Raw genomic sequence first — 72,089 nt, forward strand, 5'->3', positions numbered from 1 at the left:
ATGAACTAAATGTATGGAAGCAGGTAGTGCAATTCTTCTGCTTGCTATCCTAACGACATTGAATATTACCGGGGAAATATAATACACAATCATGAAACTAATACATTTCGAAAGACATAACATATAATTATAACATGGTTAGTCTGAATCTAGCAATCTTAATGCCTAAGGCAAGGTATTATATGTAGCACTAGAAGGTGCAGATTGCGGGGGTGTAATAAACTGATCAAAACCGGGAAACCTGGTACAAGGACTAATACGGATTACTGTAAAACACGTTCAACAACATCCTAACCTTATAAATACATAAACCAAACTATTATTTTTCGATCACTTCATGTAATCTAATGGCATTGTAATTTTACTGAAGGGAAAATACAATCTAAAAGTTCTACGCACGACATTTACTTGTACCTAATGCTGGTTTATATATGAAATGAATCACGCCATAAGGCCATTTATAATAATTATAGCCAAGAGATTGCTTTGAGTCGTTTATATATCTCTGTTTTAATCATGGCGGAAATAAAAATGATAAAATGCAAATCGATTATTTTGTTTTAATTTACTTAACCAACTCATCGGAATACGAAAACCGTATAGAAGTTTACAATCATATAAATTGGTTAGCTAAAATTATGCCTTTTTAAACATCACAATACGACGTAGAATTATTTTAAAAAACGATTGTCGTATTGGTGACTGTCTCTTCAACGATTTTTGCTTGTTGCACTAGTCGTCGATATTTAATGGGAACGAACTTGTTCTTCCTGTACAACAACCTAATCTACTTACCTTGTATGACATCGTTTTATTCCGTCTCTCCCTTTAACGGGTTGCTTAATTGTACTAACAAGTATTCCAGTGAATCATGGACAATAACGCCGGAAACACTTTCGGTGGGTTGTACAGCAATACAAGACGTTTAAAGATTACCATGCTGTTCACGTACACTTGGCCAATTAATGAACACGTAAGCGTTATTGCATGTGCTGTCAAATTCTGTCAAGGCCCTGGAGTATATATACCCGTAATGTCTCATGGGTCGACGCATTGTCAATAACACTTTACAACGTTTTCAAATGTATCGCGTTATCTAATACGCAACAGCAAAGTGTATGAGGACATAAGCCTCTCTTAAAATATAACAACAAAAGACTATCTTGGACTAAGTGTATATATGGTAGTCCCACGACACAAAACTATGTTAATAAATGAGCCAACGAGTCATCGTACCGCGTCTCGTAAAAACAGTTTATATTCAGGGCACTGTGTTGTATTTGATTACGAAGGCGTCAAAGAAGGAATATAAAGGGAAAACGTGCATGGCAGAAATGAAGAATCAATACGTTGGTTAACACGAATTTCGTGTTTTAATAATGTCATTTGATGAGAAACACTCAAAACAAACAGGGTTTGTGAGTTACAAATTCAATTTAGACAAAAACGTGTCCTGAATGCAATTTGAATGTTCGTTAAAGTCTTAATATTGTTAAAATTAAATATCGGTACGATCACAGAGACTCTCTATAATGGTACGCAGGTTTTTTTTTTCCGTCAGTCGTCGACGCGGCTGAAGGTAGAACTGGGTTTTACATGCAGTGGTATTTATCAAAACCTCGATCATTTAGCGGAGATACATGAAATGTCAATTTCCCTAGGCCGGATAGAATCAGTCCATCTAATTTCCTGGATTGAAACTTTTATTAGTTACATTGTTTTAGTATTCACGAAAGTTAATTATATCTGGCATCATAGCCATTTGAGCGGCGACGAAACACAATTTACAAGCTAAACGTTTTGAAAACAAAACAGTACTGTAAACTATAGATCTACACAAATACAGTTTCATGAACACCGGCTCCAAATAATAATTATTAATCCCTTTTGATATTACGAGATATTCTATTAATCTGAGACTAGTACCTGAACGTGATGCTGCTCTAATATTAATACACAGTGCACTTACCCTTAGGTGGCATCCTGATATTAAAAAAATGTACTTCGTGATGATACAAGGCACCAGTTGTAATTTGACTTCGCGGATATAAAGCTAAAACAGGTTTGGCATATTTCATTATGTCTGTATGTATGCTTTGGTCACGGAAGAAGAGTCGACACCCCCCAGACTGAATAGTTTTTTCTGCATCAGTAATTGCAATTATACAAGACGAATCACTTTTATTCACCATGCATTAAAGCAACATAACTTAATATTTTCCAGCTGTAAGCCAAAGCATTCTGGAAAAATAGTGTAAAGCTGCTAGAATTTGATGTTTTTAAGAAATGTGATACGCGACGAGTACTTGGAAAACTGACACATCTCTATGATTCCCCGTGATCTGTGTGTTATTACAGTCATGTACAATTGATGCATATTCTGACCTCTTACAAGACGTGACATCAAATACCGATATTGTCGTCACATTATTATGCTACGACTGATGAGATAAATAACCAATACATGGTAACCATGGATACGAGAATTGTTGCGGAACGAAGCCCGAAGTTCCAGATTACCATGCCCTGAATAAATTGTGCGTGCAGGAACACAATATATGTGTTCTTTGAATGATTTAATGTAACGATTCACTGGATACATTCACAGCGACATTATTAATGCATCTATAAAAAATGTACTGTTTCTCGTATATATCGTTGAATAAAGACGACTGACACAGAATATGATTATAACCATTATTCTTGTATATTGACTGTATTGTAAATGGCGCGTATGGCGTTAAGTATATCTAGTCACTGGAAATCCGATTTGACTATACGCTATTTTAAGCTTTCTTTCTCAGGAGGGAGAGCATGTCTGTTCACAGCATCGTCGCAAACCACGATCTTTTTCGGCAACTGATTAGTTTCCAGAAGTTTAGTCAAGCAAAAAAAGAAGAAAAAACAAAACAAAAAACGCTTTGATGGACGAGAATGGCTTACAGATGCGAGACACATTTGTCGTGGTCCGAATTCTTGAGTTTCGTTTTTATAAGTTCGTATATATGCTTGTCATTTATGTATATATCTCATGCATTATTTATTTTAACAAGCACATCGGCATTGGCCAACAGTAACATATATTCCTCAGCGAATAGAGATAACGAAAGATAAATACACATGGATTTGTATTATTGAGACTGCCAGCCTTTGTTTTGGTTGCTAGGCAAAATCACTATCGCCAATTGAATGTGGACAAATGTTTAGAATCGTTAATGAACCATTAAACTACGCGAATCCACACTTAGTTTAGCGGCCTCATTTTCTATATATAACTGACAGTTGTTTGGTTGCTAGGCAAAACCAAAAACACACATTATTAAAAAATAGGATAATTACTCGTTGCATGAAGTAGGTGGCAACTACAAATTTCGAGAATACGATGTAATGGATCAACGTGAAATTTCAACAAACAATAAGCATACGACGTGACAACTTAAACCAGGACGGTCAGGCATATAACACCAGTCTCCCAAACTTAATATCACACACTTATAAGACAAGAGAAAATGCACTCTGATTTATACTGCTGAGCGACTAAAAAAGGAAACCTCCCTGACACGAGGCTAACACTACTGTATAATCGAACAGCAACTAGTCATCGGTAACTTGTCGAATCTAGAGATAAATATCAACTTTAAGTTTTGTTTCTAAAAACGACAAAAACTAATATATTTTGTGACAGGAGATCAATAAATTATTTAACATGCATACTATTAAAACACACTATGTAGGGATTTGTTGTTGTATGCATTATGATGTATTATCAGCAGTTTAAACAATATTATCTTTATGTATGGCTGTATTTTTTTTACATATTAAAGGTATGCTCAGTCACAAAATGTGGTATTTATACTCTGAAAGCTCGTAGAAATAGATACAACATTAACAGGACGATTTATTCTATTTTTATATTAGCTTAAATCACACCAGATATGTCAACTACTGAAAGGAGACCATACTTGTACTTGGATCATACATACATAAACTACTTGCATATAATTTGCAAGAATATAAATAGAAACATGTAGGTTGTCACAATGATTGTCAATGTCACAATCACCCTGGAAAAAATATCGTTTTCGATTGGTAAACTGCCATCCATATTCGGAACACGCAATATAAGTAATATCATTCTTATACACACATTTACATCTATCATAGCGCAGTCACAAATATGTTGAGAAATGTTAGTTTGATAAACTTTTGAAAATATTAATTTTGCGAGTGTGTATCACTAATGCTCTTACTGCTTAGTTGCCGAAAATAAAACACTTATACGACCATTACAAGGGATATGTTGGAGTAATACAATGAAAATATGAAGCGATGCGACTCTAGACTACTGCGTAACATCTTCATAGACAAAATGAAAGTTTCATTGAGAAATAGTGACATAGCAAATTACGCCACGGATCCAAGACGCTGTTTGTTGTTTATTTACGATCTTCATTAGTAGGTCGATAATTTTGATATCTTTTTAGATTCATTTTTTTGACTTCTTAGATTGTAGTAATATTTATTTGTCATTTAATATTAGTCAAACTCACGAGAAGGAAGCCATAACGCGTTGTTTTGATTTGCTTTTAACATAGTCCGTTGATGAAACCGCATAAATTATTGATTTTACTTTCATCTTCCGGATTTTCGTGACCTTTGTGTACATTGGGGTGCAATGTACAATATATATATATATATGTATCAATCTTTCAGTGATTGTGGCTTGATGTTGCCATATTACAATTTTCATTATAATAGGTACATGGTACTACGATAGTTCGGAAAGTTGCACAGCGGTTATGATACCATATTTATTTTGACCAGGCAGCCCCTGGACTGACATAAGGTGAGTACCGCCTCGAGCTGATTCAGTTGATATTCATTCACGGGGGAATCCCATTGCTTAGAAATCCAGAAACAATGGCTGACAACCGAGTTGTACAAATGATGGCTTCGCGTTAAGAGTGTTTGTATACAGAGAAGAGTAAAGTTCAGCGTGGTACTACTTACTGCACAACGGCCTTTTCCCAATGTCACTATGTGACATACTTCTGAGCATGCGTAGTAGATTCAATTGACAGACGGTTTTTAGGGGGGGGGGGTGAATGGAAACGGTTTCTTGGCATTTCACTGGAAACGTATCCATACCATGTTTATTTATTCGTGATATATATTCTCTAAATACCACAAAGACAAAGAAAATGAATTCAAGTTTCAGACATTTCCCCTGCAGTGTTTGTTATTATTCGCGCGTATTATCCGGGTTGTATCGTCCGTTCATTTGGTCAAACACTATATAATGTACTTTCAGGCGTTCGTACATTATATACCCCCAAAAGATATTTGGGAATAATGTCGTACAATATTGCTTTTCATTAAATTCAGACTAATATGGCGGTTTAATTAAATCTAATTATAACACGTTTTGTAGTTAGTATAGTATATAGTTCAGGTTTCTGTGGTGCTCAGCAATGTCATACATCAAACCAATACTAAATAATTGATCACATAAACCAACAATTAAATATCAATACTTAAAATATACACATTACAGTCTTGCATGGCGTTAGTTGCCATGGTTTTGAATGTAATCCAAGTACACCAAATGTAAATAGATTCGTGTATGTGACTATGTAAAAACTCTTCATCAATATTTTTAATGAAATAAAAAAACACAAAAAAACAAGGAATAAAGGAGGATTTATTGAGGGATGAATTATGCATCTAAATTCAATAACATCGTATTCCTCGTATTATACAACCGTGGACAGAATAGCATGTACACTGTCGTGAATACAAAGCTTGAGTGTATGTGTTTTGTTATTTATCGCCTCGTCTCATCTCAGTGCAGCACAATCCACGTATAATTGTACGAGCTTCATTTAGGTATTGTGCAAGGTGTCACAGTGGGCACACGCACAACAATGCAGCACTCATTTGCTCGTTTACATAGTAAGCGTTCCCGGTCGTAAGGAGCAAGTACTAGTTTAACTAGTATTGCGTACAACATTTAAAGTTATTAAGTATCTGTGTGACTGAAGTATGACTGTAGTTCTCGAGGTTCGATACATTTTTTTTTAAATTCACTTTCAGCCATATTGCTATCAGGTACATTCGATTTAATATGTATGTATACTATATAATGTATGCATGACGTATGGTGTGTAAATGATGTGCGGTATATATGTGTGATGTACATGTTATGTATTATTATGTGTGGCATACGATATATGCGTGATATGTATGTGTGATGCTTAACATATGTATGTTATATGTATGTGTGATATATGAGGTACATGTGATATATGTATAATAACGAATAATCATGCATAATACCTTTCCTGCAAATAATCTCAGGCAAAGGGATGGATTATAGATTAATGCTAGACACGTGTCTTGGGGTGTAATTTTCATTCGCAATAACAGTTATGAATTTCACCTTGCACACTCTAATAGTATGGTTTATCCGATATAATTACATGTCATGATGCTTTGCTTTTAGATGTAATTTTATAACTGTAGGTTACAAGTATACCGTGATCAATTATTAATCGACCTTAGGTCGTATGTAGCGACGTGATCGAATATTCAGGTACATGAATGTAGACAACCTATTGTTTAGGACATGATCGAAACAAACTGCAATTGTGTTTCAGAATGCAAAGGTACGTGAATACGTCAAAATAGAGGTTATGGGAGAATCAATTATTTAACAGTGATGCATTCTTTATGAATATTGATATGTTTGACTTTTAAGTTTCAAAGCGTAAATGGCAAGCAGGCTGAGGCCTGCAAGAAAAGATTAATTTTTGTTAAAGTCAGAATGTTTTTCGTTATGACTGAAATCATGGAAAATATTACTGTGGTAAAAATATGATACATATAATTTCTTTTTATAAGGTACAAATGTGAATTTTAAAAGAATGATTTCCTATTATAATAGAGAATTAATTTTAAATACGATGAAAATCAACTATATAATCCACTTTCTATGTCGCAGATGTTCAAAGAACGCCACCTCGACCAATTAGCAACGTGCATCCGTTATTTTAATTGCGCATTTGCTTTGCAAGGTCGAACACAATATTATGTCTTGGGAATCTGACATTGTCTTTGCCAGAATTTGGTTCTGACTTTTAAATAAAAATACGACTGTTATCATTAAACTGAGTAAACAGTATACCCGAGTAATTATCACGCGTTCACACCTAAAAACGCCAATGCCACTATATTGTTTACATACGTATCTTAAATTGATAATAAATAATCCGTGTAATAACGGATGTTTGGCGGTCCGACCCGACAAATCTCACCAGCTGTTTGAACTGGCATAATGACACAATTATAGCAATTTTGAAATAAATGTTTTTACCAAACCGTCACATTCTCCTACTTGTCATATATGTTTCCCAGATTGTTTTTGCGAATGCGCGCGATTTTGTATTCGATGACATCAGTCAGTGGTTGGCGCCCTCATGACACACTCGGCCCATGGTTGGCGTAAGCTCTCAGTTGAACAAGAAAGAAATTATAGAAAATATGCCGTTTAAAAGAAGATTGGAACACATATAATTAATGAGATCTGTGTTTTGCTCACACATTTCTGCAAATTCACAGCATTTTGAAAAGAAACTAATTGTCAAATGTGCCGAAAATACAAAATGAAATAAATGCCCTAACACATTTCTGGGCACTATCCCTTGGGATACGATTGACTTACATTTCTGGGCACTATCCCTTGGGATACGATTTACTTACTCATTAACCGTAATGTGAGAAAGTCATAGACCAACAGTTTCGCCACAGTTATTCACAGTCATATAATTGTAGCAATTAACTATTGGCTGTAAGATCCTTAAAATCGTTAGCCCTGCGATTGAAATAAAATATACCTGGCCAAACAGGGGGGCACATGTCTCCGATGGCGATTCGTAACCCATATACTTGTAGTAGTTTATATTATCAGCAGTTTTCTTTTACGTGTATCATACTATTGTTTTTAAAGGGTGATAGTAAAATAAAGTGCGCGTGATCCAGTATAGGAGGACAAAATACTCAAACCATGTCGATGGGAGAATAAAAAAGATGCCACTGGGTAAACTGCTCGCTTCATATAAGGCACGTGCACGTTTGCTGTGTGGCGTCATAATGACGTCAACGGTTACCCGAATATGCGATTAACACGATCATACATGTAAATGTTGAAGGACGACACAGCGATATACTTGTGTTTAGAAAATACGTATGGAGCAATAAGTTAGTAATACTTGTTCAGGCATTTGTCAGTGTAGAGGATATAGTGATGCACGATAAACACACAGTACATACACGCAATACCGTAACCCGTGAAAGAGATCTGTACGCCACGCACGTACATACAATCACCATGCACACTGATTAAATCATTGTGAATAAAACTCACCTATTCTACATATAGTGCACACAGCAAACTGAAGATAAATCCAAATCTTGCAATTGCTCCCGCACTATTTCTACAATGTCCGCAAACAATTCGCATTAGTAGAGATAGCTCTCATTAATTAAATAAAACGCAGTCACACACGCCAACCACAGACCGGCGTAATTTCACCCATGCATAAATATATATAAACCAACCCTATGGGAAATCAACACGTCATTTATATTGCAGTTGTAATATTAATGATGAATTATTCAGTTCTCAATTGATGGTGTAAAATCTATATTCAAATGCGATGTGTGCATAACGGAATATTTACAATAAGAGAAATAAGGCAAATATTTCTTTAAAATGGAAGCATTGTTAGAGCAAGGTTAGTTTTTGCACCGACGTTTGTTTGTTTTTCTGTCTATCTGTCTGTCAACAGAATAACTTATGGGCGAATTTTCATGAAATTTTCAGTATGAATTTGCTCGTGAAACACTTTCGAAACGATTTGACTTGGGCAGATATCTGGATTGGGTTGTCATGGGAACAGTAAATTGGATTGATTCTTCCCTGATTACTTAAATAACTATGGACAAATTTTCTTGACATTTTTAAAACGAGGATACTCTTCAAACGAATCCTTTACAATATGATAGAGGTATTAGTGTGAATGAACATTTTACAGCAGTGTCTTAGGTTGCACTCTCTGAGTGTCTTCTAGTTTTCCTCTGGTTTCGTTATTGGCCGACGTCGGTGCTTACCCGACTATCGGTTTGTATATGTTGTTCATCCAAAACATGTAACGTAGGTAAAATCTGATGACCACGACACATATATATATAATATGGGATCTCATAATCGCAGTCCTTTTCAGCTACCAAGGACTACTTTTGATCAACTACCACTTCCCTAATAAATTATGTCAGCCGCTCTAAAATTGTATGTTAATCGCAGCATTCGACCATAGCCTCGCTTCCCTTATACCTCATTCTCTCCTACCTTACACGTACTCACTCACCTCACGGATCAGTGATTTAAACTCGAATGGAAGTAAGGTTATTAGTCGGATTAACTACTAATAAAATAATATGTCAAAAAACTAAATGTTACGAAAGGACTATGACAATGACACGTTGCAGTTTTGTGTCGGACAAAATTCCGCTGACCTCAATACTGAACTGAGCGTTATGTAATGCGAGTAATCATTCATGAAGTCAAAAACAAGGATAGCGACAGACGTCTTTATAACTGTCGCATAATCACGAGAGGGATTTGCCGCGGGGGTCTTTTAATTGGTGTTCACAAAACATCACCAACACGTAACACACTGGCGGTTTAAATTTAATTAAGTGTTTTGAATATATGAATTTAAACAAATAGGACAAACTAGACTTACGAACTGCAACAATTTAAGCACAAACACTCGTCTGGGTAACATACGCTATCGGGACAGTACTTGAAAACCTCACAGAAACTCATACTTTCTATCTACTTGTCACATCTAACCTCCTCATTGTACTTACATCGATATGCACGTCTAATTCTATTAGTACGCATTCGGTAGTGAAGGCAGAGAAATTGTTTCTCCATTATATATGGTGTATGCTCCATTAGCGCAATAAGTGTGTGCAATTTGACCAAGTAATGGTTGGACATTAGTTCCAATATTGGAGTAAATCAAGGTTGAAATCCATTCACAATAATTGTTCTTATCAGTCCCATTAACAGAAGAATAGGTGCTCTATTTAAAAAAAATGGAAATGAATGAGCTTACATAGAACTGTTAAGTGCATATGTTAATATTATGCGACATGTAAGCATTAACATTTCTGCTCACGATTACTCAAATATATTCGCAAGATTTATTATGGCGACACATAGGGCTGGGGGATACAGTAGCCGTCCCGTCCGTTTACACGGAGTAATACCAGAAGCACTATTGTATATCGAGACACTCACATAGTGCTACTTTGAAGACATTGAGCACTAGATCTGATCAACTTACTTAATAACCAAATATGGTCATTTGACCCCATTAAAATGCATAAATTTCAGAGCTGGCACAACGACATTCAATCAGTGCTTTCGTTGCACATTAGGTATGATCAACACATTTAAAAGCCACGTGACCTTATTAAAATGCATAAATATCAAAGCTTGAACACCAATGCAGATAGCTATATTCAATTAGTGCTGTATTGAAGGCATTGTAATCACAGACTTATTAATAATCATATAGTGGTCAAGTGATCTCATTGAAAATGCATAACTGTCGTATCTGCAACACTATAACAGGTAGCAACATCCAATCAGTGCTTTATAGAAGATATGGGATACAAAATCTTATCAATATATTTAATAACTATATATGGTCAAGTGAACTAATTAAAGATACATAACTATCATATTTGGAACACTATAGATGTTCAATCAGTCTTTATAATAGACATGCCGGGGATGTGCCATCTCTTATTGATTTTGCGGTGATAATGTTGTTGGCATGCGTACATTGAATCGTCATACTCAATCAATATCTTAATATCGGAAATGTATAAACCGTTAAGTCTAAGAACATATATTACAAACGGCAAAAACGATAAAAAATTGTCCACAACCCTTTAAAAAATTCCAGTTTCCATGGCAAACATGTTTTATCATGATGTTTTTTTTATTTCGAATGTAACCAAATTAGGAATGTCAATTTTCTGAACGGTTGAAATATCTTTTTCTTATCTTTTCTTATAGACCATTGGACATTTGAACTTTTACGTAATAGTAATCGGTAGTACGAATTGCGAATAGTGTTTACATATCGTCTTTACAGCCCGGATACAGAGCAGATGACTACAACAATATATAGAACAAAATCCTACACAAGGATATATCATTATGCAAATTACATTGATTAAATTGTGAGAAAAATATCATATATGTTTATCAAATCTGATTAAATAGACAAACTAACCAGCACATCTTCTTCCCATCTACTAATACCTCAGGGAATTGTCTGATCATGAAATGAAATTTTAATTAAATATGTATATGTTTATATAGTTATTTGTATTCTTGTTTTTGTTTTTGTTTTAGTCGAAGATCGATTACGTTTTGGGCGAGATTGTTGTTTGCCATAGAAGCCATACTTTGTGAAAGGTTTGTGAAAAATGTTCACGTTTTTTTTTTTTGGCGGAATTGCTTGTAAGTCGTTGGTAATATGTGTTCTCCAACTTCATGGTTTATAAATTTCCGATATATTGATTGAGTGTGACTGACAACAACCTTATCAACAAGAAAGCATTCATAGATGGCAGATTCGAGACATGTTTATTACAAGTTCTTATTGAACATCTATAATGTTCCAAACATTGAGGATTTACCTGCCAGATGTGATATCATGCTTTGGAAATCTTGTGCCATTTGGTGTTTTTTTTTCTTTCGGTGTCTTTTTGTTTCTTTTATATAAATAATTCACATATTATTTTCTATTAATGTCACTCCATTGGTAACTTGATGGTACTGGGTTCAAACTATATTAGTATCTTTAGTTGATGTATATTTTGAAGTTTTCAGTCTGTTTTTGTAGAACAGTAATTGCTAACTGAATGTAGGTTTTCGACTTTGAAATGTATAATATTTTAGGAGAGATTCACTAGTTACTGTACTGAACCCTTAGTACTTAAAACAAAAGTTTTCAGATTTGAAAGATGACTATATGATGTTTTCAACTAATTATTAGATACTTCTTGCTGTACATTTGTACATTGTTGTTGTTTGACATGTTTTCTTTTGTAAATTTTTGTTAATTTTTGTTCATGTCTTCTTTTATTATAATTCCTGGTAGTGATGTAGTCATCGTTTTTTATGTTGTAACTGTTGTTGAAGACATTCAATTATTTTGGCTTTAATTAAAATGTTCCTTTCACAGCGGTCCTTATCTGTACCGGAATCGTCTTTTGCACATCCGTGTAGAGTACTTTTCATGTTTCTCATCTAACATGTCTATGATGGTGTGTAATATATTGTCACCTTTTAATAAGAAATTTGTGAGTTGAATTCACTATTGCGCATTGGTATCATGTTTTGTCTCTACTTTTGCATCTTTTATTCATCTATTTTGCTATTACTCTGTTTGTTGTGGTTTCCGTGACCTTCTAGTACGATTTCTTCTTCCTTGTTTGTCATCAATATTTATTTGCATGTACATTTCTCATCACCACCATTCCTTTGTTCAGTATTCACGTTTGTTAGAAATTATCCTGCATCAGAATTGTACCATTTAAGTATACTGTTATTGCGTATTGGCTGGGTCTATTACGTTCACACTTTCACACCTCCAATCTAGTTTGGTAGAACAATCTGCAAAAATTTCTGCTCCCACAGTCGCCATGGCAACATAGGAACAGCGTCTTTTTTCCTGCCTTCTCGCCAAATTTAACTTATCTTACTAATCTTTGAGTAAAATTGCTATTCTACTCTGCTTGCGTGAGTGCTCGAACTTAGTATTTGTTTTTGTATATCTTTCTTTGCTTTCCAAAAAATTTGACCTGGAAGGTGGGGTAACGTTTTCGTTAGAAACGTCGTTTTATCTTTGTTGTAATATTTGTTTGGTGACCACAGGTTGTCATAGCTGCACTCTAGTTAGGTGAAAACATTTGACAGAAAATCGTAACGTGTTCATGGCAACGTCCTACAAAATTATTGTTTGTGTCATCAGGGGATCGGCAATCATTCTACCGGCTTGTACTATTTGTTGTATTGCAATTGTCCATTTGTGTATGTTTTATAATGCGTTCTTAATGTCGAGAGCTCAATATAAGTGAATAACGGAAACTATACAATAAAAACAGCATAAACATAAAACATCTCAGTGAGATTGAATATGGTGATGTACTGATGTGTATAATTCATGAGTCTATTTTATTTATTTTTTCATTTAACAGTATAAGTGAATAAATAAACGATAGGATTGTAGGGTAAAATAAGAATAAAAAACCGTAAAATTTTGGTATGAATATGTGACAAATTAAGCACTGCTAAATTCACACGATCAGGTTTGAAATAATATAAATACAGAACACTTCAAAAGACACGACGTAATATAGGTTGATAATCTAATTGCTTTTGATAGACAGACGATGAGATATGTGTTGTTGAACGACGTTATATTTTGGAGACGTTTATTTACACAACAAAAGGAGAGTGAATATAAAACGAATAATCAAAGATGGATTTATCAATGCCCATAGTGATATAATAGAATAACCTGCGCCCATGGAATCATGATTAGATTTAGCGCATTCAATGTTACTACAGTCGTAATTTGCACTTTTGCTTTAGAATTGTATAGACTCGCGCTGTAATATTCGATTTTAAATCCGTAATGAATAATGCTAGTTTCGACACGATTCTTGTTTTTTTTCTACAGATTCGATATTGATATAGACCTGCATATAATCAAATGTCGTTACGAGATATAATATTTATATTACGACCCGCCTCATTAAACCAATCGGTACGATTGCGTCACACGGATAAAAAAATACGAATTTCAGAAAGTTAACAATAACAAAATCAAAATTGAATATGAATATGAATATGAATATGAATTAGAAAACAATAAGTACGTGGCGATTGTGCGACTGAACCTAATGAACAATACCCAAAACTATCAGCTGACTTGCGTCGTCAATAACTATGTCATGAATTTGTTTTTGCGTATCTGTTGACCGACTTAATTAGCTGATTATTAGCTGAATTGCTGTGTTATGTCTGTCCTCCTTTAGGCCTATTTGAAGTTTTGGACGGAACTTGGCTCAGTGATTTGGAACTAATTACGAGATAACCGTCGCTATTCTGACTACGAATTCTGACAGTTGGTATTCGTAGTTATTAATGTAGTGAACGATTAATCAAAATATATGACGTATTCAGTACTTAGTGTGATTGGCTTTATGATTGAAAGTTACGCCCTAGAGTCTTTTTACTGTTTTGTAATTGGTTAGGGTTTTGAAAATGAATAAAGAGAGTTTGAGTTGGTCTTGGGGAGCACAGCACGGTAGACGCAGTCTGAGAGTCCAGTCCTGGAGAGCCTTGGGCGAGTCTTGGGTCAGCCTTGCGATAGTCTTGGGGATTTTTTTCCAGGGCGCTGTGTCTTATAGAGTGCTCGACTGATCGACTAAGACGAGAGTTGAAACGTATTTCGTTGTGAGCGTCTATCTGACTGTAAAGCTTAACTGACTTTCCCGATCCCATACCTCAAGGGGACGCGATAGAGAGACGAGACGAGATTCCCCCCTGACACATGTGGAGAACCCCAAAGAGAAGAATTTACCCCTGATAATTAATTAATCAACACGGGAATTTTATGTCGCTATTGGGACGTGTTTAGTATTACCTGCTGTTTATAATGACATGGAGTCGTTCACTTTTTATAATATGTCATGTCGTTGGTTCATTATATTACTAGTATATACTGAACGCCGCGAACTGTTTTCTATACGTTAAACAACAGTTCCTCCATAAAGAAACTGTGGTTAAACCTTGCATAAAATGCTCATGATCAGCCCTAACATTAAAAATATTAACACAGATAAGGACTGGACTATCCTAACCTTTGCAGATACACGTCACTGGTAAACCCGCATCCCACCCTCCCTCGAGCTTACAACCACTATAACGAACAGTTGGGTTGAAACATTCTTGAACCCTTCTCACTTTCCAATCAACTAAACTGTACACAAAACCACTGGTTCCTAATGGTGACGATCAACGTATTTCAAATAATGCTCACAACTAGATGTATCTTCAATTTATAAACATATTTATAACAATTCGTAAATACCGATCATCGGCTTCTTTTCAAATTAAAATATTTTATAATGATTATCTCAAAGAGCTCCACATTGTCCACGCCTATAATATGAGCATCAACCTTCTAGTAACATAGCAACTAGGAACGCATAATTATTCAACATGCAGGCTTGCTGATTGGATAACGTTGAACGAACTCATTAATAATAATAATAGAACTCGCGATGATGTCGCCATACTGTTTCTGAATTGAATTGATCAATCTAAATTGCACAAGCCATTTTGATTTATAAAAGATTATATTTTTAAAAACACCCACAACTTCATGCCTGAATCGTCTCATTTCAGTTTGGATTGAAATTCATAGATTCATGCTGTCTGCTGATACAACACAAATAAATTCAAAGCAGCAGGGTGGCAATCTTCAAGAAGTTGAACATTTTGCAACAATTATAACAAAATATATTCACTACAATTTGAATGTGTTTTGTTATTACCACACAATAAACATCTTTGGCACACTGCAGGATCACATGTAAATATTGAATGCATTTTTGTTTTATAAATCACTTACATTCCAAACAAACACATTTAGTTAAATTTGTCGCCCTTTTGTAGAAAAGAAGTTTAAATTATCGTGTGATGATGTCAAGTTGAAAATACCTAATAGCGGTGATTTAGCATTAGCTTTAGCATTGGATAGTGCTTTAACGTTGTGTCCTTATGTTTGCATAATACATGTGTATTTAGGCAAGTTAATCAAAATCAAAACTTACTTTTGCCTCACACAATAGAATATTGTTCACTGTCAACTACTTCTAATGAACAGTTTTACACAAAGTTTAGTAATCTATTGCTATAATAATGGAATCGCGTGTTTGCACGCGTCTTAGGTTTACAATTACGTTCAGGTAATTTGATAGAATGTGTACTGCTACGGTAATTGAAAAAAAAAAGTTAGTTCAACTTTAGAAAATATAAATGATACAAAATTATGTTTAAAAAAGCCGCCCCCCCACAAAAATGAAGATATAGTTCCCATTTAATAAAACTTAATGCAATCAAAATATATTTTTTTATTTGAATATTATAGGTATTATTTGGCGCTCGTGTTTTTAACGGAAACCGAGAATTTAACGTACCCGTGAAAAGGCGTATAACATAAATTTTAGAAATCAGCGTCTCAAAATAACAATTATAACGCCTGTAATTGGAGTCAGTAGCCAATGTATCAAATTAACTAACTAAAGTGTAAAATAACACATCTCATCATGTTTATTGCATCGTAAATTCAGTATTTGAATATCGATTAAACGATTAATATGTAAACACGTTATGGCTGTAAATAATCGAGATATACACTGGAACCATGATTACTATTTATTGTTAATGAGTACGTTGAGTTTACTCGTAAAAACAACACCATTTGGGAAATAATGCTCACCAGTTTATCTTACTGCGATATATTATACTGCAAGGCACGTTTTTTACGCCATCAACTCTGTCTACATTTCCAATGTCTTTTACCCGCCCTCACAGTTCGATAATACCTAAAAAAAGCACTCGACCCAATGAAATGTTTGCTTCGGCAAGTGAATGCCAGTTTTTTGTTAGCAGTATGTATTGGTTGGTCAGTTTGTTCGTGAACTTGACGACGACCAGTTAATTAAACATAGCACTAACGTGTCATCGGGTTATTTTAAAGATAATTGCCGTCACAAGAAGTGTAATTAGGCGTTCAAAACACGAAACAGGGCCACACAAAAATGCTACGTCTAGATACGATTTCATTAAACGTAAAAACGTACACTCACCGTAACCAAGTGATAGAACCAGCAAGCAACGTATACTCTCCAACACGATCTATTTTTAGATATTTGTTTGCTTTATTACCAGCAGTATGTACTCATGCATATTAATTAGTTTGTGACTGTTGTCGAGCATCCACAGTTCCGTGGCATGTACACATATCAGTTTGCAGTTACTCGAATGAAACAAGATTATCGTGAACTTTAATGGCTTTTCTATGTTATACCCAGAGGCAAATAATACACAAATATTATTGGATATTAATGCGACAGTGTCAACTTACAAAGAAAGAGTACCTCTCTATACACATATTATTTATCATATAGCATATTTATTTAATGCAATTATTAATCGACCTGATTGAGTAATAAACTTTCGGTCGGATCGATACACTAGTCTGAGTAATACCTATCAATGGCGTTAACAGTAATAATAATTTGATTGCATTATTTATTAAATATTACTGAGCATATTACTGTACGTGTGTGGAATGCATTATGGGAGAGAGCCTCCCCTTGTAGATAACAAAAAAAAACTGTTATCATATAAACTAAATCATATATACATTTTTTGAAATTTTTTCACATTATTAGAATTCATATAAATAATAATATATTAATTGCCATTTCATGTCACCGAGCAAATTGTTGAGATATGTTCACCATAATTTCACCATAGCAAATTCGGCTCAAACAGCATTTGTACGAATATAAACAACGATGATTTGTATTTTGATATAGGGTCACTATTACGTTTTGTGTGAGAGGAGGAGCACGCGCGGATTTAGGGGGAGGTCCCCTCTTCAACCTGCAAAAAATGACAAATCAGCCCATATCAATAAGAGCGCCCCCTTACCGAATTTCTTGATCCGCCAGTGAGAAGGGAATTAACAATGTTTCATCAGAAATTCATTAAAACTGAATATTAAACGACATTGAAGAGTGTTGTATCATACCGAATACATTAGTGTTACAGAAGCATTTTTGGTAAACAAACCGAAATCGAGAAATCAGTGGATTTTCAGATTAAGATACTGAGGTAACTATAGGTTTTATTACACCGAATACATTGACAACATTAAGTAGAATCCTGTTTTACAGAAGAGTTTCACAATCAAATAGTGATTGCGTATACATCTGTATTCAAATGTGTTGACTTTGGTTGCGGTTAAAGCGGGACGTTCGTCTCCTGCGCACGCGCGGGAAATGAGTTCCAAGCGACGATAACAAGACACGCTAAAACGCAAAGGCTCATGGGTAGACGCTTGCTTGTAAACAATGACACGCTATGGCCATCTGACGCATGCGCAGGTGACGACTCCCCTGCTTTAATACTCAGAGTATTTTTTTACGGTTTATTAATGAATTAATTATTGTGCCTAATATTTCTTTTTGACATACTTGCTCCATGGTGGTTCTAGGAACTGCAACTTGTAACCTTTGACTTTTATAGCTAATCGAGTGTGAGAAATAACAGAGTACAAAGCCTGACTGTACGAAGTCACACTCAGTGCAGAGAGGAATCTAATCTGCAACGTCAATGTTTGTGTTGTGCAGAACGTTGTACTTCCGGGTCATATCACAGGTTACTGCTGTTTTGTTTTTTTTTCAAGTAGCGGAGTGTTTTTCAAGTAGCGAACTTATTCTCGATTAGCTGACCAATAGTTTAATCAAGTAGCGTATGGATTTTCATGTTGCGGACTATTTTTCTAAGTATTGGACCTGCTGCATATATGAATCACCATACTAATACACTGATGATATGATTATCCCTACAGTGGATTTTATGACGTCATTGCAGCAGATTATTCGCGATAATGTATTACATTATTGAGCATCAAGGCCCTGTCCCATGGATATGAATACAATGTTGTTTACGAAAACGAATAAACAAGAAACTATTAAAAAAGAACTGAAATTGTCAGATAACAAGTATTTAATACCAAAATCGGCATCAAATAAAACGGTCCATAGCCAATAACAGCGGATTTCAATATCGAAATCAGACAATATTTTGAGTGCATCGTCTTCTGCTCTGTACGCTAACGCGCGTTCGCTAACGCACAGTCGATCCAGCTGGATCACGGCGGCGACCTAGCGTAGTGTAGGCCGCGGTGCAAGGCCTCGGTGGACACCGATACGGCGTACCAGTCACGGTGTGCCGTTCGCTCGGGCGATCACTGCAATACTACTCCACACCACACATCAGTCACTCATTCACCCGCAATGTAAATGAGTTCAATACAATAATATCTGATGGATTAAAACTAGTTTCTTTCTTAGTTTGCCATATGAGATTGTGGAAACAATTTCCAGTAAAACATTTTAAATCATTCAGATTCACGGGCCAGAAACTGTGAAACTATTCCGTCCCCTGTAGATTTTTCTCATTTTTTTCCCGCTTTTTAGAGACAGCAAATCCCCTGGTATTGACAACGCTACAAAATAATAATAATAATGAACTCCCCGACAACCCATAATGGACTCAAGCAAACTTTGTGCTCCATATATGTCGCACAAAGTGAGCTTTCGCCCATTATGGGTTGTCGGGTCGTTCATTATTGTTTAATTAAACAGCACATTTTAAGGTTGAGGGCGCTCATACCGTAAGATATATTTTTTTTAGACATAACACTATATCTGTTCACTGCATGATTTTCAAAAACACCTATTTAAAACTAATTGTTTTTTTTTTTGTTTTTTTTTCGCTAAAAATATCTGTTACATATTGTTTAAAAACTATATCCTCGGGGGCGGAGCTACGTCACGGACGTTTACGTTGCGAGGACGCGCACCACTGTACCACGTATTTCTATGGGCTTTGTGCGCGCTGCTGTGGAACGCCGGTGGGGCCGGTGAAAACGTCATGCATGCACGAGTGAAAATGTCATGAATAATGAACGTTTTTTCATGCATAATAAACGTTAACTATATATCGTATTCGCGTCATTTTACTGCAAGTAGCCCATTCATTCGATCGTATATGCAGAACAATTTATATGAGTGTTGGAAACAGTAGCACTGGACGTGACCGAATTGTAATTTGTCGTGGTGTGAATATAAATATATTGACGATGTTCCCACAAACGAGTGATGAATGGCCTCTCCTGTCAACAAAATAACATTTCGTATCTTCTACGTATTGATCAGCGAGTGTTATCACATCACTTCGTGCTTGTTTGACCTTTAACCTGTAATTTGTTTATGATGCGAAATTGACACACACTGCATGGTGAATGTGACGCGTTCACCAAGGCGTTGAAACGATGTACTGATTTTCGGCACGTCAACATTTTGGAGGTCGTTTCGGTTTCCGATTTCCAATGTTTGTTAGAATGTACACGGTGTTATGTTGTGTTGTGTTGTGTTGCGGTGCGTTGCGTTGTGTTATGATGTACAGAGACTTTCGCCAGACGACATGTTGATGATTTTCAGGTTAAGCTGTGCTACAGTTTTTCGCAACGTATTTTGTTGAGTAAGAACTCTGTTTTAATCAATTTATAATCTAGTGATATTTTTTTTAAATCACGTATATGGCAAATGTGGCGTGGTCGATTTTATTTAAGGCATACTGTGTAATTTGTTAATATTTTTTTTCTTACTTTTTATATGGGCTTGTCCTGAAATAAAATATAATAATAATAATTTTATCGCGTTGCGTTGTGATGTAATGCGTTGCGTTGCGTTGTGTTGTATTGCGCTGCGTTGCGTTGTTTTGTATTACGTTGCGTTGCGTTATATTGCGTTGCGCCGTGCTGCGTTTCGTTGAGATTCTTTGCGTTATGTTGTATTGTGTTACGTTGCGTTGGGTTGGGTAGCGTTGCGTTGTGTTGTATTGCGTTGCGTTACGTTATGTTGTATTGTGTTACGTTGATTTCAGTTGCGTTGTGTTGTATTGTGTTACGTTGCGTTGTGTTGCCTTGTATTACGTTGCGTTGTGTTGTATTATGTTACATTGCGTTGTGTTGTATTGTGTTACTTGCGTTGTGGTGTGTTGTGCTGTGTTGTATCGTGTCACCTTGCGTTGTGTCGTATTGTGTTACGTTGCGTTGTGTTACGTTGTGTTGTGTTGTATTGCGCTGTGTTGTGTTGTGTTGTGTTGCGTTGCGTTGCGTTGTGTTGAGTTGTGTTGTATTGCGTTGTATTGCGTTGCGTTGTGTTGCTTTGCGTTGCGTTGCGTTGTGTTGAATTATGTTAAATGTCATTGTCGCCGTAAATGTCATTGAAATGATCCCAGAGTATAATGATTTGTTTATCTCCTCGCTCACTGATTCATATTGCGTAAAATTCGCGAAGTTTAATGAAGGATTTTGAGATTTTATAATGTATTGTTTCAAAATTATACAATATGTACAATGGGAATAGGTAATCTTTGTTAATTATTCAATTTCACCAGCACCATTTTGTCTCAATGATAAAGATGAGTATTGTTTTATTGGTTTACTTAGACTGTACTCGCATAGAAAACTGCGAAGATGTTCACTGTACAACGCACCGTGATTACCACTGCCTGAAGTGCGCCCTCGACAGGAGACCGGGGAAACAGGCTTATGTACCAATGGAGGTAGATGGAATACAAAACCGCGCATGTAAGCGTACGTATGAAATGAACACTTGAATGAACAAGTATTATATTATTATATATATATACATTGATTGACGTAAACATTTGTATAACATGATATCTTCCCATGTTTTCATAGAGATGTGTTCATGGCGGTCAGACAGCAAGTTCTGTTACCCTGGAACATGTTCAGGGACACCATCCGAAACCTGTGTCTGTGCAGATGGGTTTGGTGGTGATAACTGTCTGTCAAGTAAGAGTCTTAAGTTCTCTTTTATTGGGATCATTTCGCAATTGCGTCAATTAACAATGTGCGATTTAATGTGCACTTCGAAGATCATATTACGTTTATAATGATTATTTTTGAAAATTGTTGTTGTTATCTATCTTGAAATTTTAACTACAAACTCAGTGTTGTGTACTTGCAATACCAAATAATATATTAATAGCATATCCGGAAGTGACCAAAACCTGTAATAAAACCCTTACAACCATTACAACTACAGCTTTTTTTATTCTTTTTCTTTTCAGTTGCCGGTAAACCGAGTATCGACCAGTGTACACTTACAATTGGGCACCCTGAAACCCAATACGAGCAGTTTGTGTCAAATTGTCAGCGACCAATCTCGATATACTGTCCAGTACGCGGGAAAAATTCACCGTTGAATGGGCGACAAGTTTTATTCCGTCGCATCTGCCATCACGCCCGTATTATGTGAACGATACAGAGTTTGGATTGATTGAAGCCAGAGTGGAATGGTCTCTACAGAGAGGTGAGTTTTGTACAATTGTATCGCCAGGCGATAATTTGGTATCGATGGACCCATTAATTAATGGTTTCGTATCAAATATAACTAATAATTGAAACAAAGACGTACACCGTGTATATTGAATAATGTATTATTCGAACCATGACATTAGACAATTTTTCAAAACCATGCTTTGAAAACACTTATGGAAGAATACAAGATAGCTTGTATCTTTGCCTAACACGTGGTTGATGTTGAGTTCGTGGCTTTGCATAACGACGTTTTATTAACAATAGATTTTATCTGAATGATTGTAGGCGATAATATTTTAGAAAACGGGCAAGAGGACTGTTTCCTGCAAAGTAACTCACCCACTGTAGAACCAGAACTAGAGTATAGCGCCCTCGTATCATGTACTACCATGTTTAATGTCAGCGTCGCCGTTCAAGACAGAGACGTGTGAGTTGAATCAATCTCTGAGTGAAATTTGAAACTGCTTGCTCCATGCAGTGATTTTCGCTAAATTCATTGATGAACAACTACATATCAAAACAATATCGACGCTTTGAACGACCTTCGCGTCACTTGTTTACGTCATAGAAGCACTTTGGCGCGTTTTATAGAAAAGTTTATTTTTTATTTTTCATTAAATCTCAGATTATTCTTAGTGATCATTTCCAAGAATGGTGGATTCATCCATATCAACAACTATGACGACGAGAACTCGGTGACAGTCGACGACCCTATATTCTATATATACAACACAGAAACAGCGACCACACAGGTGATATTTGACTTTATTCAGCCAAGACATAGCAAATCAAATAGCACACCGTGCACTGATTCGATTCTGGCAGTACACAACCCGTATACGAAAGATGTAAATATGAATGGTCATATTATTTGAACCGTATATGCCTCCAACACACCATAATTGTTTTCCTCTAATTACAGAAAAAAAACGACAGAAAACAAAGCAAGTGTGAATGTCAAAAATGAATTCGTAATAACCCGTTAACAATCGTGGTCATCGCATAATGATTGCTACCCCTCATTTTTTCACCTCCCACTTACACAAGGCTATGGCAGTTCGTTTAATAGGACTTGGAAGTCCTTTGTTAATCGAAATAACTGAACAATTGAAAGACCAATCTTGTAGTAAATATAAATTGAACAAACATAAATCGGACCCACCCACTTGTCTGTCCGAGTCACTTCGAAGTGAAAATATGCGTACCCCCAACAGAAAGTTTGGATGGCAAGGTGGTAAAACAAGTAAACTACTTTGTTCTGGATTACTTTTTAGAGTGTTATTGTTATTCATGAAATAATTGTTTTGTTTTTAAATAATAGTTCAATGAACAACAAACCGGTCAAATAGTGAAGGATGTCACGTGATACGTAAAATGGGATATTTATATTTGTTGGCCGCCAATAATATGTAATGCCGATTATTGGCACTCATTATGAGATGGCTGTGATTGGTCACATTTTGTATTTTTCGAAAACATGAATAAATATCTACTTAATAAAGATATATTTTCGAATACAACAAACGCTTATTATATCTTGTTGAAACCACTATTGAATAAGTGATTGCCCAATCATTTGGTTATTAGTCCCCGTTCGGACGCAGTCCGAAAACGGGGACTTATGTTTTGCCCTGTGTGCGTCCGTCCGTCCGTCCGTGCGTCCGTGCGTCCGTGATCACCTGTATCTCGAACATGCATGGACCGATTAAGTTCAAACTTCACTCATACATCACACATTATATGGGACATATGCACATGCATTTTTTTCATGATCCGATTAACGATAGCCGAATAGTGGCCATTTTAAGGCCGAAAATGCATCAAAATCGCACATTTTCACCATTCCGGACCCGGATCTCAGTTATGCATGGACGGATTTTGTTCAAATTTGGTACATACATTAAGCATAATAGGACCTTGATGTACGTCATTTTTTTTTTGGATCGGGTTCGAAATGGCCGACTGGCGGCCATTTTGTTTTAAAGAATTCAGTTCTGGATCCGTATCTGAGACATGCTTGGATTGACCGAGTTCAAACTTCACACACACAAGGTACATCATGTCACAAATATGTATGTGCATTTGTTTCATGATCTCATTAACGATAGCCAAATGGCGGCCGCTTTAAGGCCGAAAATGCATTGAAATTGCACATTTTCACCATTCCGGACCTGGATCTCAGTTATGCATGGACGGATTTCATTCAAATTTGGTACATACATTAAACATAATAGGACCTTGATGCACGTCATTTTTTTTTCGGATCAAGTTCGAAATAGCCGACTGGCGGCCATTTTGTTTTAAAGAATTCAGTTCTGGATCCGTATCCGAGACATGTCTGGATTGATCAAGTTCAAATTTCACACACACAAGGTACATCATGTCACAAATATGTATGTGCATTTGTTTCATGATCTCATTAACGATAGCCAAATGGGGGCCGCTTTAAGGCCGAAAATGCATTGAAATTGCACATTTTCACCATTCCGGACCCAGATCTCAGTTATGCATGGACGGATTTCATTCAAATTTGGTACATACATTAAACATAATAGGACCTTGATGCACGTCATTTTTTTTCGGATCAAGTTCGAAATAGCCGACTGGCGGCCATTTTGTTTTAAAGAATTCAGTTCTGGATCCGTATCCGAGACATGTCTGGATTGATCAAGTTCAAATTTCACACACACAAGGTACATCATGTCACAAATATGTATGTGCATTTGTTTCATGATCTCATTAACGATAGCCAAATGGGGGCCGCTTTAAGGCCGAAAATGCATTGAAATCGCACATTTTCACCATTCCGGACCCAGATCTCAGTTATGCATGGACGGATTTCATTCAAATTTGGTACATACATTAAACATAATAGGACCTTGATGCACGTCATTTTTTTTCGGATCAAGTTCGAAATAGCCGACTGGCGGCCATTTTGTTTTAAAGAATTCAGTTCTGGATCCGTATCCGAGACATGTCTGGATTGATCAAGTTCAAACTTCACACACACAAGGTACATCATGTCACAAATATGTATGTGCATTTGTTTCATGATCTCATTAACGATAGCCAAATGGGGGCCGCTTTAAGGCCGAAAATGCATTGAAATCGCACATTTTCACCATTCCGGACCCGTATCTCAGTTATGCATGGATGGATTTTGTTCAAATTTGGTACATACATTAAACATAATAGAACCTTGATGCACGTCTTTTTTTCGGATCAAGTTCGAAATGGCCGACTGGCGGCCATTTTGTTAAAGAATTCAGTTCTGGATCCGTATCCAAGACATGTCTGGATTGATCAAGTTCAAACTTCACACACACATGGTACATCATGTCACAAATAGATATGTGCATTTGTTTCATGATCTGCTTAACAATAGCGGAATGATGGCCATTTTAAGGCCGAAAATGCATCAAAATCACGTATTTTCACAATTCCAGAACCGGATCTCAGTCATGCATGGATGGATTTTGTTCAGATTTAGCACAATGTGTTGTACATATGCAGGTGCATTTCGGTCATGATCTGCTTTGAATGTATATGTCACTCAAATATGAACGGAACGGGGACGTGTCATTGACAATGACTTGTTATTTTCTGTTTTCATATCCAAGTCGAATATCGATGTTTGTTGGAGAAATAATTATTGGAGTGATCAAACTGCTGGTCTTCACCACTATGATATTCATGTGTTCCCATTACTGCTTGACCCTGCCTCCCCGAGCCGGTAACTCCAGATGAGCAGCGTACCCATGGTGTCGAAAACTAACCTGCCATTGTCAACGTCGTAAATTACAATGGTTTTACAAGAAGAAGGTACGATGTACACCGTTTCAATAAGTAACAACTTCTGGCTACAAAGCAGGGGCGGATTTAGAGGGGAGCCGAGGGGGCCTCGGCCCCCTATCTGTAACCACCCGCAAGGGCTTCGCGCCATCGGCGCTCGCGAACTAGGTCTTCGGCCAACTTATCGCCCCCCCCCCCCTATTCCAGAATCCTAGACCCCCCCTGCAAAGCGCTTGTGTTATGTCAAATTCACATAGACGAATATCCGCCACGACCACAGATCAAAAAAGAGTAGCAATATACCACTTTCTCGAAAGTCAAAGATACAGTGTTTCCAATGAACGCGCATAACGTTTTGGGGTGGAACGTAAAATTGCACGCGTGATATTGTGCTTCTGGGTGCACCAATCGACGTCACCAAAATAAAATTCCCTTCTATCGACTATCAGCAAACTGACATGTTTGTATTTTCCGCCATGACAACCTCATTCTCGAAACTTCAGAGAAAGTGGCCTATGCGAGCCACAGAGCCACATGTATCATAGATGCATTTCGTCGCTAGAGGGCGATCTGTCATTTCAAGAATTTTGAACAGTCACTTGCCACCAGTTTTAACCAGATGCGTCATTTAAAACAAATTGATTATAAGGATGAATGAATAAATGTTGGTTACAGGAATGTACGCAGTCGTTCTAAGTGTGGTAGACAGAGCAGGAAATAGGGAAATAGCAAGACGATTCGTCATGTATGACAACCAAAACCGGATTCAAATAAACACGACAAATCCGATCACAGTAGAGAATGTAACAACCAACTTCGGATATAAGTGGCTTCTTTTGTCGACTGGGGTGAGTAAAATAATTCCCATCCACAAACACACAATAATGTTAATATTATATACACCCTACTCCCTCGCACAATCAGATTTGTCGTATATATATATATATAATGACAATTTTTTGTGATAAAGCTGTGTAATAATCGATGTCTTCATACGATATATTTTAATACATACCCCATTGAATCACGCATGCGGACTATTATTGATGTCATTATGCCATCATCTTTGTTTTGTTTGTGGTTTTAAGCGATATTTATTGGAGTATGTATCATATTAATTTGAATAATTCTGGTAGTTTCAGATATCCGTTAAAATACGTTTGTGTTATAAAGCTGCATATACCTCGAGCATCATTTCTAAAACTTCCAACCTCTCCGTGTTCGTATGCTTGTTTCACTCATGTTTCGTGGAAATGTCATATGAATTGTTTAACAACCATGGATTAAACTGACCCAAATATTGGTGATCTTAGTACTGTAATGCACAATATTCTTCAACCCAGATTTTAAAACCCGAAGCCTGTTTTCAATAACCGATATCCCAGGTTTAATAGCCCATAAACCAGTTTCTATAACTCATTATCAAGTTCTTTAACTTATAACCCAGTTTTCTTCATCCATAACCAAGTTTTCATAACTCATAACCCATTTTTCTTCACCCATAACCAAATTTTCATAACTCATAACCCGGTTTTCTTCACCCATAACCAAGTTTTCATAACTCATAATCCAGTTTTCTTCAACCTATAACCAAGTTTTCATAACTCATAACACAGTTTCTATAACTCATAATTGTTATCCAATTTCCATAACTTAAAACCCTGTTCCCATCATTTAAAACCTGTGTGGATTTTCAGGCGTTCACATGCACAGACTACACTAACAGTTAACTGTATTATTCTGAAACCCACGATAATTGATCATGGTGTTTTATACTACGAGGTTATTACGAGAATAACTCAAAGTATGTACGAAGACATAATAGCAGGAGTATCGACCGACGCGCAGCGGAGGTCGATGCGACGACGTACTGTCTGAGTGACAGATGTATAATAATAATGCATATTCAAAGCAGTCAATCACATGCGTTGCTTCTGGAACTCATCGTAGTGCAATGTATTCATATTCGTTTAAATCTTTTGAACATAGTTTATCATATATAGAATATCACTGCGCACGTCATTGTCATATGTTAATCGTTTTTCATGGAACCAGTAGGTTACAGTCAAATGGGGTGGACATTTCTACAATGAATTCCACGAAGATATGGGACTGCTCAATGCTATTACGGAAAACGACCCACAGATGCAACCTGGATATGACGAGGACGTAGGACAACCACCAACGTCACGGTCACGAGAGGCAATAGCCAATGTAGATGGCATTATCAAATTTGAGCTTGGGTACACTGGCCCGAATTCAATAAAATGGTCCACTGTTGTTGCAGCCCCAAAGGTGAACACACTCACAGTCAGCCGCCAATCGAGACACTAATCGAGTCAGTCGCTAATACAGACAATCAGTCAGTCGCCAGTAATGGCTCAAAGTCATTATATAGGCAATAGTGGCTCCTCATTGGTCCATAGTTCACTCACCAATAATGGCTCAGGGTACATTAAAGATGGCAGTCGTGGATGCCAGTTTTCTGACTTTGTTCATACAGTACAGAACCGCAAATAGAATACATAACCAGAGTCAGTCAAAGCGCAGCTGTAATATGTATATTGAATATCCCTTTGTGATAAGCAGCTGCCTCTAGCAACGGATGCTTTAATGTTTTCATTATCCGTCAATAACAAAATAATGTTTGGTTCAAAATGTTAATTAATTATATACTCTGAACGAATGACGACAAAATTGTAATTGTAAGGTAATTGTTGCTTTCAGCCCTGTGCGCTATTTTTACATCTCAGAAACGCTTTGACGTATAGAAAAGATTTATTGTATACATATCATGCCTTGCAGATAGAAAACCAACTTTTTATATGGGTTAATGACGGCGATAAAATACAAATTTGGGTAAAGGCTTATGATGTCATGGGAAACTTTGCGGTTGAATCGAATGACTTCTTGGTTGATTCAACTCCGCCCATATTAACTGGTATCGGCATAGCTAACAGAAATGGTAGCAAATTATCAATCGACGATGATGTTTTGTTTCTTGACAGTAGTCGGTGAGACGACCATTTGCTTTTTCATACAGTGATTTATTTTCATTGCAGTAAGATCAGCACTTAGGGAAGCATTAACTTTCATACGATGGGTGTCCAAGATGTTCACAACCTTGTATTACACGTATATGTGGGTTCAACATTTTGAGACTGCATGCATCGGTAAAATTGGACTTTTCGCTAGATCAAAATCTGTATCAAATGTTCAGTTACTACATATCAGTTAATAGTTTCCAACACTGACTATTTTGTGTTTACTGCACGAAATAGACTTATTTGTCGTATTCATTGATTTAATATTGTTAGACTACGGTCGTCGACAATGTCCATGATAGCTTACCTCTAAATAACATCAACGGAATATTTCGAGTTCTACTTACTATCATATTTGTATGTTTTATTAAAATAAATTTTCCATTTCACAATGAATATTTCCTTTCAACTCGTTGTATTGATTAATATGATTTTTCAGAATTACAATAAATGTGGGTGACACTCACAGTGGGATTTACAGTAATGCGTGGCAAATTACCGACAAACTTCTCGCCTACCTTGCTCCTCCGACTCAACTATCATCTGCTCTGACCACATATAATGTTCTGAAGGGGTTGACATGACTTGTTTAGTTATGTCGAATATTCCTCATCTACAACAAGCAATGGCTACTTGCGGCGGCGATTGTCGCGAAGAACATTAACCTACATGTTCTGAATTCCGCTCAACAAACCACAAACGCAAACATAGACCATGACAGAATATTGACAAAACTTACCCTCATCCATTAGTAAACGGACTAAGACATGTCAAATGAGCTCATCACAAAAAAAAATCATTCAAAAATGGGACAGTTTAAAAAGAACAGCCAATCCCACAACACTGGCACTATATACAATGCTACCACATACCAAATAAATATTAAAGAATGCACTACTAGAAATGTAACATATTACAACCACCATTACTTCAATAAAATGAGTGCAAGCGAAATATGCATCGTCAAAGGTCGTCATAGATCAAAGATACCTAAGAGTGTTTGCATGTAAGAAGATCCAATCAGACCAGATATGAATTTAGGTTAAGGTTTGTCAAAGTATTACATGTAGCCTCCGAAGTTGATGGATAATTTCCCTGACATAGAGTTGTATAATTCGATTCCATAAGTTACTGATAACAAGAGCATCAATGTAATAAAATCTCGAGTATTATTAATGATTAGAAATGATGTGATTTGAAAAAAGAGGAATTGTTAGAACAAAACAAAGAAAACAATAACTGTGTATATTTCCAGACAATGAACAACCCGGAGCTATGTTTTATGTTTCGGTGAATGCAAGAAAATGAACACATGTTGAATTTTGATCAATGAATAGTGAATATTCAACGAAGTTGTGCAGACAGCGTCTGAATTTTAACAAGTTCTGAACGAATTTCAATATTTAGAACCATGAAGAAGTTTGCTAAGAATACAATTTCATGTTAAAAAAACATTGATCGGTCGAAGCTGATTAGTTACCAGTTGAAACGATGGTTTGTTACTACATATTTGAAGTTCATTTCCAAAATAAGCATACTGTGTGTTGAATACCTTTTATAAGCGACGTTCTTCGTTTTTGTGGAATCATGATCCGTTAATATATTAGTCAATTATATACACTCAAAACATGTTACATGTTGTTATATAAATTAGATTCAGAAAAGTAGTTCAATACGAATCATATAATTACAGGGGAGAAGACAGAGTTAGATGAGATGACACAGGAAGATGAAATGATGACAGAAGATGAAGATGATGAGGAGGCCGTAGAAGAGGAAGAGGAAGAAGAAGACGGCGAGGATATAATTATTGATTACACAAATCCACAATAGGTAGTGGAAACACAGGCAATAGGGAACGAGGATGAAGAGTACGAGGATATAGTTATCTATTACACCAGTCCGTGAACGTATTTAAAGCATTATATGACATTTGATCAACATCATTACAAACATACAATACTAAGCATTTTTATGCACCATATACCACAATGGAAAAGCACAAGAAAGTTTAACTTTTAATTTGTAGTCTATGACGAGTCTGATTTTGGTTTTATTGACTACCATTTACATAGTTACCACCTCAAAAGTAAACCTAATAATTGTCAATGTTTAGTATGCTTAGTAAAATTGTACCCAGCATGTACGTCATTTCGATATTTTATTTCTTCCGGGCTTATATGTAACGGAACGTCATATACTACATTTGTGTCACACAATGTTACCCTTTGATAGGATGCAAAAGCGAAGGAGCATAGTGCATCAAATACATACGAGCTACGAGCCTTTTTACTTCTTCAAAAATATGTATGTAAATAAAAATCATACACCACATATGTGTCACAGTTTGTTAATCTCCTCTTAGGTTTAAATAAAATGAACGTCCTCTTCTTTTTCTCTAGGGTCTATATGCAAAAACACATTGTACACCACAATATGTACCACAGTTTACTATCCTTGTCCAATATTCGGTAATATAATTCTAGTTCATTATAACATAATTTTACAAAGGTGCTACTAAAATGCATGTCAATGCAAATACTGACGTTATTACTTAAATTGGGATACAACACACTCAATTGCAAATATGATGCAGTTTTTCTTCATTTCACTTATTTTTTAGACACGAAGTTTACTTTTAACAAAATCCGACATTATATTTTGTTGAACTTGTGCCATTATTCTAACTATTCTGTCACACTTGAAGTCGGATTCAGGACATTTTCTTCATACTTACTTATACCACTCTTTGTCACATGCACGTGTACTTTAATGTTTTGTTTTGTTTTGTTTTTACTATGAAACTCCTCGTCTTTGCCAGTCCTTTTGAAAAACTATACGATTCGAATGTTTGAATAGTTTGCACATTTATGAACTCATTGCTGTATTTTCTTTATCATCATGGTTCTACTTTTGCTTGCCAATATTCGTCGAAACGCCGTAGAATTTGTAACGGAATTCTATGAATTCCTATTATTGCGTGTCCTTGAAACTCAAAATAGGATGTGGAAAATCAATGTGTAAATATTGCTGTATACATTATCATTTTATTATGCATCCCAAACAGAAACTCCCGAGTTATTTGATTGTGTTCACTAAAATGCAAAAGTCTTGTATTTCTATTCAATTCTTTCTTGCTGACCGGAGGTGCAAATCTGTTACGCTCTTGTTTCTTTGTTTGATTTAAATATTCTTTGTCCTCCATTGGCGTTTCGGTATCAAATTGAGAACATGAATGCAAAATTGCGTGAGTATACTATTATTATATCACGCATGTCATTAAGTAATCGAGTGTTGGGCAACAATATTTTCGATTTATATTTCACTTCTCTTTTTGGGGGTACAAGTCGGTAATTGTACAGGCTCTTACAGGTTTACTACTAAATGTAAACTTACTCGAACACGTGCGATTACCTATACATTATTATTAAACCTTAAAATTGTGTATGTAATCAATCCAACCGCAGTGGCCGGGAAAAGGTTATGCTGGTGCTGCTACGTTATTGTTTTTGATATAGTATGTATGCAGTCACATCTTCTTGAGCAATGACAAATTTACTTTAACAATTTTATGGTAACATCATTATTGTAAAATAAAAATAAAGGGGATATTTTGAGTATCATATTGTGTAAATCTCCATTCAACAGTTCTTTGTTAAATGACTGCGGTTGTTGCCACACGCATGTACCAGATTAGTTAATACAATTTGCTACAATTCAAATGTTCGCGCATTAACAGAAACCGCTTTGAGCGCTGAATAGTGTAAATACCCATATTTTTATGAAATATTTGAATCCACTTCCTGTTCGTGGATTGTTCATTTCAGGCAGATCAATACTCATATGTATCTGCATCATACAATATAGTTATTAAATTTTGATAAGTTATGGGAGTATACATTTGCTGAAAATACAAATCTTGAGGTAATATAGTATGTAGCTGGTAATGCTTCGCAAGCGAGCGCAGATCAGAAAATTTAATGATTCGCCAAAAATAGAACTGACGTAACCATAGAACGTCGAAGCGCGTCGACTGCGGTAATTGAGTTATAAGTTCCCGTGCGAGTTGAACGTGATTCAAGCTGACGGAAAGCAGGGTGTACAATCAAAATACTCGAAACGCTATTAACAATTTTCAGTCAGATGCCAGAAACAGATTTCCTTATTAATTAAAATCATTCTGGCGATGTTTTATCATTAATGAGCTGTTTCGCTTCTCATACTTTGTGAAACAACAATCGAAACGGCGCCGCTCAATTACCGGAAGTGCAATTCTTGCGGTATATAGACTTATTACATATTCCATATTCTATACACTTGTTATTTATAGAGTTCGCTCTGCTTCGTGGATTTCGGTCCTCTCGCTGGCCTCGCTATATTTTACACACTTGTGCAACTCAATACTGTGCCCCAAATCTTAATTAGTTAAGTTTCCCTGCTGCCACCCGACGTGTGTTTATTTTATGTAAACACCTAATCATTTTATTAATCATGTTTGTTTTCACATGTTGTAAACACTCAAACGAAATCCGGTTTGAGACTATTGGCACATCAATGGTAAATACAGAAAAATCAACCACAACCCACAAGAAAACCATCACTATGTTTATTGATAGCCTTTTTGCTACATTATTTTTTATTATACGTGTGTGTGTGTGTGTGTGTGTGTGTGTGTGTGTGTGTGTGTGTGTGTGTGTGTGTGTGTGTGTGTGTGTGTAGATTAATAAATCCGCTCACAAGTGAGCATAGTTTGTTATAAAACAAATTTTCGAGAAATGTATTTTACATGTGCAGTTTCTCGCTATAGCTCGCCCATAGTCAGTTCAGTATTACTGTTTCTGGTTACCACGATGAACAGTCTGTTGTTTCCAACAGGCATTAACCTCCTAGTGATTACTGACATATGGTTCAATGGAGTTTAGAGATTAGTAGTAGGGAAACAGCTCTCGACAGCTGAATTATACGTAGTGCTATTTCAGTACCAATCCTATATTGAGTATTTGCACTCCCGATGATCACACTCAATAATCACACTGAATTACGCATTTAAAAACAAACGTTTATGTATAATTTTACTGTAGAATAACCATATTAAACTTTTACTTAATGCAGGTCATACAATAGAACACAATACAAGACACATTAAATATGAAATTGTTGTGACAATACAATCAATTCGTGAATGATATGGACGTCACACTGTTATACTCATAATTCCTGAAAACCTTTGATGGAAAACGTGATATTTAAATATAGGAACCACAATTATAATGTTTTCAACATTTTATAACCTGCTATATTATTATAATCGCATACATTATTTACGAGGGCATTACCACATATTTCATATCCCGTTCAAGCCACATAACATGAATCGCGCAGATACGATCGTCCATGTATGAAAAAGGATAATCTCAGTATGTACAGATGGTACAATGAGAAGTGCAGAACGTATGGTTAATAAACCCTATTCAACAAATGCAACGCAGGTTGAAGCAAAGATTTTGAGGAACTCTAGCCGTAGGAGTAGTTATCTTGGCTGCTTGGTTCTATACAACCTTAAGGTAAATAGGCTGACACATTTGACCATTGATTTCTAACTTAATTAGCGAATTTGGAGAGATAAAACGTATGTAGGTATTGACATATATCTCTTTACTGTTTTGTCATGGTTGTATACGTCGAGATGAAAATGAAAACACACATGGACGGCATGTCATATATATGGTGTAAAATTAGCTAATATTCATTTATATATTACACTGAAACAAGTATGTGTCAACTCCTTTTAGAATTCAGCCAATGGTGAATGAGAAACATTTTGTTTGGGTGCTATTATTTAAAAATATATTAATATCGCTAGGTACATAAATACCATTTGTCTGTATATAGTACAACTAGTAACATCGTCGATATTATATTCTGTCTGTGGATTTATAAATTTCTTAACATTATCTCATTTATATTACTTTGACATCTTCTTATGATAAGTTACCCATTATTACGTAATAACAGGGGAATGGTAAGCGACGAGAAACAGTCAAGGAGGTCTATATTTGAACAAACATTTCATGGCATATCCCGCAAGACTGTCGAAAATATACGTACAGTTGTAACTTAAAGGAAAATCATGGCTAACAACGTAATACTCCCAGATAAAAGAGCTCTGCAAATGAAAGAACATTCATTTTTTATATCATTTTCATTCTCTAGATATTCAACTTTTCATCTATTTATGTAGTCCGCCATCTTGATTCTTCAGCAAAGGATTATTGGTAAAGTATGACATCATACAATCTGTTGTCAGAAATTGAGAAAATGATTTCATCTATAACTTCAAAAGTTGAACTACAAATTGGCTGAAAGTTTTGAACATGGTAGAACATGTAGTGGTGCCAGACTTGCGTCTTAAATAGTTGCATGGAAACAGAACTGAAACTATTTATTTTTATGATTTTCTACCAAATGTTCAAATTTCCTTATATTGTATACAATTGACCAATGTGACTAGGTTATATGGGGGATATATTGCCTGTTGACCACTAAAAGGGGACAAAAAAGTGTCATTCTATATTTTACAACCAAAATATTTTTTTAACGTTTTCGGCAATATCGTCACTTTATGTGTATTTGTAACATTTTAATTTCCATTATTATAATTATATATATGAGTAATATTCACAACGCACATTTGAACTAATTCGCATCAGTATTTCTCATGTTATAGATGAAATAATTTTCTCAATTTCTGACAACAGATTCTATGACGTCTTTCTTTACCTTTGCTTGTGAATCAAGATGGCTCACTACATAATACTGATGAAAAGTTGAATATCCAGAGAATGAAAAGTGATATAAAAAAACTGTAAATTGCATTCCCCTACATTCGTGGAGCTTTTTATTGAGGGGTCATTATGTTGTTTGGCTTGATGTTTCCTTTAAGAAGAAAAAAAACTGTTATTTCGTCATTGAATCTTAAATTTATGCATAAAAGTTCGCAAGAAAACAACATGCAAAAACACGCAAATTTCCAGACTGAAATTGCCAGGATTGCTTAACCTGAATGATTAATGTAAGGTTTGTTGCTTAAAAGGTCCGTACACACATTGTATCCTGTATCGCATACAGATATTTTGTTCGTATGTTTGTTCATTGACCTCCAGCAATTCCCTGTTACAAAATAGGGTTGTACGTTGTTCCGACTGACAAATGCACAGTTTCAATATTTGACACATATTATTGTTTTATGAATATAAGACAACAAATTATAACAACAAACAGGTTATAAAAGCCAAACAAATCATATAAAATATAAACAGGTATTATTTAGATTCGTAACAATAACACCAAATACGTAAATAGATGTTTTCAAAAGCGATAATGTGTAGGTGCATTCGCACACTATTTGATGTGAATCAGTATATATCTATCATAACATTTTGCTATATAATGTCATTTTATGCAATTTAAAACTTGAATTTGTTCGAATTTCAGATTTGTATCTAATGTATACACGAGGTAGCACATGCAAGAAGTGGCTTATATATTTGATCCGATTACTTTGCTTGTGTCTACATCTGTGCACGATGAGGCCATTAGCTATCTGTATTGCGCCTGTGATATGTACACTGTCTGTCATGTTGTACCATAGCTATCCCGTTACTGCAATTAAGGAAGTCCTCCCGACAAACAGTAGTATCAATATTAATACACTAAACTTCAAGAAGAATAGAAAAGGAAAGAGTATAATACTAGTTGCCAGCCATAGAACAGGCTCATCATTTACTGGTGAACTACTAAATGCAAACCACGATATATTATACTTGTTTGAACCTCTCAGGTACATAGAAGGAAATGCCAATAAATTCAACCAAATGTCAAATATCTTTCACTGTCAATTCACAAAATCATATATAAATACGATTCGAGATCGGCAAGGTGTACTGAGGTTCAGTCAAGGTCTACGTAATATATTTAAACCAAGGAACAAATTCAAAACTCCGTCTCCGATTGATTTATCACGCATGTGTAACACGTACCCTCACATAGCGATGAAGGTCATCCGTTTGGAGTCCCTACAACAGTTGGAACCGCTAGTATTGGGAGATAAGTTGGATCTGAAGATTTTACACCTTATTCGAGATCCTCGTGGGGTTGCAAGTTCTGAAATGAATATTTTAAAAACCATTTCCAATAACAGTGTGATGTGGAAATTAAAGTCACTAGATCCGATTACAAAGAATTATTGCCAGCGAGCTGTAAACATGCTTGATTTTAGTTATAATCTTCCTGCTTCTCTACAAGGCCGGTATAAACTCATCCGATATGAGGATATTGCTATTGACACTTTTAATTCAACTATAGGTATCTACAACTTTCTGGAACTGCCATTACACCAGTCCGTGTCTAACTGGATTGTCGAAAATACAAAAGCCAGCAACTCTAGCGGTTTTATGATCACAAATAAGAATTCTACTGCAGCATCCGAATCGTGGCGTACGCGACTTCAATTTGAAGACGTTGAAATCATCCAGAACTTATCACCATGTGATGAACTCATGAATATTATGGGATATCATAAATTAGAAAGTCTCAGTCAGATGAACAATATGTCTCTGCGGTCATTTTAGCCATCGTCGAGTTATTAAATAATTTATAAATATTTAATATTATAAATAGGAAACTACCGCACCGATAGTTACAAAATTGAAACAAAACACTTTAAGATCATTGTAGCTGTCCGAACCAAATTGATGTGAGATATTACTGACATAATGGGAGACTGGTTGAACGAATCAACTTCCTTTTTTCGATACATTAATTGTTGATGGTTAAGTATGTTCAAATTAATATGAATGAGATGCTTGAGATACATGGTACAATAGTAACACCGGTAACGTAATGAGTTATGACTGTCCATGAGATATGTGATCTCCTGAACAGATCAAGACAAAACCTCTCTCTATCCATCCTCACACCACGCAGTTATTATTAATTGTGTATCTATATTAGATTACTGGGAATTTAATTTGAACAAATTAATGTGATCACATAACACGGAATAAGTGACATATTTTATATGCAAACACATGAAAGTGAAATGATAATATTATAATGGACTAAAACCTGTAATGTGTATTATATGGGGGGGGGGATACACTGCAAAAGATGTCAAACCATGCACATTATATAAACCAATATTTTCAAAGTCTTATCAAGATGAAGAGATTCCAAAACGTTAAATTAAAAACAGTGATTAAGTTGGCGAAACCATCTTGTCCTCAAGATTGGACTTCTTATATATATATATATAATACTCAAAACAATTTAAGAAACAACTGAGTTTTTACATCACACACGTTTGGACCATGTTAAACGATGTCATGTAACCCCAATATTACCACAATGTTTAAATGTTTTCCCGTACACGTATTGACAGTTACAGCGTCGTGTTTAGATAAAGCATTGCTAATATCTCGTAAAATATTGCCAACTTCAGTCTGCTGACTTCAGTGAATATTAAATTAAAATACTGTTCTGTAATTTAGTGGATGCTGTTCATAACCAGATTCTACGTATTGTATTCTAACATATGCACGTAATTCAATCCTGTGTATGAACTCATAATTCATAAATAATAATTATCAAGTAATAAAGACATCTGATCAATGTTGCATTGAATCTATGTACTTTGTATGTAATACCATTTATGTAATACTGTCTCATACGTTGGGATTCAGAAATAAAATTACTAGTAGTCACAGGTGGGCAAGAGAACATGGAGGCTGAATCATTACTTTACGTCAAGCGGTAGTGACGTTAGGTGCATTCACCACACGTACATTCGAAGGAGAAATCGTAACTAAACCTCTCTATTCACAGTGGCACTCCACTGAAAGTGATGGATTTACCGAGACGCAGCGCATTATCGACGAATCATTAAGGGAAAAGTGCAGGGACTAAGTAGATATTGCAAAAGACTGAAAATAGCTTCAGATGTTGGAAAGTGACAATAACACCTTGTTTTGGATGAGTTTGTTGTCATCTGAATTTTACTTATTGCTTTGTCGAACCATTATTACCTTGATTAGCGTGTAGTTCAGATGGAAAATTCGCGTGAATGCCTTAGCCGATGTGAGCATCTAGGATATACATGATTACACATGTTTTATTTCGAATGAAAAATTTGCTGTTTTTCAATATTATATTTTTAAAAAGTAATATTGTAATTGTTTTGATAAACAGTTCGCAATAAATCATTTTTAACCTGTGTTTTAGGTAGCGAGTGTATTAAATACCACCGTATAGAGAAGTTTTGGGAGTTCATTTGGCATTGGGCATTCCTGTATTTGAACGTGGTATAGGCAAGAGGTATGGTTATTCTTACCAAGTATGTAAAATGTGACATTTTTCTCCATATTTTTTTCTGCCTTTCTGCTGGTTTATTATCAAGCCATTTGTACCGATATTCATACCGATAGACCCTAATGTGTATCTGCATTTCAGAATTAGTCAATTAGGTTGGCAGCCATATTGGATTCTTACTCGATAATTTTCTGATAGTTTAGGCCATCATATTTGTTATGGCATATTTTACAAATCATGTGTAATAGAAATCAGCAGCTTGACAAAAACGTTTGAAACTCTTTTTCTTCACAACCACCACGCACTAATCACTAATGATTGTTGTCTCATGGGCAATCAAATTTAGCAGTGCCGTGATTTTTCCCACAAAGCACGATTGAAAATCCCCTTCTTGAGAATAAACAAACACATTGATCTGAAATTTGTTTTTCCGCTTTCATACGGGAAGCACATCTAAGTTTGAAAAATGTGTTATTGTTGATCACATGGTTTGGCTCTATAGTATGACCAAGTACGAGACAAATAATATAATTTTGACCAATAACGTGATTTTGTCGCCATCTTGGAGGTTTTGCAAAAACATTTGGAATATTTGTTTCTAATAGGTGCTACAACTACAAAAAATAACTAATTAGTACACTACTGATGTTAAATTATGCACAAAACAAAGAGATGTGGATGACCTATTCGCTATTCATGTAACCTCACTAATTATATATAATTCCCTGGGATCTGTTACATATATATTAACTACTAACTTGGTGTTGTGCACATGTGAACAGATTTGGAAAAAAATATTACTGGTCATAAACACCATTAAATATGCACATATCTATTCTTTGCCCGTTTTGTCATCAAGCCTTCTATAAAAAAAAATGCTCCGTGAAGTGTATCAAATCTCTATACTCATATAATAATACTCATTGATGCATTTGACTTTAACAATTTTGAATAGTCACCTGGTTTGGCAACCATCTTGGATTGAAGTTAAACTGGAATTTTGTTTAACCCTACCTATGTCATGAATAACAACATAGTGATCGTGCGGTGTTCATCATCAATGTTTTATACTGATTTCACGGACAATTTAGATTCTTTTCTGAGATCTTAGGTATTTGCAATATTTTGTTGCAGAGTTTCGCGAATTAAAACTTCAGCGGCCACGTGACATTTTCCTTCCCTTTGTTTTCACTGCAAAACAGCAATACATCGCCTATAGATCCACTGTACACATTGAACTGAAATTTGTGTTTTAGTATCTAGGTGTTGTGAGTGCTTAAACTTATCTTGTGTCTATTGCTTTAATTTCGGAAGCTTCTTCTGTGATCAATGGAGTGTGCATATCTCATTTCAAAAGATGCATTATAGCAAAAATTCTTTACTGAGAGATGCTGTATACATGGATAAATAAGTTTAAATATAAATCGCATGCGTATGCTTGGACAACCGCAATTTATTTGCTGTTCTAGTTATTGATAGCGATGTGGTTTAAAATGTCGCCGTTATCGTTGACATTATATTGTTAAAATAAATTATAGTAATTTTTATAGTCAATGTTTGTGGGGGGGGGGCTCTTATGATCTGATTGAATGCACATCATAATGAAATACAACATATTTCCAAATTAAAGGCGCTAGCAAAAAAATATAAAATGCTATGCATGTATACTGGATGATAACACACAATAGATACATATGGTTGTGTTCTCTTGTCAACAATTTTAAAAACAACGTCTGATAGCTTATGGTATTTAAAACAAAAATGCAAATTATACAGTGGTGAATCCCCTCCATGCTTTATGACACATTCTACCTGATAACAAAGGAAGAATCATTCACCACAAGCAGATCAAAATTACATCGTAAGTTACGTATATCAAACTTCATTATTCAGATTAAAATTATTTTAATAGATAGAATAAATATAGTTGATATTTAGTCAAACTCATGTATAATTAGACCGCTGCTCCGGGCATGCAATTATTCTATGGTGTTAGAGATTTGAATTTTCGCGTTTTCGTTTTCACATATTCTATACACTATTTTAGAACCGTATACAGCAGGTATGCTATGTAGTGTGACGTACACAGGTAGAGTAACGAGGGCCAATATATTCCATATTTACAGACTGGTGACTTTGTTCACACAACAAATTTGCAGGCAGTGGAAATTCACTAAGTCTACGCCAGAAACAGATAATATTTTTTTAACTTATACTTGAAATGGAATATATTTTATACATAGTAAGTGGAAATACATTCTGGTACAGGAGACTAGTCCCAGGTATACAAGTAATAGAAACTCAATATCCCCTACTTACAGAGGATGGAAATACAGTCCATTAAACCCTGTATATAAATTGGGTTTACAGTAGTTTGTATACAAGCGATATAAATACAGTCTGCTATCCCATAGGAACATGCATTGAAAACAAGGCCACTGTACCCTTTAGGCATAGAGAGGAACCCGGCATCTTACATACAAAATGTTACAATACAAACCAACTTGCGTGTATTACGTATACACTTAGTGGGTAAGCATTCTGGTGTTTAGTGTATAAAATAGTGGCTACTCCTGAATGCATTAAATTTATTCCTGTACACAGGTAGTAGAAACACGGACCGCCATTTGTTATGACAGGTATTGAAAACAATTGTAAGTAATAAATATGCTGAATGCGACTAGGCTCCAACGCAACCCAAAAAATAATATTTGTTTCATTATGTGTTGATGGATACTGATATAGTCAGGACGACAGACGAGGGTTTTGTGATATTGCAATTACTATTCTACTCAATACATTACCACTTCAATTGCCTCTTATTTCAATTTTCAATTTAAAATGTTATACATACGTACTGGATGATAATATATGATAGATACATATGGGTGTGTTCTCTTGTCAACAATTTTAGCAACAACGTCTGATTTCTCCTGGTATTTAAAACAAAAATAAAAATTATACAGTGGTAAATCCCCTCCATGCCCTTTGACACATTCTACCTGATAACAAAGGAAGAAGTATTCACCACAAGCAGATCACAATTCATCGTAAGATACGTATATAAAACTTCATTATTCAGATTAATATTATTTTACTAGATAGGATGATTATAGTTGATATTTAGTCAAACTCATGTATAATTAAACCGCTGCTCCTCAGACAAAATTCTGTCATGTCCCGGGCATGCAATTATTCTATGGTGTTAGAGATTTGAATTTTCGCGTTTTCGTTTTCACATATTCTATACACTATTTTAAAACAGTATACAGCAGGTATTCTGTGTATTGTAACTTTAAACAGGTAGAGTAACGAGGACCTACATATTCCATAATTACAGACTGGTGACTTTGTTCACACAACATATTTCCAGGCGGTAGAAGTGCACTAAGTCTACGCCAGAAACAGATAATATTTTTACTTATACTTGCAATGGAATATATTTTATACATAGTAAGTGGAAATACATTCTGGTACAGGAGACTAGTCCCAGTTATACAAGTAATAGAAACAGTCTAATATCCCCTACTTACAGGAAATGGAAATACACTCCATTAAACCCTGTATATAAATTGGGTTTACAGTAGTTTGTATACAAGCGATAGAAATACAGTCTGCCATCCCATAGAAACATGCATTGAAAACAAGGCCACTGTATCCTTTAGGCATGAAGAGGAACCCGGCATCTTACATACAGAATGTTAAAATACAAACGTGCATTACGTATACACTTAGTGGGTAAGCATTCTGGTGTTCAGTGTATAAAATAGTGGCTACTCCTGAATGCATTAAATTTATACCTGTACACAGGTAGTAGAAACACGGACCGCCATTTTTTATGACAGGTATTTAAAACAATTGTAAGTAATAAATAGTAATAAATATGCTGAATGCGACTAGGCTCCAACGCAACCCAAAAATATAATATTTGTTTTATTATGTGTTGATGGATACTGATATAGACAGGACGACAGACGAGGGTTTATGATATTGCAATTACTATTCTACTCAATACATTACCACTTCAATTGCCACTTATTTCAATTTTCAATTTGAAATGCATACGTACAGGAGGATAACATATAATAGATAAATATGGGTGTGTTCTCTTGTCAACAATTTTAACAACAACGTCTGATATCTCCTGGTATTTAAAACAAAAATAAAAAAATATACAGTGGTGAATCCCCTCCATGCCCTACGACACATTCTACATTGATAACAAAGGAAGAATCATTCACCGCAAGCAGATCAAAATTATATCGTAAGTTACGTATATCAAACTTCATTATTCAGATTAATATTGTTTTACTAGATAGAATAAATATAGTTGATATTTAGTCAAACTCATGTATAATTAGACCGCTGCTCCTTAGACAAAATTGTGTCATGTCCCGGGCATGCAATTATTCTATGATGTTAGAGATTTGAATTTTCGCGTTTTCGTATACCCTATACACTATTTTAAAACAGTATACAGCAAGTATGCTGTTCTGTGTGACTGTACACAGGTAGAGAAACGAAGACCTACATATTCCATATTTACAGACTGGTGACTTTGTTCACACAACATATTTAAAGGCGGTAGAAGTGCACTAAGTCTACGCCAGAAACAGATAATATTTTTACTTATACTTGAAATGGAATGTATTTTATACACAGTAAGTGGAAATACATTCTAGTACAGGAGACTGGTCCCAGTTATACAAGTAATACAAAAAGTCTAATATCCTCTACATACAGGGGATGGAAATAGACTCCATTAAACCCTGTATATAAATTGGGTTGACAGTAGTTTGTATACAAGCGATAGAAATACAGTCTGCCATCCCATAGGAACATGCATTGAAAACAAGGCCACTGTACCCTTTAGGCATGAAAAGGAACCCGGCATCTTACATACAGAATGTTGAAATACAAACATGTATTACGGATACACTTAGTGGGTAAGCATTCTGGTGTTCAGTGTATAAAATAGTTACTACTCCTGAATGCATTAAATGTATACTTGTACACAGGTAGTAGAAACACGGTCCGCCATTTTTTATGACAGGTATTGAAAACAATTGTACCGTTTAAGCATAAAGTAAAACTGAGTTGTTTTTTTCACAAGATATAGAAATGCAGTCAGATGTTCCCTATATACAGCCAATGACAAAAATCCACAATCTCCTATATACAGATGTTTAAAACAAAACTCATTTCATACGCAGGTCATTATACATGCATATACATGTGGGAACACAATCCACAGTATTGTTTATACAGGTATTGGAAATGCAGTCCACTGTTTCATGTAAACATGTATTGTTAAAAGCCCATGGCTGGATGACACCAAAAGTAATAAATAGGTTGAATGCTACTAGGCTCCAACGCAACCCAAAAAATAATATTTGTTTTATTATGTGTTCATGGATACTGATATAGACAGGATGACAGACGACGGTTTGTGATATTGCAATTACTATTCCACTCAATACATTACCACTTCAATTGCCTCTTATTTCAATTTTCAATTTAAAATGTTATGCATACGTACTGGATGATAACATATGATAGATATATATGGGTGTGTTCTCTTGTCAACAATTTTAACTACAACGTCTGATATCGCCTGGTATTTAAACAAAAATACAGTGGTAAATCCCCTCCATGCCCTATGACACATTCTACCTGATAATAAAGGAAGAAGCATTCACCACAAGCAGATCAAAATTACATCGTAAGTTACGTATATCAAACTTCATTATTCAGATTAATATTATTTTACTAGATAGGATGATTATAGTTGATATTTAGTCAAAGTCATGTATAATTAGACCGCTGCTCGTCAGACAAAATTCTGTCGTTACCTGGGCATGCAATTATTCTATGGTGTTAGAGATTTGAATTTTTGCGCTTTCGTTTTCACATATTCTATACACTATTTTAGAACAGTATACAGCAGGTATTCTGTGTTGTGTGACTGTACACAGGTAGAGTATCGAGGACCAACATATTCCATATTTACAGATTGGTGACTTTGTTCACACAACATATTTCCAGGCAGTAGAAATGCACTACGTCTACGCCAGAAACAGATAATATTTTCACTTATACTTGAAATAGAATATATTTCATACATAGTAAGTGGAAATACATTCTGGTACAGGAGACTAGTCCCAGCTATACAAGTAATAGAAACAGTCTAATATCCTCTACGTACAGAGGATGGAAATAGACTCCATTAAACCCTGTATATAAATTGGGTTAACAGTAGTTTGTATACAAGCGATAGAAATACAGTCTGCCATCCCATAGGAACATACATTGAAAACAAGGCCATTGTACCATTTAGGCATGAAAAGGAACCCGACATCTTACATACAGAATGTTAAAATACAAACGTGTATTACGTACACACTTAGTGGGTAAGCATTCTGGTGTTCAGTGAATAAAATAGTGACTACTCCTGAATGCATTAAATTTATACTTGTACACAGGTAGTAGAAACACGGTCCGCCATTTTTTATGACAGGTATTGAAAACAATTGTACCGTTTAAGCATAAAGTAAAACTGAGTTGTTTTTTCACAAGATATAGAAATGCAGTCAGATGTTCCCTGTATACAGCCAATGACAAACATCCACAATCTCCTATATACAGATGGTAAAAACAAAACCTCTTTCATACGCAGGTCATTATACATGCATATACATGTGGAAACACAATCCACAGTATTCTTTATACAGGTACTGGAAATGCAGTTCACTGTTTCATGTAAACATGTATTGTTAAAAGCCCAAGGGTGGATGACATCCAAAGTAATAAACAGGTTGAATGCTACTAGGCTCCAACGCATTCCAAAAAATAATATTTGTTTTATTATGTGTTGATGGATACTGATATAGACAGGACGACAGACGAGGGTTTTGTGATATTGCAATTACTATTCTACTCAATACATTACCACTTCAATTGCCTCTTATTGCAATTTTCTTTTTACAGAAAGATGGCAAGCTATAAATCAATGATGGTAATATACTGTGTGTTTCTCCTGGTTGCAGATATTGAAGGTTTTCTCAAAGTTGGCAAGTTATCACGTATGTCATCTTTGTAGTACAAATACGAATAGTTGCATTACTCAACACATCGCGTATTCAAAATGATAAAACATTCAGACTCATTTGCATTCCCGATCACACATCATTAACGCCAATTCCGTTATCTTTTAGTCTCTACTATATTTACAGTTTGGGAGACGCATTGGTAACATAAATACTAATACTAAGTCAATTCAAACCACAGCTGTTTAACTATTAGTGACAAATCGCTACTGGACACTGTTCGAACAAACTGTTGTGGCTTGGGAAGTTGAGGTTGGACGACGACTTTGAATTTAGGGCGTACACGAACAAGCTACACATGTTCGGTTGTACATACGGACGGCTCTCAGAAGAGGATGTTGATAGAGTGTGCAAGCAGATCACTTATAACACAAATGAAATGTTTTAGGCACGAGAGATGGCGAATTTAATTCTCTCTATTTTGTACACAATATTGTGTAAAGGTGACAAGCTTCTCACTGAAACTGTCTATACGTTGTACTTTGTGTTTAAGTAAAACCCAGCAGTTAATATAGTCTGTTACTTCCAGTACCAGTTTCCTTGAATCATCTTCACTTTAAAGGCTTTAATCTCCATTAAGATGATGCTTACTATTTGATCTCAAACACGAGACATGCATTTTGTGTTGTTTATTAGTATTATGTCAAATAAAGCTCAAACTCCAAGTTGTGTGATTTGCCGGGTTGTGAGTTCGAGTAATGGCTATGGTACTCTGTTAATGGTCAAGGTACCTTTCTCTTATTGGTTCTCTACCCCGCACTAAATGAGAACTTTGTATGGACTGTTGGTAATTAACCTATGCATGCACGTTTGTGGCTGCCGGGGATAAGAGATGACAAGTTATTTTGACTGATGCAAACAAACTAACCAGCTTTATGACAGACAACGTGACGTTGTGCGTGACGTCGTCAAGTATTTAGTTGCTATATAAATATATACATTACAAAATCACACCTCTAAAAAGTCATGTTATTGGATAATTTGACACGAGGGCAACTTATCAACGTTTTCGTGCGGGAACAATTAAAAATAATAAAAATATAATTGTCATCACATCTTTCAGGTTGAATTACCTCCCACCACCCGTCACAGTATATTTCTCACGGCGTATTTAGAAATAACCGAAGTATTCGTATGTTTTATTGCATTTATTATTAGATCCAAAATTAAAGTAATATTGTTAAATAAGAATGGAAGTAATACATTAATGCACTTACAAAGTTCCGCCTTTTATTAACTTATTAATAGCGATTTGATTATATTAATATAATTTGTTCACATTACTATTAATATTACTTTTGTCTCTATTCAAATTACGGTTGATATAATGAGAGACATGACATATCATTCCCTAATTCATTGTAGGAATTCTGGTATCGATTATCGTTAACTAACACTGAAAAAATACTTCGGGACACCCGGAGTATGAGTATTGTTCATTTTTTAGTGGTAATTGCAATTCGCCTAGCCACATTACGCTAAATAACACTTAAATTGTTAACGTACTTTATGGTGCCAGAGTTATTAATACAGTTAGCAGCGAGTTGGTTACCGAGACTGGTGAAATATCATTTTCTTTAGCATGTGCAAACAATGCTCAGAGATAACAAGATGCCGCACTTGGGTGATATTTTTGGCATACCCGGACTCTTTGTTTAAAACGGTAAATTAGGCTGCAATCAGCTGCAAACGCAGTTTAGTAAAATTCAAATTCTTTTTCCAAACTTAGCGCCTGAGATATAAATTTTGTGACTTCCAAGTATCGTTTTGTGATTATTTGAGAGCGTAGAAACGAAGATTATAACGTTCCAACTGTGCTGTTTGTCAACCTCTCGTGCTATTACTGATAGAATTTGTTGTGCGAAAGCTTGCTAATGTGACCAGAAATATATTGACCACTATATAAATGTGTAATTTTGTTTAATCACATGTAATAAAGTGACGGTAAGGCAAGGCCTTTTGTTAACAATTGAGACCAGAAGCGCTAATATAAATAAGATAAAGCGATGTTTAATAATATGGCGTCCATGAACAATATTTTTTTAGGGTTTATATACGTTGATATGCTGTATTTTGAAGCCGCGTGTGGCAATATACCATGAAACCCCTCATTATTCATTTAGGGATATTCAGTTAATATTCTATTGTTAAATGTTTGCTCTTTTCTTGTATTCTTGTGAATTGTTTCTGCCTTTTTCATACAAAGAAGCATGACTGTTTGACCTGGGCAACATTTTATTGAAATGTTTTGTTCACATGTGTAGATTTGTAAAAAAAAACTCCCGGATCAAACCCTTTGCAGGGAAATGCTACTCTTGTTTGTATTTGCCAAATTGTTGAGACTGTAGCTCCTCATGAATGTTAACGTTAGTGCTGCGGACAAACATACATACAATATTGTCGATTTTATGACGTACCTAAATGATACTAAAATAATCCAGGTTAGCTTGTTACTCACTGATTCAAGTATATGTATATATGTATTCTGTGGTCGCATGGTTAATCACCTCCTACAAGCCTACGTATGTTTACGTGACTGTGAGCAAGTTATAAATGAATTTCCACAAATTTTCCAAGAGCAACTGTCTTTGTTACAAAGACAACTTTATTACATTCAGGCACAGATAAGGTATCCATTGAAACCCAAGTTTCAGAGTTTATTTGTTTATTCATAACTTCTTGATTCTCGATTCTTTATAAAGTGTCAGAATTAATTACTTATTAATCGGATATATTTTGCTAGAGATATCGATCTAGTTGCCAGAGAAACAGCATGTCTGGGAATGATTAACTATCTATACAAGGCGATGACGAACACTTTATCTATTTTACGTGTAAAGATGCTTTATAATATTGTTCTGGGATGTCTACATACTTTAGGATACATAAAATCTAATTTTAAGTTTGGTGTATATTTTCACAATTTCAGTGGCAAAGAAAAGTGGTCGGATACAAAGAGAAGGTAAATTTAAGTAACATTTATTTAACCACCACCAACAACAACATGTATATTCTATCTCTATCAACACGCATGATGCCAATCTGGGCATTGTCAAAAAGTATCTATGTATCAAGTTTCATTGAATCTGTTACATGAGAAAACAATGAAAAGACACGAAATTCGTTAATTAATATGCAAATTATGTAGATTATAGGCGAGGGATTTAAACTAAAAAATATCAGGTCTTTGCTTTATTCCAGACATATAAAAAGTCTCATTGAAATCAGTTGAATAGTACATGACTAATTAATATGTAAATTAGGCAAAGAGTATGCACAGATTTCAACAAAAAACTAATCAGGTCTAAGTATTATTCCAGAACAATTATGTGCTAAGTTTCATTTAAATATTTTTAAAACTACATGAAAAAACAATTGAAATGCTTATATTTGGCTAATTAATATGCGAATTGGGTAATTATTGTGCTCGGATTTCAATCAAATCTCTTTAAACTCAAATAATTGGTTCTTGAGATTGCAGTGAAACAGATACACTAACCGCAAAGACTTCCATTGTGTGCTTTGCAAACAGGAGTAAAAAAACATGAATATTTTAGTGTTTATACAAAATTATAAACACTATTAGGCGAACAGTGGTTTACATTTATTTACATTTGCACAGCATTATGCGCGTCGCTTCCAACATTTGTTCAGAAATAAATTGCATCATATGACTACAATAAATAGATTTCATAAGAATAATATCAGGCACGAATGCGTCCTTTAAATAACGAATATATTAGCAGAAAACTAGCGACCTTTTTATTGTTTAAATGGAATAGCTAGTGTTGTTCATATAAACACCATCTTTACATTCTAACGCTTGTGCATATATTCTTAATTGTAGTGGCAGAAAAGAGAGATTTGCTACGAGATAAAGGTAAAATCAAGTAATTGTAATTTAGCCCAATAGCATTATGTATATTATTTACACTTCCTTCATAATCCGTGACTAGTTTCATGTTCAACAACATGGTTTTTAACATCATTAGTCATATGTCAAAATGAATAAAAATGACGTATACTTGTTTACATTTTTAAAACCCATAACAGTATTAAGACGAGAAGATGTGTTATGTGAAGTATATACTGATATTGATAAAGACAATGAAAAGGGAAACTAATGAGTATATGGAATCTAAATTATTTTAAGATGCTTAGATTATTATTCGTAAAAATTACCATAATAATTTATATACTACATAATTTTGTCCACAGTTATGTAGGTTTGTTTACATATTGCAAAACAACATTTGCATTTCCCGCCATAAATGATGCACCAGAATAAAAACTAATTTTTTAATCATGTGAAAATAATATGCTGTGAAGCCTTATGATTTATGACAATTCTATAAAATATATAATATCAACATAAAAGTAGAACACATGCGACCCTTTTAATCGTTTCAATGTCATTGATGAATATTCGCTTAATTGTAAAAATAGAGAAAAAAGATTGGAGACCAGGAGTTGGTAAATGTTACAAACATATACTTCACATGCTTGACATCTACATTCTTGGACTGAAACATAATACGTATATGAAAACACGAAATCAATATTTTATTACAAACGAAAGTGCGTCAGTGACCAATTGCGCAAGGATCGAGAATAACTAAGATTGAATATCGCATAACTTACCCTTTACCCCTTTAGCATTTCGAAAATGTGCCAATTAACGTTGCACATGTTCTTAATTGTAGAGATAGAAAAGAGACCACACGGAGAAAGAGGTAATTTTTAGTAGAATTAAATTAACAATATATTATTCACGCCGTATAAACACAAATGATTGTTAATTGACAGATAATAGAAACTGCAATACATGCTAATATACGAGAATATAATAAATCACTTCATTGTTCGTAGTCATTGTGTGTCCCAAATAGTTTACGATCACACATTATTTTGTGTTATTAACATGTGACAGATTTACGAAATTACGGAAATACAAAACAGGAAGTGGACATTCCCCGCCATATGGTGTTGGTGAGTAGCCATTCATGTGGTTTGTGAAATACCCTGAAATTTGGTGACGTCATCAAATCAATAATATATCTGTTCAGCAATATGATCTTCTTGATTTGACCTATTTATAATTACATTTTAATACTTGTTCTTACACAGGGCCGTTAACCAGGAAGTTAAAGCTGATATATCGCTAACCATGGCATGTCATTCTACTGATAACAAACACATCGGAATAAAGTACTGTAGTACGCATGATATAAAATGTACTTGTCATATTTATCAATTAATAAAGTAGAGAGAAATAAGTGACCGTGCAATTAAGTTCCTCTTCACACAACTATGTTGCTATCTTTTCCACAAACGATTATGTTTACCTAATTCCGAGTTTATCATAATCCGAACGATAATTTAATATAATTTTACAAATTGACTACATAGGTGTTAGTTTAGGATAACCCTCTTATAAGAAAACCAATAATAATCGGTGGAATGAAGGCCATGATTATCAAATATAGTACTACAAGTACATATTGACTAATCAAAGTATATGGACGGAAAAGTAAATATAGACAAATACATGGCACCAAAGCAGACCACATAGTGCGTAAATACCGTGGTAGCAGATTTCTTACTGGTTTAAAATAGTTGTAAATAATGTAGGAGTGTGAATGTGACTAACGAAAATAACGTATTCAAAATAATGTATCAAGAGTTGCGATCCAAATGACTCCTTGACAAGATTCGATTCCTTAATTTTCAGAATATTCATGGCATGTTATAATAGTCTGGTTTCAAGATTGCTTGCTGTTTTCCCACTGTACGCATCACTAATGTCGCTATTCAAACTCTTTATTTACGCCCTGCAGCACGCGAACCTTAAAAAAAGTGTATATTTGTATGTAGATGAGGGCGCCCTTACAATTTGGTTTACGGGTAAAATAAAATAAAAGACGATTACGTAACATTAATAACAGTGCAAAAGTACCTTGAATCCACGTAGGCAGGCCAGTGACACCGGTTTTCAATTGAGGGGTACCCCCCTGACAAATTCCAAAGGAAAATTTAAAAATTTAAAGCACAAAACAAGTAACGTGAAACGTATGCGCGCTGCTGCAAGTGTGTGGAAGGATAGCCCAAGAGGACAAAACTGTCTGCTCTTATGCGTGTGCTAAACTTGCTTTATAGTATGCATTTGTGTTCGTTAGTATCGATATTTACGACCATGGTATTTATATGTACCATATGCCAAGTAGATTAACACCAATGTTCGCCTGTTTATATCATGTTCTAGACTTGCTTGCAGTCTGTTGCGATCCCGATGAAAAATTCTTGAAAAATAAATAAGAATTGCGTAAACGAAGGGTGAACTCGAAAGTCATGTGACCGCGAAATATCCAACAGACTTTCCACAGCGTAAGCGCCCTCACATTACCAGCCATATTCGGGCTTGTAATGATTGGCATGTCTAATATGTTTCAACCAAACCAACTGAGACCCCGAAACCATACACATTTCTTGGATAAACTTAGATGCCGAAATGGCGGCTAATATATGCAAAATGCCTGTCAATCACAGTTTGAGTTAGCGAGCATAATAGGCATTCATTTACTTAGTGGGCAGATGGGGAGTTAATTACCCATGAGCACGTGGTGCAATTCATGGGATTGAGCGGTTCCCCTTTAATCTGAACGATCACAATTCACTGTGGTGCCGGGAGATGGTTGGATGGGAGGTTTGTTTCAGTTCATCAGTTTTTTATAAAACTTTCGAATTACTCTTTATAATACTGATGCTGCTCCGCCGTGACAACTAAACCATGAATGGTAGATCTTATTTTTGGAGATTCAAAATAATAGAAAGAAAAAATAAATAAATAGAACAGCAGCGAGATATAAAAAATGACAAGTGAGCTGCAGACAGGGGCGTCGATCCATTCTGAAAAGTGAGGGGGACACTTTTGTGTCCGCGTAAGCGGCCAATGTCCGCGCTTGCGCGAACAGGGAGGTGTCTGAGAAGGAAGGGGGGACTGCCCTATGTTCCGACATCTCTATGTTCCGACACCACTATGTTCCGACACCCCTATGTTCCGACACACAGTATACTTGTGTCAAACTTAATCTGACTAGCCGTGCGTGACCTTTTACTACCTTGATATAACCAGGATGTCCTGTGGGTTAATACTGGAAATCCAACTGTAGTGTAGTCCGGCCATGATGCTCGAAAGTCCGTGATAATGTTATCGGATAATTATCAGAGAATTATCAAACAATGTTGCCCATTGTATCATTCTGATACTTCGACCAGGCCCGTAGCTGGGGGGGGGGGGGCGGTGGTTCGGGTGGTTCGGTCGAACCCCCTAAATTTGTGAATAGATTTATGATCGTAGATTAGAACAAACAGTAAAACAAACAGTATTAATTGAAATAATTATCATCACTTGACTCAGTGAGGTAACTATCAGGCTCAGCCAAAATTGCATAGTAATGAGCATTTTGGTGGCAATGAGCTTTAAATCTCAATCATGAAGTTACGCAGTCTCAGCTCAACAGCAGCAAATCAAAATAAAGTTGTTAATCCGTGATTCCGCGATGGTGTAATAAAGATCGCGTTCAAGCAATATTAAAACAACATTGAAAAAATAATGTAATGGTTCATCAGTTTTCATGGCATATATACTGTTTCGTTCCAAGTGTATCTGCCAAATGTAGTCAACTAATTGTATTAGTACGTGTAGCCTGTGTTATTGGACAACAGTGTACAGCTAATATTTATCATCACGAGTTGTATTATAGGTCGAAGAGCTTATTGCAGCCAACAATTTACCCCACAGTGTTGCTTCAGTACTGAAACTATGCGATGAATCATATTTTTCAAACATATTTTTTTACACGTTTTTTTTTTATGTCTTAAAACATTTTCTTTATTTTTAATGGGTTCATAAAACGGAGATGTAGTCATTGAAGTCCATTGAGACTGCTGCTAAACTGTCACTATATGTATATTATTTTACCGCCCTCTAAAAACAGATTTACAGTGAACCAAAAAATTTACATACTGTAAGAAACTTCATGGTATGCCATTGGCTGGTGCATTTAATTTGTTTGATGCAATAATTGTGTCGGTCAGTTCTTATGGTAGCGATATGGGGGTACGAAAATTCGGAAATCGAGAGGTTTACAGACAACATTTTGCAGATATCTACTTAGCGTTTATAACTGTACAACAATGTAGCGATGTTGAACGAATGTGGAAGGCTGCCATTATGATGTGGTTATTTTAAGCGTTGTATCTCATATTGGTTAAAATTACTTGAAGTATAAAATAGCTGGAACCCCAAAAGATGTTATATCATGCTTAAACGATTAGACAAGACCGGCAGACTTACTTGGGAAATCCACATAAAAATCGTCTGTTCAAATCTGGTTTCGGCATTGTCTGGTTTGAAAAACAAGTTGGAGATACTGTAAATTTCTTAGAGATATTTACTAAAAGAATAAAAAGAATGTTGTCAGCAAGAATGGCATGCCTCAATTTCACAATCATCCAGGCTGTATACTTTCGGAAAAATCAAAGTAGTATTATAACATGGGAGATTTATTGGCAAGCATTTAAAATATATACTGACGACTTTTCGCTGTTTTGGCTATAAACATAATGTTGAATAAGGCAGACACACAAAAATACAGTTAGATCACTAAATTTTTAGTTTTTGCAATGATACATTTGAATTTAGCATGGTGGAAAATGACATTCACTTTGTTTTTATATGTCCATTTTATAATGATATAAGGGCTGATCTTTTGTCAATAACACTGACAGTCTGGGCTTACTTCGTCGCTACACAAACTGTCACACTATATATCAACAAGTCATTGAAAATGACACAGTTCCCGTTGAATTTTTGAAAGTTCTCTTTGTGCTCGTCATATTAAAGCGGAGGGGTTGTCGCGAGCGTGTCCTTGAAACTTGAGTTCCAAGTGGCGTATACAACAGATTGTTTATTTACATCAAAACACGTGTTCCGTGTAGTAGTAATATGGCCAAAAATAAAAACAGCCGTTATTCTGCTATCTTTGATCTGATTATGAAACACACTGATACGTATGATATATGTGACAAATACGAATGAAAATGGTACATAAATTGTGGAAATAAAGTAGTAAGGCCAAAAAGTCAGATGGCTGTCATCCTTGACCAGATTTTGAAACAAATTGTCATGGACATGCATCCTAACACGTATAAAGTATATGTATGTGCCAAATTTGAATGAAAACTGACAGAGCACGTCCAAGATACCGCATAAAAAAAAAAAACATGCCTACAAATCGACCATCTTTGATCCAATTGCGAAATAAATCGTCATGGACATGTATCCTAACATGTATAATCTATGTACCAAGTTTGAATGAAAACTGACAAAGCATGTCCAAAATACAACATTTTTAAAAAAACTAGATGGCTGCCAGTCGGCCATTTTGAATCGAATCACTAAACCACTGCATGTGCATATGTCCCACATAAAGTACTAGGCACATGCAAAGAATGAACGGAATCGGTCAAAGGGATTCTGAGATATGACTCTAGACGGACGCACGGACGCACAAACGCACGGACGGACGGAGACCGAATTATAAGTCCCCGTTTTCGGACTTCGTCCGAACAGGGACTAACTAGCTTTGTATCTTTTTAAAGTTTTCAAGGGACGAGATGAATATGAATCTAGCTTAACTTAGTACCATGAGTTTACATGGATGTTGTATTGTTTTTTTAAACGTGCTATGCACTTTTCTACCCATTACATTTTGTACAATGGGCTGACTAATTGACTAATACTAAAATGAATAATTTTAGACAGATTTCGACATGAAATCGTGTCACTTTTATGTGCGCTAACATTTGCGAAGAGCAAAAAAACTCGTGAGTAGCATTCTACCTTAAAATGCTTAGACAATAATGCTAAGATACGTACAGTCTTGTCTTTCTTGTGTACAACATTTTGTCGTAGTGGATTTAGAGTGTGGATGTGTTTGTCTGTGGGTGGGAAATGGCTCCTTTCTCTAAAATGGTAAAATAGTTCAAAGATGTTATGTGAAATAACTTACCAACGTAACACAAAGTAAACCAATTGAATTTAAAACCGAGAATATAACAATTCAAGTTTAATGACACTTTATGAATATTCTAAAATTCACATAAAATATATTATTGTTGTTTTCGAACCCCCTATTAAAAGGTGCTGGCCACGGGCCTGTCGACAATTATTTGACAATATCCGTGTCTGTTGGATGTGGTTCCAACCTTAAATCCTCCGATTGCCTAACTATTGAAGTTTTAGATCGATAATTATCGGAGAACTATTTTACCTTTTTTTATGAAAATTGTACTTCGATATTCATCAGTCGCGGAATTGCAAGGTTGCCGTTTACATCCGGTAGCACCTTTCCAAGTTTATCTACATATTAATTAAAATCATTTATTTATTTATTATGCGAGAGATGAATAGGCACTGCATTTAGCATTCCGTAGTGTTTGCATAAGTTTTTGAGATTGCCAAAAAATACAAAGGGTTCACATTATCTTATTCCATTCTTATATTGTATGTTTTCGGCCAACATTCCTTGTTTACCTCCACACGTTATACGTTTTCCTATCAATCTAAGACATTAGATAGGTCTCAGAAAATTCCATGTAGAAATAAATTAAACCACCACCTAGCTGTAGACCTTGTTTAATATAAATCTAAAACATCGAGAATTATCAGATATTTATCCGATAATTCAAACGTACAATAGGCCGGCTTCCTCTAATGCGAGGATATTGCACAAATTTATACTACCTGCAAATTTGATGCATAATTCATCGTTCAAGGTTAAGGTCCATATTAGACAGATTTCCTTAAGGAAGTCAGAAAGCACTGTTCTATTCTATTCTTCGTTGTTCCATTGCATTGTTCTGATATTCCTCTTTATTCTGAAAATATTCCCATATGTTACACTTATTTATTTATTTTATTTCACCAGAATGACCATTATAACAGAACTCATCACCAAAATACAATAGTAGTAATTCCGGCGTGGACCATGGAAATAGTCCTTATTGACTAGTCCAGTCCATGGCCCAGACTGTCAAGTAGATATTTACAATTTACTGGTAAAGGAAAGGAAAATTACTATTTACATAACGAAAATTAAAAGGTAATCTATATGATTTAGATATAAATATGACTAAAAAATTATGTGTAATAATAATATAATCGAACTGCTGGTACAACGAACTTTTATGCAGAAGAAAAGAAAAAAAAATAGGGATATGGGAGGTAATCGAGGAATTTAACAAAGCAAATAATGTTTCATTTCATATTTAAATTTGTTTCTGTTGGTGATGTTTTTGAGGGAGTCTGGAAGTGAATTCCCGTGTTTTACTGCAGCAAATTTAAAATTATGTTGTGAAACAGTAAGTTGAGCAACTGGAATTGACAAGTTACCGCTAGACACTGAACTTGTGGGATAGCAATGTGGGTAATCATTAACATACTTATTGAGGCTATGTGCATATCTGTTGTGTTTAAGGTCGAATATAAATAGGCAGGTTTGTAATTTACAAAGTTTGTGAATATCAAGTATGCGTAATTGGATAAAAAGAGGAGCAGAATGTTCTTTAAAGTGCGAGAAGGTGATAAGGCGCATAACTTTTTTTTTTGGAAGAGCAGAACTGGTTCAAGAAGTGTTGGGTATGTGTTTCCCCAGATTTCAATACAGTACATTAAGTGTGGGAGAATAAGTGTGTTGTATAGTAGGATGAGAATTGATCTGGGAACATAGTGACGAATGCGAGATATAATGCCCACTTTGGGCCTAATGGTTTTCACAATTTTTTCAATATGAGAATTCCAATTTAGGCATGGGTCAATGGTTACTCCCAGATAAGTGGCTTTAGACACGCCCTCTATCAACTTATCATTGATTGCCAGCTGTCCCTCCACTTTTACTTTTCTTTGCGGGGTTTTCAGGATCCTATAGTTTGTTTTTCTACATTAATTGTTAATGTATTAGCATTGCACCACTGTACAACATTTTCAAAATCATTATTAATATTAGAATGATCAATAGAGTTAGTTTGCAGGAATTTAAATAAATTAGTGTCATCCGCAAAGAGGCGGGAATTAAAAGCATCAGTAGAGTGGTTAATATCATTTATGTAGAGAAGAAAAAGTAAAGGCCCTAATATTGATCCCTGGAGCACCCCGTATTGAATCTGTCTGGGTGTGGATGCAGTTCCGTCAATGTTTACTGTTTGGTGTCTATTAGTTAGGTAGCTTCGGAACCATGAAAGCGGGAGACCCCTTATCCCATAATAAGCCAGTTTTTTAAGGAGAATATTGTGGTCAATAGTATCGGATGCTTTTTTTAAGTCAATGAATACCCCAAATGTAACAAAACCGTTGTCCTTGTTGGCAGTGATATCAGAAACAAGGTCAACTAGGGCAAGGGCGGTACTGTATTTTTTTCCGAAAACCATATTGTGAGGACAAGAGTATGTTGAACTTATTTAGGAAACCAAGTAGCTGATGATTTACAGTTGTTTCAAATATTTTACTGAAAACGGGTAGAATAGATATGGGCCTATAATTGCCGACATCCAGAGCAGATCCCTTTTTATATACTGGTGTGATTGTGGCGAGTTTGAGAGAGTCAGGAAAAACACCTTGAGCTATAGAACAGTTCAGAATGTGCGCCAGAGGTTTAGAAATATACTTTACAGCATTAATTATAACTTTAGGATGCATATGATCATGTCCCATTGCTTTGTTGGGGTCTAATCGGTAAATAAATTTCATAATATCCCGTTCTGTGACTGCTTGGAGGAAAAAAGACGACGGAAAATTCCCTGTGAGATATTGATTAAAATTTACAGATGGGTGAATTTTTCTAGCTAGCTCAGGGCCAATATTTGTAAAGAAATTATTGAATTCATTTGCAATATCGTAACTTCCTGTCAAAACTTTATCGGGAGCAACACGTGATTAAAGACTTTGAGGGGTGGTCATATTATTGCATTTATTTAAAATGCTGTTAATTGTTATCCAAATCTTACTCGTATTCCCATAATAAATTTATATTTAAAATAACGTTTTTTTGCCAATTTTAACAGTTTTGTAAGAATGTTTCGATATTGCTTGTATTTAGCTTTCATATCAGTATTTGTGGGGTTGTTTTTCATACTAGAAAATAATTTGTTTTTAGTCCTGGCAGAATTAACTAACATTCATAAATTACAGTTGGTATAATACACAATTTAAATACTTATCCTTATATCTACCAAAACATGTACATCCCGTATTTATACTTTACATTATTTCTTTGTCAATATCCTTCGTGTTCTGCATATGTATTTGAAACTGCCTATTCGCTCCATTGTGCAGTCGTCGATTTTGTATTTTACGTTTGTGTAAATTACCCAAACTTCTTTGCTACATATGTTCAATTTACTTATGTAAATCTTAGGTCAGGCAATATCACACCATCTATTTGAATTCCATTTTTATCTATATGTAATTTCTATATGCAGTGACGATTACGTAACATTAATAACAGTACAAAAGTACCTTGAATCCACGTAGGCAGGCCAGTGACACCGGTTTTCAATTGAGGGGCACCCCCTGACAAATTCAAAAGGAAAATTTAAAAATTTAAAGCACAAAACAAGTAACGTGAAACGTATGTGCGCTGCTGCAAGTGTGTGGAAGGATAGCCCACCAAGAGGACAAAACTCTCTGCTCTTATGCGTGTGCTAAACTTGCTTAATAGTATGCATTTGTGTTCGTTAGTATCGATATTTACGACCATGGTATTTATGTGTACCATATGCCAAGTAGATTAACACCAATGTTCGCCTGTTTATATAATGTTCTAGACTTGCTTGCAGTCTGTTGCGATCCCGATGAAAAATTCTTGAAAAATAAATAAGAATTGCGTAAACAAAGGGTGAACGCGAAAGTCATGTGACCGCGAAATATCCAACAGACTTTCCACAGCGTAAGCGCCCTCACATTACCAGCCATATTCGGGCTTGTAATGATTGGCATGTCTAATATGTTTCAACCAAACCAACCGAGACCCCGGAAACCATACACATTTCTTGGATAAACTTAGATGCCGAAATGGCGGCTAATATATGCAAAATGCCTGTCAATCACAGTTTGAGTTAGCGAGCATAATATGCATTCATTTACTTAGTGGGCAGGTGGGGAGTTAATTACCCAAGAGCACGTGGTGCAATTCATGGGATTGAGCGGTTCCCCTTTAATCTGAACGATAACAATTCACTGTGGTGCCGGGAGTTGGATGGGAAGTTTGTTTCAGTTCAACAGATTTTTATAAAACTTTTGAATTACTCTTTATAATACTGATGCTGTTCCGCCATTACAACTAAATCATGAATGGTAGATCTTATTTTTGGAAATTCAAAATAATAGATCATTGAATGCCGAGAACGATCACAATTCACTGTGGTGCCGGGAGATGGTAGGATGGGAATTTTGTTTCAGTTCAACAGATGTTTATAAAACTTTCGAATTACTCATAATAAAAAGATAAAATAAATAGATAGAACAGCAGCGAGATATAAATGACAAGTGAGCTGCAGACACTGTCGCTTTATGAAATTCAGTACTTCACACCTCCTCCTACAAGCAGTATCAGTATCTAAGTTCTAACGCCGCTCTCTCGACTGGAAATCTGTGTTGAAAAGTAATCCTTTGTTGTTGCATTGTACACAAGACGATGAACAACTTGTTATGTCTTTCAACATCTCTTCACCCTTTAACAATTCACCCCAAGATGTGATCATTTCATCTCAATAGTAATAATCCGTCGTCAAAAATCTAAATAATAACCTCATCGGAATCTATATTTTATTCTTACCCACAAGCCACACTGTGACTACCCCAAACCTTTCATTGAAACGATTGGTCTGTGGAATACCCTGACCTATGTTGTTGACTTTCTGTTTGTAATGTTGTATGACAAGTCAGACAACTAACTATCATGTGAAACCAAAAAAAAAATCATTCTAAAATAACATACTAATATCAAATTGATTCTAGATTCACCCGGGAAAAAATCCTGTGCGACAATAATTGTTCAGACGGAACTCAGTCTCGCTGTATAAACTTGTTCTGGAACACGGACCGTGTTCACGTGACAATTTCGGGTTGCGTTCGCGAACAATACAAAGTGTTATTGACTGGCGTCATTCTAAATTTAATAATAGTTAATACTCTTTGATAACCTTTAGCATTACAACAATCATTTCAACCCACTCATGTACCAGTAATAAATGTTCGGACAAGCGGTTATTGTTTTTAATAAGCGAGCGAGCAAAAGAAGGAATAAAAATGTGTCATTTTCTGGTCAGAAATTGAGTGATATGCAGTTAAAAAGCGATAGAAGAGTGATATTGGGTGAAATGAGTACCGCTGCCCGTTTATAGCTTGACAAGCGTTCCTTAGCGAGGACATAATAGAATGAGTTGGTAGTACATGCGGGGAGGGAGTTCAGAGAGGGAACAGCCAACAGTCCTTTACGGGGAAAACGTGAAATCTTGTAATATTAGTTTTTGAGGGATGCCGAGATAAAAAAAGATGGCTAAGTGAACCATAAAGCATGCCTTTAGGGGCATACCAGTACTTGATTTTAACACCTTGGTTACTCTTTTGACATTGGCTGTTTTTTCATATGTAACGATGGTAATTTCGATGACGTGGGCAAGTGGAACATTCACATACATGGTGATGGTGATGATAATCGTATATTGTAAAATGTTATCATTATATATTATTAATTTTCGTTTGACTCCCCCCTTAGACATACATATTCCACTTTCATGTGTAGTCACTGATAACCTTTGTTGGGACAGTGTTTTATAAGTAATACATTTTGTTAACAATAATACTACTATTTCACAGAATATACTATTTTATTCGGATATTCCTCCAATACATGTTTAATATTTTCAAAATGTGCACAAAGTTCTAGTTAAATTGTGCCAGGGTAATCTACGAGTGTTACAGGTACAGTTGTAATGTTAGTGTTTCTCGATTACTGATTATGTGTAATTGAAAAGCAAGGACAACTGCATCCTTACAATTGTTTCTTACAAAAAGCTACGGTTACTTAACGCCATGTTTGACAGCATATTAATCTGATCTTAAAGAATTGTCAGCGGATGATACAACAAATGCAGAATGGGAAATAGTTCAGCAGTTACCACCACATTACTACTAACTGAATGGTGTATGTCATCAGCTGGAATGATTATTGTACAGGTTGTTACATGTCGTCAGTGAAATAATTTATCACATAATGTGCTTATTTTAAGTGTTGTCTTTCATTATTAACTCCAGCAATTCCCATTGCAGGTATGCATAATAGAATATCGCTAACTTCCCCATAACTCTGCTCAACTTTGCGTGCGTGCTGTTTTATGACAAGCTACGGTCAGCTCGTATGAAAGTCCGCTAGTATATTGAGCGTTTTCGAGTTTATTCGTCACGTCTTCAAGCATTCAACCCTGTGAATTCGATATTTCAACAACGGTCAAGTTTAAGGACAATCTTGCTAACTTGCCCATCAATTTGAATCTGTGCATGCTCAATAGATTACGACCACCTTTTTGTGTCCACTGACTTGTTCAGTATTTGTCCGATGTAGGTAAGACAATATAGTTGTTGGTTAGTAGAAAATAAATTATTTAATGCAATGCACAATCGGGGCAGGTTGAGTACCACACTGTATCAAAGTAAACCTGTACTGCGTACATGATTCAAAACGAAGCACGTGTATGGTACATTTTTTAGACTACGAACATACGAAGTGTGTTTCTGAAAATCCAACTGCAATTGACATTTTCAGTTGAACTCTTTGTACCTTTAGAACTGACGTCAACACCCATACATAATCTGAAAAACTTGTTAATGACAGCCAAGACTATTTGTTATAAGATATACCTGTAAGTTATATATTTGAGTTAAAATTTACTCAAGCATATTGTAACAATTTTAGATTGAAATGTCTAAAGCACTACTGTGCACTGAGTGTTGAACGATCAATATATGTACAGAGAATAAGTGCGACTAATTCTGAACTACGAAAATTGATCATGATTATTGGTCAACATTTCCATTACTGAACTTGTGATAACCATTTTTAAAACATTATCATCTATGTGATACTGGCCATATACGACTCATTTAACAGCGCCCATTTAACATTGCAAAACACAAATGTGTTACTTCTCTTCGGGGTTTCCAATGTCGTGACACCATGTGCATTGATGTTTTTTTGTCATCTTCGTTTGCTGGTCCTGCTGAACTAACTGTTAATTCTCACTGTACCAATAATAAAAGGGAAGTGAACACCGCAATGTTTGTAGGTATAAATTACCACGAGAATGCAACAGTCAACTCTACTGAAACGTTATGTTGCAAATATACACATGAGCTTGCCACAATGAACCATCGATACTACAGCGCGGAAAATGAAAAAAAATCGGCACTATGTGATGACACACTGTGATGAAATGGGTCTTTTGATTGTCATGTATTATATTTGGGGATATACATTGAATATAATCTACATAGAATTATCAAAATAATAACCCGAGGACTCGTACATAATATTACAGATCATGGCTTTGTCAGCCAATCGGATTAATGCATTTGTTCACGGATGGCATTGCCATCTTTAAGTCACCAAACCTGTGTCTTAACTTCAGAGAATCATTGCTATATTATTATGTGTTTATTGAATATGGGCGTCCACTGCAAGAATTTACTCAATATTCTCTTTCCACACACGCTCATACGCTATGCTATGTATGTTTTATATACACTGTATGTGAATGAACTGAGATCAATTTGCTTCACTTTATTACCTTTTCAATTAATCATGCATTACAATTCATACAAATAAGTGACTAAAAAGAATTATTATTCATTAGCATATATTCTGATAACGTTGTCTTTCAGAAATATCTAAATCGGTGTCTAATACACCATTAGCGGCAATTATGTTTATTTCTGTAATGAAAAAGACATTATGAACAATAAAAAGTCTCGACTGCAATATACATGTAACACAGAACATTCATTATCCAATTAGTAGACTTGTATATCTCACAATGTAAGCTATATTTCAGTGTGAAATAAACTCCTGAGTTGCCATTCTGAATATCTTACCGTGCACAACATATATATACAAATAACTGACGAGGTGATGTGTATGCGAAAAGTATTGTTGTTAACATCAACAATGAACTTTTGAAAATAATCAATCAATGACTTAACAAAACAACACTAACCGTATTTAGATGCCGAACGACACAGAAGTAACACATCTGCTATTGGAAATTTCACCTTGCCAATACGATGTATAGGAAGATCTCTCCCACAAACCACATGTGGTTCCAATACCAATAACTACTCCATTTTTGCTCACGGATATATCAGACACTATACCATTACCATCCACATTTGCCCATACTCCTTGTATACCAGGTCTTTTATATAATTTGCCATTCATTCCAACGCCTAATATACTTCCATCTGGTAGCACCGATATGGACTTTACGGATCCACTATTTGCAACAGGGCCAGACCATAATCCCTGAACACCAGGACGAGTATACAAAAGGTTGTTCATACCAATACCAACGATTGTACCATCAGGCATTACAGTAACATCCATCACTGAACCACTATTTGCTACAGGACCTTGCCAAGTCGCATCTAAACTGCTCTTTGTCCACAATCGATTGGATGTACCAACACCTACAATAGTGCCATCGTGTAGAACAGTCATTGCAATCACACAACAGCTGTTCGGTGCTGGACCCGTCCATCTTCCTTCAATTCCATCTCTTGTGTAGATTTTTTTGTCGGTTCCAATACCATATACTAAATAACGTAAATATAATTAGTAAACTAAAATCTGTTTTGTCGAACTGAATGTGTTTTAAAAACATCGAATTTTATTTTGTGTAGCATTTCAAACAATCAGAATATATACCTTTCTCTGTTTTTTCTACCTTATCTTCTATATTTGGAACAGGTGTCGAGAAAAAAAAAAGTGTGATATTGAGAATGACATGAAATCTATAACAACATTCGACAAAAAAGCCAAAATGATGTTAAATTTGAATGACATAAGCATTATAGAACAACATTTGACATAGAAGACCAGAGTGACGTCAAATTGAAATGACATAAGCATTCTAGAACAACATTTGACACAGAAAACCAGAGTGAAGTCAAATTTAAATGACAGTGTGAATTCAAGAACAAAATTTGACATAAAGCCAAGAGTGACGTCAAACTTGAATATCCATTCCACGAATCATCATCGTCGTTTGTGAGTAATACATAGAAAACATATATAGTTTTATAAAATATGTATCGCCAATGAAGCATCCTCATACAACTATATAATGTGTAATGACTATTTGTTGAATAACGTTATATAATATTTCAATTCAACGCATACAGATATGCCTGTTGCTACTGAAGTGTTGCTTTGTTTAAGTTATTTTCGGTCCTCAGCCCAAATCTAATGATCTCGTAATTATATCTTTATCTAACTGCTGAGAAACGCAAATGTACTCCTCACATAATAAGACGCGATTACTCGTTTCTCATTAAAAACAAACTGACGTAATCACAGAACGCTATTCAGTGCGTGAAGCAACATATATGCGTCACAGTATTGCCAATGGTATCGTAAAACCAATCTATACAATTTCGGTGTACTTTGTTATGCAATAGTTACAAATACGTATGTTGCTATTCTGTTTTTTCATGCTTATTCAGAATCTTGAAGGGGTACTATGTATCTCAAATTAATGTTATTGCAAAACAAACACATTTAATGAAATAGACTTTAAACATGCATTCATGTTAATTGTGATGTATACTGTTCGCAATCACAACAATTATGTTGGGCATATTCTGAATATACAACACAAATTGACTTAGTTACATATAATATAACATACATGTAACATTTCAAAACAAATTAAATGTTTCATTTAAAATCACACAATGACAGTGTCAATGTAATAGTATTTATCTGATAGATATAAACAATGTAAACAAAACTCACCTTTCTCTACAAACGACACAGAAGTAACACATCGGCTACTTGCAATCTCACCTTGCCAATACGATGTATAAGAAGGTCTCTCCCACAAACCACATGTGGTTCCAATGCCAATTACTGCACCATCTTTGTTAACGGATATATCAGACACTATACCATTACCATCCACATTTGTCCATACTCCTTGTATACCAGGTCTTTTATATAATTTGCCATTCATTCCAACACCTAATATACTTCCATCTGGTAGCACCGATATGGACTTTACGGATCCACTATTTGAAACAGGGCCAGACCATAATCCCTGAACACCAGGACGAGTATACAAAAGGTTGTTCATACCAATACCAACGATTGTACCATCAGGCATTACAGTAACATCCATCACTGAACCACTATTTGCTACAGGACCTTGCCAAGTCGCATCTAAACTGCTCTTTGTCCACAATCGATTGGATGTACCAACACCTACAATAGTGCCATCGTGTAGAACAGTCATTGCAATCACACAACAGCTGTTCGGTGCTGGACCCGTCCATCTTCCTTCAATTCCATCTCTTGTGTAGATTTTTTTGTCGGTTCCAATACCATATACTAAATAACGTAAATATAATTAGTAAACTAAAATCTGTTTTGTCAAACTGAATGTGTTTTAAAAACATCGAATTTTATTTTGTGTAGCATTTCAAACAATCAGAATATATACCTTTCTCTGTTTTTTCTACCTTATCTTCTATATTTGGAACAGGTGTCGAGAAAAAAAAAGTGTGATATTGAGAATGACATGAAATCTATAACAACATTTGACAAAAAAGCCAAAATGATGTTAAATTTGAATGACATAAGCATTATAGAACAACATTTGACATAGAAGACCAGAGTGACGTCAAATTGAAATGACATAAGCATTCTAGAACAACATTTGACACAGAAAACCAGAGTGACGTCAAATTTAAATGACAGTGTGAATTCAAGAACAAAAATTGACATAAAGCCAAGAGTGACGTCAAACTTGAATATCCATTCCACGAATCATCATCGTCGTTTGTGAGTAATACATAGAAAACATATATAGTTTTATAAAATATGTATCGCCAATGAAGCATCCTCATACAACTATATAATGTGTAATGACTATTTGTTGAATAACGTTATATAATATTTCAATTCAACGCATACAGATATGCCTGTTGCTACTGAAGTGTTGCTTTGTTTAAGTTATTTTCGGTCCTCAGCCCAAATCTAATGATCTCGTAATTATATCTTTATCTAACTGCTGAGAAACGCAAATGTACTCCTCACATAATAAGACGCGATTACTCGTTTCTCATTAAAAACAAAGTGACGTAATCACAAAACGTTATTCAGTGCGTGAAGCAACATATATGCGTCACAGTATTGCCAATGGTATCGTAAAACCGATCTATACAATTTCGGTGTACGTTGTTATGCAATAGTTACAAATACGTATGTTGCTATTCTGTTTTTTCATGCTTATTCAGAATCATGAAGGGGTACTATGTATCTCAAATTAATGTTATTGCAAAACAAACACATTTAATGAAATAGACTTTAAACATGCATTCATGTTAATTGTGATGTATACTGTTCGCAGTCACAACAATTATGTTGGGCATATTCTGAATATACAACACAAATTGACTTAGTTACATATAATATAACATACATGTAACATTTCAAAACAAATTAAATGTTTCATTTAAAATCACACAATGACAGTGTCAATATAATAGTATTTATCTGATAGATATAAACAATGTAAACAAAACTCACCTTTCTCTACAAACGACACAGAAGTAACACATCGGCTACTTGCAATCTCACCTTGCCAATACGATGTATAAGAAGGTCTCTCCCACAAACCACATGTGGTTCCAATGCCAATTACTGCACCATCTTTGTTAACGGATATATCAGACACTATACCATTACCATCCACATTTGTCCATACTCCTTGTATACCAGGTCTTTTATATAATTTGCCATTCATTCCAACACCTAATATACTTCCATCTGGTAGCACCGATATGGACTTTACGGATCCACTATTTGCAACAGGGCCAGACCATAATCCCTGAACACCAGGACGAGTATACAAAAGGTTGTTCATACCAATACCAACGATTGTACCATCAGGCATTACAGTAACATCCATCACTGAACCACTATTTGCTACAGGACCTTGCCAAGTCGCATCTAAACTGCTCTTTGTCCACAATCGATTGGATGTACCAACACCTACAATAGTGCCATCGTGTAGAACAGTCATTGCAATCACACAACAGCTGTTCGGTGCTGGACCCGTCCATCTTCCTTCAATTCCATCTCTTGTGTAGATTTTTTTGTCGGTTCCAATACCATATACTAAATAACGTAAATATAATTAGTAAACTAAAATCTGTTTTTTGTCAAACTGAATGTGTTTTAAAAACATCGAATTTTATTTTGTGTAGCATTTCAAACAATCAGAATATATACCTTTCTCTGTTTTTTCTACCTTATCTTCTATATTTGGAACAGGTGTCGAGAAAAAAAAAGTGTGATATTGAGAATGACATGAAATCTATAACAACATTTGACAAAAAAGCCAAAATGATGTTAAATTTGAATGACATAAGCATTATAGAACAACATTTGACATAGAAGACCAGAGTGACGTCAAATTGAAATGACATAAGCATTCTAGAACAACATTTGACACAGAAAACCAGAGTGACGTCAAATTTAAATGACAGTGTGAATTCAAGAACAAAAATTGACATAAAGCCAAGAGTGACGTCAAACTTGAATATCCATTCCACGAATCATCATCGTCGTTTGTGAGTAATACATAGAAAACATATATAGTTTTATAAAATATGTATCGCCAATGAAGCATCCTCATACAACTATATAATGTGTAATGACTATTTGTTGAATAACGTTATATAATATTTCAATTCAACGCATACAGATATGCCTGTTGCTACTGAAGTGTTGCTTTGTTTAAGTTATTTTCGGTCCTCAGCCCAAATCTAATGATCTCGTAATTATATCTTTATCTAACTGCTGAGAAACGCAAATGTACTCCTCACATAATAAGACGCGATTACTCGTTTCTCATTAAAAACAAAGTGACGTAATCACAGAACGTTATTCAGTGCGTGAAGCAACATATATGCGTCACAGTATTGCCAATGGTATCGTAAAACCGATCTATACAATTTCGGTGTACGTTGTTATGCAATAGTTACAAATACGTATGTTGCTATTCTGTTTTTTCATGCTTATTCAGAATCATGAAGGGGTACTATGTATCTCAAATTAATGTTATTGCAAAACAAACACATTTAATGAAATAGACTTTAAACATGCATTCATGTTAATTGTGATGTATACTGTTCGCAGTCACAACAATTATGTTGGGCATATTCTGAATATACAACACAAATTGACTTAGTTACATATAATATAACATACATGTAACATTTCAAAACAAATTAAATGTTTCATTTAAAATCACACAATGACAGTGTCAATATAATAGTATTTATCTGATAGATATAAACAATGTAAACAAAACTCACCTTTCTCTACAAACGACACAGAAGTAACACATCGGCTACTTGCAATCTCACCTTGCCAATACGATGTATAAGAAGGTCTCTCCCACAAACCACATGTGGTTCCAATGCCAATTACTGCACCATCTTTGTTAACGGATATATCAGACACTATACCATTACCATCCACATTTGTCCATACTCCTTGTATACCAGGTCTTTTATATAATTTGCCATTCATTCCAACACCTAATATACTTCCATCTGGTAGCACCGATATGGACTTTACGGATCCACTATTTGCAACAGGGCCAGACCATAATCCCTGAACACCAGGACGAGTATACAAAAGGTTGTTCATACCAATACCAACGATTGTACCATCAGGCATTACAGTAACATCCATCACTGAACCACTATTTGCTACAGGACCTTGCCAAGTCGCATCTAAACTGCTCTTTGTCCACAATCGATTGGATGTACCAACACCTACAATAGTGTCATCGTGTAGAACAGTCATTGCAATCACACAACAGCTGTTCGGTGCTGGACCCGTCCATCTTCCTTCAATTCCATCTCTTGTGTAGATTTTTTTGTCGGTTCCAATACCATATACTAAATAACGTAAATATAATTAGTAAACTAAAATCTGTTTTGTCAAACTGAATGTGTTTTAAAAACATCGAATTTTATTTTGTGTAGCATTTCAAACAATCAGAATATATACCTTTCTCTGTTTTTTCTACCTTATCTTCTATATTTGGAACAGGTGTCGAGAAAAAAAAAAGTGTGATATTGAGAATGACATGACATCTATAACAACATTCGACAAAAAAGCCAAAATGATGTTAAATTTGAATGACATAAGCATTATAGAACAACATTTGACATAGAAGACCAGAGTGACGTCAAATTGAAATGACATAAGCATTCTAGAACAACATTTGACACAGAAAACCAGAGTGACGTCAAATTTAAATGACAGTGTGAATTCAAGAACAAAAATTGACATAAAGCCAAGAGTGACGTCAAACTTGAATATCCATTCCACGAATCATCATCGTCGTTTGTGAGTAATACATAGAAAACATATATAGTTTTATAAAATATGTATCGCCAATGAAGCATCCTCATACAACTATATAATGTGTAATGGCTATTTGTTGAATAACGTTATATAATATTTCAATTCAACGCATACAGATATGCCTGTTGCTACTGAAGTGTTGCTTTGTTTAAGTTATTTTCGGTCCTCAGCCCAAATCTAATGATCTCGTAATTATATCTTTATCTAACTGCTGAGAAACGCAAATGTACTCCTCACATAATAAGACGCGATTACTCGTTTCTCATTAAAAACAAACTGACGTAATCACAGAACGTTATTCAGTGCGTGAAGCAACATATATGCGTCACAGTATTGCCAATGGTATCGTAAAACCAATCTATACAATTTCGGTGTACTTTGTTATGCAATAGTTACAAATACGTATGTTGCTATTCTGTTTTTTCATGCTTATTCAGAATCATGAAGGGGTACTATGTATCTCAAATTAATGTTATTGCAAAACAAACACATTTAATGAAATAGACTTTAAACATGCATTCATGTTAATTGTGATGTATGCTGTTCGCAGTCACAACAATTATGTTGGGCATATTCTGAATATACAACACAAATTGACTTAGTTACATATAATATAACATACATGTAACATTTCAAAACAAA

At 35.2% G+C, this 72,089-nt stretch overlaps 5 protein-coding genes across 7 annotated transcripts in view; 2 read left to right on the top strand and 3 right to left on the bottom strand.

Moving 5' to 3' along the window:
* Positions 1-36,789: 36,789 nt before the first annotated feature.
* On the top strand, positions 36,790-37,833 carry LOC102809528 (carbohydrate sulfotransferase 1-like). The gene has a single exon (XM_006818470.1). The coding sequence runs from the start codon at positions 36,790-36,792 to the stop codon at positions 37,831-37,833; it is 1,044 nt and encodes a 347-aa protein (XP_006818533.1).
* Positions 37,834-42,542: 4,709 nt separating this feature from the next.
* On the top strand, positions 42,543-51,950 carry LOC144355217 (uncharacterized). 3 transcript variants are annotated; one of them, XM_085506226.1, is made up of 7 exons: positions 42,543-42,618; positions 46,556-46,650; positions 49,604-49,636; positions 50,522-50,554; positions 51,378-51,407; positions 51,605-51,663; positions 51,802-51,950. In XM_085506226.1, exons 2-7 carry the CDS (start codon positions 46,560-46,562, stop codon positions 51,808-51,810), a joined length of 255 nt encoding a protein of 84 aa, XP_085362352.1. In that variant the 5' UTR covers positions 42,543-42,618; positions 46,556-46,559; the 3' UTR covers positions 51,811-51,950. The 3 variants fall into 3 exon arrangements, with proteins under 3 accessions (XP_085362352.1, XP_085362350.1, XP_085362351.1); XM_085506224.1 differs by lacking the exon at positions 42,543-42,618 and adding an exon at positions 43,718-43,832; XM_085506225.1 differs by lacking the exon at positions 42,543-42,618 and adding an exon at positions 45,187-45,290.
* A 13,054-nt stretch (positions 51,951-65,004) lies between these two features.
* Positions 65,005-65,731, bottom strand: LOC100372624 (uncharacterized). Its single transcript, XM_085506549.1, has 2 exons — positions 65,712-65,731; positions 65,005-65,599 (listed from the first exon to the last, which is right to left on the bottom strand). The coding sequence occupies exon 2, from the start codon at positions 65,502-65,504 to the stop codon at positions 65,010-65,012; it is 495 nt and encodes a 164-aa protein (XP_085362675.1). The 5' UTR covers positions 65,505-65,599; positions 65,712-65,731; the 3' UTR covers positions 65,005-65,009.
* Positions 65,732-66,732: 1,001 nt separating this feature from the next.
* LOC146735699 (uncharacterized) lies at positions 66,733-67,311 on the bottom strand. Its single transcript, XM_085506012.1, has one exon. The coding sequence runs from the start codon at positions 67,294-67,296 to the stop codon at positions 66,733-66,735; it is 564 nt and encodes a 187-aa protein (XP_085362138.1). The 5' UTR covers positions 67,297-67,311.
* Positions 67,312-68,523: 1,212 nt separating this feature from the next.
* LOC100372776 (uncharacterized) overlaps positions 68,524-72,089 on the bottom strand; it is a 17,954-nt gene continuing 14,388 nt past the window's right edge. Inside the window, exons 11-12 of the mRNA XM_085506013.1 lie at positions 70,385-70,975; positions 68,524-69,182 (exon numbers count right to left, since the gene is read on the bottom strand). Of these exons, the coding sequence (XP_085362139.1) occupies positions 68,524-69,182; positions 70,385-70,975 (1,250 nt within the window). The remainder of the gene's footprint in view (positions 69,183-70,384; positions 70,976-72,089) is intronic.

This window comes from Saccoglossus kowalevskii, chromosome 12 (assembly GCF_978046115.1).
Source record: "Saccoglossus kowalevskii chromosome 12, keSacKowa6.1, whole genome shotgun sequence".
NCBI classification, from domain to species: Eukaryota; Metazoa; Hemichordata; class Enteropneusta; family Harrimaniidae; genus Saccoglossus; species Saccoglossus kowalevskii.

Bases quoted from the DNA above. Each gene is read 5' to 3' on its own strand.
- LOC102809528 (XM_006818470.1), top strand. From the start codon at position 36,790: ATGAGGCCATTAGCTATCTGTATTGCGCCTGTGATATGTACACTGTCT.
- LOC144355217 (XM_085506224.1), top strand. From the start codon at position 43,762: ATGCCCTACGACACATTCTACATTGATAACAAAGGAAGAATCATTCAC. The intron at 46,651-49,603 runs GTATGTCATCTT...TCACAATTTCAG, and splicing joins CAAAGTTGGCAAGTTATCAC to TGGCAAAGAAAAGTGGTCGG. The intron at 49,637-50,521 runs GTAAATTTAAGT...TCTTAATTGTAG, and splicing joins TGGTCGGATACAAAGAGAAG to TGGCAGAAAAGAGAGATTTG.
- LOC100372624 (XM_085506549.1), bottom strand. From the start codon at position 65,504: ATGACTGTTCTACACGATGGCACTATTGTAGGTGTTGGTACATCCAAT.
- LOC146735699 (XM_085506012.1), bottom strand. From the start codon at position 67,296: ATGACTGTTCTACACGATGGCACTATTGTAGGTGTTGGTACATCCAAT.